The 72,089-nt window shown below is 42.2% G+C and overlaps 1 protein-coding gene across 1 annotated transcript; it reads left to right on the forward strand.

Annotated features, from left to right (window-relative positions):
* Positions 1–23,371: 23,371 nt before the first annotated feature.
* On the forward strand, positions 23,372–24,450 carry LOC147432480 (uncharacterized). Its single transcript, XM_086491593.1, has one exon. It carries the CDS (start codon positions 23,372–23,374, stop codon positions 24,158–24,160), a length of 789 nt encoding a protein of 262 aa, XP_086347719.1. The 3' UTR covers positions 24,161–24,450.
* The last annotated feature ends 47,639 nt before the right edge of the window (positions 24,451–72,089 follow it).

Genomic DNA, 72,089 nt, shown 5'->3' on the forward strand with positions numbered 1-72,089 from the left:
CTACCACAGTATGGAAGAGCATGCTATTGTGTTGTGAGGGAGGCTGAAGAAATACCGTAGGATGCGATGGGAAGTCCTCCCATAGTCTGGAAGTGCCTCCTATCACGTCGTGAGGAAACTATAAGAAATATTGCAGGAAGCGATAGGTGGTCCTCCCACAATATAGATATGCTGGCAATCGTGTCGTGAGGATTTGAACTTGAACAAATATAGCAGGAAGCAATAAGAGCTCCTCCCATAGTCTGGAAGTGCTAGCTATCGCATCGCTCCGGAAGGTTAGGTGAAATATCATGAAAGAGCGTGTGTGGGTCGATAAGGAAAATGCAACATAAGATTCAAGAAGAGATGCGGAGGATGCTAGGTATGCAAGGATGCGAATGTGTTGTTTAGGGGACATGAAAAATGAACACATTGTGTAGTGCAAACGACAATGAAAATGAATGCCCCTATAGCCTTGCACTGGTCACATTGTTGGAAAGAACAACAGTTGCACTGTCAAATTCACCTGTGTTAAACACGTGTAAAGCTTGGAGAAGAACAGTTGTAGAGTAAATGACACTTGGAATTAGGAGAATTAGCGAACATGAGTGTGTAGATTAGCTCATATAGATGTTCGTAGAGCATCCATATGCTTGATTCCGATAAGGAATGAGCAAATTACAAGCATTCGAAGTTTGGGGTTTTTGGAAAAGCTCCAAAAAGAGGTCTCTAGAAAGTGTCTCCAGGTGTGCAAAGAAATGCAGCTATTAAAGGGGGATTTCTTTGGCTCTTATCCCAAGGTATTTTCTCTCCCCTCTTAGCCGACTTCATTTCCCCCTTTAGGCACCTTTTATTGGTCCATTTTGAGCCTTTTTTGGGTAAAAAATGGGTTGTCGACCACTTTTTGACCAAGGCAAGTGGGGGGGACAGAGTGTGGACAAAATTTTGCAAATGCAGTTGTAGATTCAAGGGCTATTTCATATGAAAATCTTTGGCATGCACGTTTTGGTCATCTAAATTTTGCCAATTTGCTGCGTTTGCAGAAATCTGATATGGTTGCTTCTTTGCCGCCTCTTGAAGCACTTGTCAAACATGTTTGTGAAGGCTGTATTTTGGGTAAAATGCAACATTCTAAGTTTCCAAAGGATGGTTTAGTTAGGGCCACATGCAGGTTGCAGCTTGTGCATAGTGATGTTTGTAGACCCATGCAAACTCCGTCCTTGGGCAATTACCTGTACTTCGTGACTTTCATTGATGATTACTCCAGGCATGCATGGGTGTTTTTTCTTAAAGCGAAGTCCTAAGTTTTTATGTGCTTCAAACCTCCATTCCGATCGAGGGGGGGAGTATATGTCTCATGAATTTAATGCATTTCTGGCTAGTCGTGGGATAAAACAACAATGTAGAGTGCCTTATACACCTCAGGAAAATGGTGTTGCTGAGAGGAAAAGCAAGTTACTCACGGAATTGGCACGATGTATGGTCAAAAGTCAAGCTTTGCCGCATTCTTTTTGGCTTGACACCATCATGTGTGCCACTTATGTACTTAACACTAGGTTGGTAACCTAACAGGACATAAAAGTGTCCTTTCAGGGTTTTGAAAAAAACCTCCAAAACCAGAGTAGATCCACTCATTTTGTAAAATCCTTTCATGAAGTTATAGTTCAAGGCCTACTACACATGGAAAAAAAAATAAACTTGTAAAATTTCTCATCTTTTGGTCACACCAAGCCTCCAAATTTGATGGACCAGTGAATTTTCATCAAAACAGTCATTTCTTACGTTTTGTTGCATAAAAATAAGATTTGGGATTTTTGTAGGACTTGAGATAAATTCCCTAGTTAACTTCAATGGGTTGGTGATCAGAACATATGATTGCTTCTCACTCAATATTTTTTGTTTTTCCAAAATAAATAGGTACAAAAAAGTTGAATTTTTACCATTCTGCAAACCTATCATCAAAGATTCTATAGCCACGCTCAATACGAATAATATATGCATGTTTTCTTAGTTCCCTATTGTCCTTTATGTTCATAAGGAGCCATGGAGCATGTCAAAAGAATAATACATCTCTTACCAAGGGGAATCTTGGGGACAAAGATGAAGTGTTAAATACAGCAAACATGAAAAAACTGGGAACATTATGAGTTGTAGAATCCCATAGAAACTATTCAATATCTAGTCAAATTTGATCCTTATGACTAGATATGGCTACTACCTACAAAATGCATGTAGATTTCACAAGAAACTAACAATATTGAAAAAGCTATACTTGATATACTAGAATATACGTTTCATTTTCTTCTATAATTGAAAAAATCAACCATCGTTGTGTACTATACAAAATAGGGTATTAGGTGCCCCAAAACTCAAGGAATATATATTAGCTTTATGTTACAATATGCGACATAGAAAATCAAAAATGCATTTGGATATCATGAAATCCACCAAAAAAAATCATAGAAGAGCTAAAATTGGCTAAAAAACAGGATTTGACAATTTTTGTAATTTGGTCATAACTTACAACTTTAATATTTATTTCTCCCTAGAAGCATCATGACATGTTGAGGACTACTAAAGATAGTTCTCTAGCATTATAGACCTCACAAACATGAATTCTAGAGTGGTACAGTTGCAAAAAGATGAAAAAAGCCAAAAATAGGACCTGTTTTTTCACACAGTTGAGGTTGTGAAATGTTGTGCAAGGACAATGTTAAAGATGGAATTGATATTCCAAAAAAATGTCAAGTTTTTTTCAGCTCATGAGACAAATTTCTAGATAGATAGCACCTCAAAATCCATTTTGAAATTCTTGACATAATTCAAGAAAAATGGTCACTTAACAGGACATAAAAGTGACCCATTACCAACGTAGTGTTAAAGGGTGTCCTACGAAAACTTTGCAGTCTATTAATCCATATGAAGCATGGCATGATAGAAAGCCTTCTATTGAGCACATGCGTGTTTTTGGCTATTTGGCATATACTTTGGTGCCACAAACACAACACAAAAAATTGGATGATAAGGCTCTCAAATGTATTTTTGTTGGTTATAGTGCTAAAAGCAAAGGTTATAGGTTATATCATCCTTAAACAAAGTGTATTCTAGTTTCACGGGATGTAGTGTTTGTGGAAGATCCTGTTCAGCCCTTGCTGTCATGTACTAGAGACAGTAATGTAAGCTCACAGGACATTTATGACACTTTGTTGCCTCTTTTTAGTGGTGGAAGTTTGAATGTAAATTCCAATGAGGCAAATGTACAGCCTATGGGGCATTTTGAAAATGTTACAGATGAGCCTATTATTGATGCAGGTATACATGATGTTCTTCATGAGGAAAGGGCTAAAAATGAGCAGGCTAGAGGTATGCCAAAATGGCTGGTGCACACTTTGCGTGACAGTAAATTGGATGCACCTTTGTCTATTCATACTCGTTCAGGCTCTTGCCATGCATCTTATGCATCAGATTGTTATGCTTTGGCTGTGTCTAGCTTATATGATGTTGAGAAGCCTCTATCTTTTGATGAAGCACAAAATTCAAAAAAATTGGATGGCTGCCATTGTTAAGTATGGAGCTTGATTTACCCTTGTAATTTTCTGTGGTAAAAGTGCACATTTGTAAAGCCCCCATTATGAGGAGAAGCCATCGTGCGTGAAGGAAAATCACTCGGAACCCAAAATTTTCACGGACAAGAATCAGGGGCAACTTTAGAGGCCTCGGGGGCGGAGGCCCCCGAGACTTTTTTTTTTCACCGGAATATTATGGCCGGACGGCGGCCGGAAAGTGGTCGGAAAACAACCGTTCGGTTGGCCGGTGGCCGGTAGTCAATGGCCGATGGCCGGTGGTCGAAAGTCAATGGCCGGTGGCTGTGGTCGGAAGTCAATGGCCGGTGGCCGGTGGCCGAATTCAAAAGCGGACTTGTCTTCTCAAGGGCGGCCACACATGGGCGGATTGGAGGGTCCGATTTGGACTTATTCGCACAAGGGCGGCTACACATGGCTGTCTCTCATAAGAGAGGGCAGCCCTTTTGGCCTATAAAAGGAGGCCATTTCTACACACATTTCATAGTGTGAAGTTGATGCAACAAGGTGAGTGTGAGGTGGTGAGAGTGAAGCAAGGCGGGAGCTCTATCAAGGGTTTAATCCCTTTGTAAACTACTTCTTCTTTTGAAGTGCTAAAGCCATTGAGTGGCTGCTTTCCCGTGGACGTAGCCCACATTGGGTGAACCACGTATATCGTGTGTACTCTCTCTCTCTCTCTCTCTCTCTCTCTCTCTCTCTCTCTCTCTCTCTCTCTCTAATCTATAATCTCTTGTGTGTGAGATCTATCTCTCTCCATTAAGTAATCTACTCAAAAATCTATTTTCTAACAAGTGGTATCAGAGCAAGGTTTTCTCGTAGCTAAATTATCTCAAGGAAAGGATTCCTTGAATTGAGTGGGAGTTATGGCGGAGGAAGGGAAGCTCAAGATTGAGAAGTTCAACTGCAAAAACTACCAACATTGGAAGATGCAGATTGAAGACTATCTCTACCAGAAGGACCTCTATTTGCCACTAGGGGTCCTGCGAAGAAACCCGCAACAATGGCAGATGAAGCATGGATTGTCCTTGATCGAAAGGCACTGGGAACAATCCGGTTAAGCTTGGCGTCAACGGTGGCCTTCAATGTTTCGGAGATGAAGACCACAGAGGACTTGATGAAGTCACTTGACGACTTCTACAAGAAACCATCGACATCCAATTAGGTATTTCTTATGAAGCGCTTGTTCAATCTAAAGATGGCAGAGAATTGTTCAGTTGCAGAACACCTAAATGACTTTAACACAAACATAAGTCAACTTCGATCAGTGAAAATCAATTTCGATGACGAAGTGCGAGCTCTCCTTATACTATCATCTCTACCGGATAGTTGGGACAGCCTTGTGATGGTTGTAAGTAATTCTATCTCTGGCACAAATACTCTTAAGTTTGATGATGTTGTGGGTGTTCTCCTAAGCGAGGAAATGCGAAGGAGAAGCACACGAGAATCATCAAGTGCTGCACTATCAGTGGAAACAAGAGGAAGGCTTAAGGAAAGGTTCAAAAACCAAAAGGGTCGTGATCGCTCAAGGCGGAGCAAGTCACGCACAAAGTCAGTTCTTGAATGTTGGAACTGCGGCAAGAAGGGCCACGTCAAGGAGGATTGCTGGTCCAAGAAGAAGAAGGAGACAGAGTCTCAAGACAATAAGCCAACTCGGAGGCCAATGTGGCAGGTAAAGTAGAGAAAGATGCTCTAATTCTCTCATTAGACAATGTGTCTAATTCCTGGATAGTAGATTCCTGGGCTTCATTCCATGCGACACCACACAAGCAACATTTCCAAGACTACACCAAAGGTAATTTTTGGTATGTATACTTGGGAGATGATGAAGCTTGTGATATTGTCGGCAAAGGTACAGTTTTTGTCAAAACTGCTAACAGAAATGAATGGAAGCTTAAAGATGTTAGGCATGTTCCTTCTCTTCGCAAAAATTTGATCTCTACAGGACAATTAGACGATGAAGGTCACAACATTGCAATCGGAAACAAACGGTGGAAGATCTCAAAGGGATCTTTGGTGGTTGCCAAGGGTGAAAAAGTCGGTACACTTTACTTGTGTACTATTAGCCGCAACCTTCAGCTTGTGCAGCAACTATAGAAGTTGACAGTGCGGTGTGGCACTACCGACTTGGGCATATGAGTGCCAAAGGAATGCAAATCCTTCAAACAAATAAGCTTCTACCAGGTTTGAAAGAAGTGGACTTAGAGTTCTGTGAAGATTGTGTTTATGGTAAACAAAAAAGGGTAAAATTTCAAAAATCAGGAAATGAAAGAAAAAATAAAAAACTTGAGTTGGTTCATTCTGATGTTTGGGGTCCTGCAAGTACACCATCACTTGGTCGCTCATTGTACTATGTAACATTCATAGACGAGGCGACTAGAAAAACATGGGTTTATGTCATGAAGAATAAATCCGATGTATTTTCCATATTTCAAAGGGGGAAAGCCTTTGTGGAGAATGAAACAGGTACCAAGGTTAAATGCCTCAAATCTGACAATGGAGGCGAATATTGCAGCCAAGCTTTTGAAAGCTTTTGTGCTAGCAATGGCATTCGGAGGCAAAGGACAACCCCAAGGACACCTCAACAAAATGGGATTTCGGAAAGGATGAACAGGACAATCATGGAACGAGCACGAAGCATGCGGCTACATACAGGCCTACCGCTTGAGCTTTGGGCGGAAGCTGTAAGTACTTCTGTGTACTTAATCAATCGGTCACCCTCAACGGCATTGGATGGGGGAGTTCCAGAAGAGGCATGGACAGGTAAACCGGTGAATTATGCATTTCTCAAAGTTTTTGGGTGTGAGGCTTTCATGCACATAGATAGAAGCCTAAGATCAAAGTTAGATGCCAAGTCCAAAAAGTGTTTCTTCATTGGCTATGGAGAAGGAGACTTTGGGTATCGCCTATGGAATCCTGAAGATGGTAAAATCTTAAGGAATAGGGATGTAATTTTTAACGAACAAAATATGTACAAAGATTACTTGGAAAGAAAACAAACAAAAGAAACAGGTGATGAGTACATGGAGCTTGAGGACGGTGAAGACTCAAGGACTTCAAACGGTGCCAATGTGCAACAACGTCAACCAAATGAGGAGCCTCAACATATTCCCCAAAGATCTACAAGAGCAAGTAGACCTCCAGAAAGGTTTGTTCCTTCCTTCAACCATCTCTTGATCGCAGATTCTGGAGAGCCGGAATCATATGAAGAAGCTATGCAACATGAATCCAAAGAAGAATGGACGAAGAGCATGCAAGTGGAGATGGACTCACTACATCGCAACCAAACATGGGAGTTGGTTGAGTTTCCTAAAGGTAAGCGGGCACTTCAAAACAAATGGGTGTACAAGCTAAAGGAAGAAGAAGGTGGGAAGAAAAGGTCCAAGTCTAGGCTCGTGGTAAAAGGTTTTTCTCAAAAGAAAGGTATTGAATTCAATGAAATATTTTCTCCTGTTGTAAAAATGAACTCAATTAGGCTTGTTGTCTTAAACCTTGTGGCTGCTCATGATCTAAATCTCGAGCAAATGGATGTAAATACGGCATTCCCTCACGGTGACTTAGAGGAGGAAATCTACATGCTTCAACCAAAGGGGTATGAAGTAAAAGGTAAGGAGAAAATGGTTTGAATATTAAAGAAGAGCTTGTATGGTTTAAAGCAAGCATCAAGACAATGGTACTTGAAGTTTGATCGATGGATGTTGGATCATGGATTCACAAGATGCAACTCGGATCACTGCGTCTACGCGGAGAATTTGGGAGATGGGAAATTCATCATCCTAATGTTGTATGTTGATGACATGTTGATTGCAAGTGCTAACATGCAAGACATCAAAGACCTAAAAGAGGAGCTGTCCAAATATTTTTCAATGAAATATTTAGGTGCTGCAAAGAGGATACTTGGTATGAAAATATCAAGGGACAGGACGAATAAGACAATAAAGCTATCTCAAGAAGATTACATCAAGAAGGTACTAGAAAGGTTTGCAATGCAAAATGCAAAACTAGTTTCTACACCTTTGGCTGGTCATTTTAAACTAACGAAGGATATGTGTCCAAAGACACAAGAGGAGATAGCCTATATGTCTAAAGTTCCATATGCTGCAGCGGTAGGTTCTCTAATGTATGCTATGCTCTGGACAAGGCCAGACATTGCACATGCAGTGGGAGTTGTGAGTAGGTTCATGGACAACCCAAGTAAAGAGCATTGGCAAGCTGTGAAGTGGATACTTAGGTATCTAAAAGGGACAACAACAAATGCTTTGTATTTTGGAGGAACTGATATTTTTCTAGAAGGGTATGCTGTTGCAGATATGGCAGGTGACAAAGATACTCTAAGGAGCACTACTGGCTATGTGTTCACGGTTGGAGGCACAGCAGTAAGCTGGGCTTCAAAGATGTAGAAAGTGGTTTCACTTTCTACCACGGAAGCAGAGTATGTAGCAATGACAGAGGCAAGCAAAGAAATTCTGTGGCTTCAAAGATTCTTAGAAGAGCTTGGATTCAAACAAGACAATTGTGTCTTGTACAGTGATGGCCAAAGCGCTATCCATCTTGCGAAGAACTCAGCCTTTCATTCAAGGACAAAGCACATTGAGGTGAGATATCACTTCATACGCACTCTTTTGAAAGAGGGACAGCTAAAGCTAGGAAAGGTGCATACAAGTGAAAATCCTGCAGACATATTTACAAAGGTGGTCAACAAGGAGAAGTTGAGCTTTTGCTCATCTTCAATCGGCATTCAAGGATAAGAAGCCAGAATGGAAAGCAGTCACAGGTTTGGTTTGGAGATTAGTCTCCAAGTGGGAGATTGTTAAGTATGGAGCCTGATTTACCCTTGTAATTTTCTGTGGTAAAAGCCCCCATTATGAGGAGAAGCCATCGTGCGTGAAGGAAAATCACTCGGAAACCACAATTTTCACGGACAAGAATCAGGGGCAACTTTAGAGCCCGCCCCCGAGAGTTTTTTTTTCGCCGGAATATTATGGTCGGACGGCGGCCGGAAAGTGGTCAGAAAACAACCGGTCGGTTGGCCGGTGGCCGGTAGTCAATGGCCGATGGTCGGAATTCAATGGCCGGTGGCCTGTGGTCGGAAGTCAATGGCCGGTGGCCGAATTCAAAAGCGGACTTGTCTTCTCAAGGGCGGCCACACATGGGCGGATTGGAGGGTCCGATTTGGACTTATTCGCACAAGGGCGGCTACACATGGCTGTCTCTCATAAGAGAGGGCAGCCCTTTTGGCCTATAAAAGGAGGCCATTTCTACACACATTTCATAGTGTGAAGTTGATGCAACAAGGTGAGTGTGAGGTGGTGAGAGTGAAGCAAGGCGGGAGCTCTATCAAGGGTTTAATCCCTTTGTAAACTACTTCTTCTTTTGAAGTGCGAAAGCCATTGAGTGGCTGCTTTCCCGTGGGCGTAGCCCACATTGGGTGAACCACGTATATCGTGTGTACTCTCTCTCTCTCTCTCTCTCTCTCTACTCTATAATATCTTGTGTGTGAGATCTATCTCTCTCCATTAAGTAATCTACTCAAAAATCTATTTAGCTAAGTCTTGTTTTCTAACAGCCATGCAATCATAATATGATGCACTTATAGAAAATAACACATGGACTTTATGTGATTTGCCTTCTGGCAAAAAGGCCATTGGTACAAAGTGGGTTTACAAGTTGAAACGCAAGCCGGATGGTGAGATCGATCGCCATAAGGCTCAACTTGTAGCAAAGGGTTATGCACATCAAAAAGACATAGATTATGAAGAGACTTTTGCTCCCACTTGTCGTATTAGTACTATGCATTTTCTATGTGCATTGGCAGCTCATTTTGGTTGGGATGTACATCAATCAGACATTGTTACTGCTTTCTTGAATGGTGACATATTTGAGGAAGTTTATGTAACGTAGCCTCGCGGTTTTGTCAAGAAAGGACAAGAGGACAAAGTGTGCAGATGTAAGAAGGCTTTGTATTGGTTGAAGCAATCTCCTCGTGCTTGGTATGAGAAAGCTCACACTAATTTGGTCAAACAAGGCTTTCGTAAGATTTCAACAGAAAGCACATTGTATGTAAAGCGTGAGGGTGATGTACTTCTCACTATGGTTCTTTATGTCGATGATTTGCTGATCACTGGACCAAATGAGAGACATATTTCAAGATGAAATATTTGGGGTTGTTGCATCATTACTTGGGTATACAACTTAAGCAGTGTGATGGTGGTATTGCCTTGTGTCAGAAAAGTTACATAAAGACATTTCTATGTAAGTTTGGACTTGAGGATTGCAAACCTATTGCCACTCCCATGGAAATAGGTTTGAAGTTGAGTCTACATGATGTTGGCAATCCTGCTGATGTCACTCTTTACCAAACTGCTATTGGATGCCTCATTTATGTATGCCACACGAGGCCAGATATTCAGTTTGCAATCTCACAGGTCAACAGATTTATGCATAGCCCAAGGTCTAAGCATTGGTAGGCTGTGAAGAGGATTTTTCGCTACCTTAGTGGCACTTTACATCTTGGCTTGTTTTATCCCAAGCGGGGATCATTGCCGCCAGACTTACATGCTTTTTTGGACTCAGATTGGGCTGGTTGTTTTGACATGAGAGTGTCCACAAGTGGTTTTTGTTTCATTCTTGGTAGTTCATGTATATCATGGTTGAGCAAGAAGCAACCTACTGTGGCTACTTCGAGTTGTGAGGTTGATTACAGGGCAGTCTTCACAGCTACGGTTGAGTGTGTATGGCTCAGACACCTTATGGATGATTTGGGTGTTGGACAGGACACTTCCAACACTATTTACACTGACACGCAGAGCGTATTGGCAGTTGCGAGGAACCTAGTTTCTCATGCTCGCACAAAGCACATTGAGGTGCATTACCACTATGTCAGGGAGAGGCTCTCTGCAGGAGAGATCAGCTTGGCTTATGTGCCAACACAGGAAAACCTTGTAGATCTTTTCACAAAGGCATTGTCTCGTGAGAAGCTTGAAGCTTTCCGCAAATATTTGGGCTTACGGATTGATCATGTCCTTAGGGCATGGCACTTCCCTTTACTGGTGTGCCAGCTCTGGTTCACCACATCATTCAAGGGGGGATTTGTTACCATATACATGTGGTAGTGATGTGTTTGAACACACTAGGACCGCCGGGGCATTTTTCCCTCTTTAGGAGGTTTTTCCCCCCGTGCATTGTATATACACCCATCACTCTAGGGCTATCTATCTTTCCATTTCACACTAAGTAACACACTCTCTATTGTGTGCCTTGAGCTTCCTTCGTCTTCTCCAAGCTGTGTGCGTTTCTCTGCAACCCTAATTCCAATAGGAGGATTAAGGAGGAGGTTGCCATGTGGCAAGAGGATTATCCCACATGGGAAGGGAAAAGCGGAAACTGGGAGGTATATAGCCTAAAAGGGGGAGCCCATTATGGGTGTATCCAAGTGAGAGGAGCTCTCAAGGCTTGCCATGGAGGGCCTCATGGGCTCATGGGGACAAAGGGTGCATTTTGAGTGTTCACACCTAGCTAGACTCCTAGGAGCCTTGCATCTTTTTTGGTACCCGAGCACTTTCCCCCACCCCACTCCTTGGTCAAAGGGTCACCGAAACCTCATTTTTTGCCCAAAAAAGTCCTAAAATGAGCCAATTAAAAGATGCCTTGATAGAGATCCTTGTCGGCTAAGAAGAGAGAGAAAGTTATTGGACATTAGAGATAAGGGAGCCCCCATTTTAATAGATGCAACACCTGCCCCATTTTTTAGCAAGAAGGAGTACACCCCTATATTCGAGCAGCCATAACTCTTTCATCCTTTATCTGTCTTTTGTCTATGGATACACTACGGACATCTCCACGAGACAAGATTTGTCATGATTTCCTTTGTTTCTTTATCATCATGATGAGATTCGTCATGATGTCCTCTGTTTCTCCTAATTTCGAGTTGTTCAGGCTTGAAGGGTTTTTCATAAATCTCAAGAGGTGTTTATCACAGGTGTTTTCAACCATGCAATAGTTCTTCATTCCCACGGTGTGACTCATGCAAAGCTGTACAGGCACACGTTTTTTTTTGTCCTTTACACGGTAACAGTGTATTTGAAAGTTATAATTGTATTTTATTTATGAGGTAATGAGATTCGATATTTAAGTATTAGATGATTATGAGTTTTGAGATAAAAACATTTAACTTGTTTTGTTAGCATACGATAATGGTTTTCACTTGTCCTTTTGTCATTATGTAAATAAAAATGTCCTTAGATTTATATTTCTAGATTATTTTATAGCAACCTTCTTATATGTCCTATAATCATTCAATCTGAGTCGAAGTACAAGTCATTACTACCCTCCCCCATGAGACCTAATCATCACCACTAGATCAACCCAAACCAAAGAGACAAAGGTTCTTTTAGGATTTAGGATCCCTCTATGCAAAAATAAAAGGTAAGAGGATCCTCCCCATTTCCCCCTTCACTTAGAATCATGAGATGAAGTCACCACTACCCTCTCATAAACCCATACCACCACCATTAGATCAACCCAAACCAAAGAGGCAAAGGGTGTTGGAGGATCCAAGATCCCCCCATGCCAAAACAAAAGTAAATTTTCGTGTCTGGTTACCTTATGCCACAAGAGTTGTGTACATTTTTTTTCATGTTTTCCATATGAACAAATATCTTCTGGGGCTCATATTTTTGTACTCAGTCATTTAGCCTCAACCATTTGATTCTTAACTTTGTATCAAGGTCTGGTTTAGGTTTCATAGTATAGTAATAAGTGATCACATCAACAAGGTGGAAAAAACTTGTCTATAATTGCAAAATGCAATGGTTACTTTATGAGAGGAATCCAATTTATCTTAATCCCTTAAGCCCTTTTTGCAAGCGGCTCAAATGTAACTCTATTTGGGGAAGGACATGTGATGCATGAAGTTCAATTCTCCATCCCTATGCAGTCTACTCATAGCAGTACCATCAACTTTGAATCTATATTGAGGGGATGTTATATCAACAAGCTCGAGGGTGTCTCTCATGTCCTATAGTCTCCATGTTCGTTTATTATTCTATAAACCCGCGTGATCCTTGATTTTTGCAAATCCATTATTTGCAACAAGCCATAAACACATGGATAGGCAAGAACGATTAAATCATGATCCTTCTTAAGTCATTTCTTTCAGGATATCTTCTTTAATTTTGGATCTGAAGCTTGATGTGGTAGATGCATCAAGGCCATCCCATTCCATTGATCTTATGGTGGGAACATGCAACTCATGTAGGTCTAGATGCACACCTTCTCTTGATTGAACCCCATATTCTGCAATACAAACAAACAAACCCATTTTTGTAAAATAAAGGTGTCTTGTCAACATACATAATATCTGCAATCCCCTTTTGAATTATTTTGAATGTGCCCCTTAGGCTCTCCACATGCTGCCACTCCATAGTTGTTGACAAAAAGATAATTGTAATTAGAGAGAAAAACGAATGAATTGTGAGAGCACAATGGTTAAGTGTTAAGTTCATCGTATCAAATAGATAAGCTATTATATCAAATAGATAATCTATTGTGTTCCTTACAATAAGAATGGAGCAACGGGATGTTCATAAAGGACATGTTGAACTTTTGCTAGCCATCCATTGCCAACCACTTTGAAAGCAATCATATGACATTTCCAATGGTTTTCCACTTCATCTTACTTAGTTCTCTTCACTCTGTGTGCACATTTGCATGAAGGGAGTGTTGTTATCTAGTCATTCACATGAGAAAACATGGGTTCCCAAGGTCCATTCTCTCTGATTTTTGTGAAATTCATGAGATATTATGCTATGAGAAGGGTGATGTGTAGACAAGGCCACCATGAAAACTTAGAGATCAGAGAGAAAGAGTGTCAAAATGCAATGAAAAGAGACAAAGATCTCACAAAATGGAGAGAAAGTGAAAAAATTAAACGTTTGAAAAGAAGGTTATTCGTCATTATTGGCATTGTTTTTAGAGCCTACAAAGGAAGATTTTGTATCTTCTAGCCCGATCTTGTGTAGTATAAAATAGAGAAAGACGCTATGACTTTGGGTCCAAACTTTGATGTTAGGCATCAAAAACATTCAAATATAGCGGTTTTGACCAAAGGACCCCGACATTTAGCCATTCTCAAATTAAACAAATAGGACCATAAAAGCCCAAAATAGAGGAGACAAGAATGCCATACTTTTGTATACTTGTCAAATCATTATTGGGCTCTTCCTTAATCCATGGATTAGTAAACAACACTTTTTTAGCTGTTTTTGGCCCTAATGTCACCGACTTTGAGAAAAGTAAACTATAAATGCGAAAGACATGTGATTTTGAAAATGGATACTAGCCCCACAAGGATTGGATGGCAAATTGGCCAAGATGATGAAGATAGTCCACAATATGTGATGAAATTTTAGAGCAAAGATCGTAAGTGTGATGAGATTTAGAGCAAAGGTCCTAAGTGCTCGTCTTCAATGCAATTATCCACAAGTAAAAAGGGAAGTATGAGGAATAGTTACAACACTAAAGTGTGACAAAGAGTATTTGATAAAACCAAATGTAATAGTGGAGACTGATTGTCTACACCTTCTTGGAAAGATCACAAGTTGTTCAACTCCTCACATTGATATGTTGGGATGGATTGCCTTATAAAGTCCTTGAATCTAGAATTGAAGCGTATTCTGGGTAAAGGCAACCCAATTGTAGGTATGCTTTCTAGAGCAAGATATCAAAGTGAAGAAGAAATGGTTGTCAAGGGTGATGATGTAGGCTCTAGGTTTTATAATCTCTCGTGCTAAGGGTGACCATGTCTGCCTGTCAAATGCACTTGAGTCATTTAGAGAGATTTTACATCAAGCTAATTGGTTGCTCATTGGACGCTATCTGAGAACTTTGACAAGTTATGAAGGTGGATCAACAGTTCAAAATAATATGCAAAAAAACCTTCGGATAGGTTTTGAAAGATAGACACTTGTGGAAGTATCCAAAACAAACAAATGGGATGCCACTGAGGGTTGTGAATGATGAGGACACTAAAAGGGACCTTATCAAAAAATTTCATGAGAGTTGATGGACAAAGAGGTGTATGGACCACCTTTACTAAAATGAAAGAGAGGTATTGACAGAAAGGTATGCATAAATATTATATCATTTTGTGGAATCTTGCTAAACCTATCAAATGTATTCAAATGTATGTCATCGTGATGGGTTGCATCATACTTACCCATTGTCTATGCACTGTAAGTGGGTAGTGGATTTGGCTACAATGCCAATGGGCTTATGGAAAATGTGATGTATAGTGCTTGTACGAGAACATATAAGCAACCAAATTGAAAGTCTTGCTCTAAGAAAAAAAAGCAACGAAGGGATATGTAAGTTCCTCTTGAATGAGGTGATCAGTTGTTATGGTTGTGTTGGGAAAACAATAGCTGACTCGGGTGAGGTGGATGTCAAAAAAGCCAGAGAGTTTTTCTTTAGATTTGGCATTAAACTCGCTCTCACTACTACATACATTCCTAAAGAGAATTATAAATTAGAACGTGGGCATCCTCCTAACATTAAAGCGTTGGCTAAGTCTTGCAACAAAAAACTAGGAGAGTGGCGTAGGCTATTGCCTTATGCTTTATGGGTTGATAGTACAACTCATAGCTTAGTTATAGGTTATATGTCTTTTGAGATTCAACGTATGGTCATAAACTTGTAATGCCAATTGAAAAAATGTAGTTCCCATATGGAATATATTGCCTTGGGAGAATGGAATCAATAGGGAAGACCTTCTTACTTTGCGCATCTAAAAACTAAAAAGAAGGCCTCAAGATATTGAGATTGCATAATTAGCACGATTAAAGGTGCATGCAAGGTTGAAGCATACAGAAAAATTTGGTAAGAGGCACATACTCTCACCTGAGGAAGGTGATTGGGTATCACTTTCAAAAAAATGGTTTGGTCCTTATGCAGTTAAATGTACATGGGAATGCAACTTACACCTTGCATGAGTTGGATGGGACATAAATGAAGATTCCCATTGCAAGAAGAAGAACAAACTGCTCAAAAGAATGGGTGATGTTGGCTCTATTGAAAATGTCGTGGAAGATGATGAAGAAAGAGAGGAAAATGCCTTAGATTTCATTGGAAGTGATGATGAATATGACTTAAATGAAGACTAAACGTACAAAAAGATATGTATGACACATGTCGGAGGATGTGCAGGTTCAGAGGGAGTGGATGTAGTGTCGTGGCACGTGCATAATGTGAACCTTAAAACATATACCGCTTTACATTTTTTTGTTAAGTGGGACCAAGTGCTATAATGTACACAGTGACATACATACAAAATGGATGCCAAAATTGAAGTTACGCGAATAGATTGCCGAGCAGGCAAGGCCTCAGACGTGGCACTGACACATGGTTTATCACATTAACACGTACCTAGTTTTCATTAGAAATGTACAAATGTCAAGTGTTTCAAAATGGCATGCTCGTTTTTCTTACAAAGCTCAGTGCGGACAACTCTCAACCTCAGCCAAAAATACCAATTTTCGTGCATGAGCATAAAAGATGCATCTAGAGTTATTGCTAAGTGAAAAAATGAGACTCAACATGTAAATTAATCCCAATTTATTCTTTTCGCAATTCAATTGTAGGGTTTTCTTCCAGCAGGATTGGGGTTTGTACGAGTAAAAACGGAATATTTGGACCAAAAATTGACCAAAAAATGCACCAAACCAAAGAAGCAAATGGTCTTGGAGGATCCAAGATCCCCCCCATGCAAAAAGATAAGTGAATTTTCTTGTCTGATTACCTTATGCCACAAGAGTTGTGTACATTTTTTTTCACGTTTTCCATACGATCAAACAACCTCTAGGGCTCATATTTTTGTACTCAGTCATTTAATCCCAACCATTTGATTCTTAACTTTGTACCAAGGTCTTGTTTAGGTTGCATAGTATAGTAATAAGTGATCACATCAACAACGTGGAAAAGACTTGTTTATAATTGCAAAATGCAATGATTACATCATGAGAGCAATCAAATTTAGCTTATCCCTTAAGCCCTTTTTGCAAGTGGCTCAAATGTAACTCTTTCTGGGCAAGGACATGTGATGCATGAAGTAGAATTCTCCATCCCTGTGCAGTCTACTCGTAGCAGTGCCATCAACTTTGAATCTATATTGAAGGGATGTTATATCAACAAGCTCAAGGGTGTCTCTCATGTCCTATAGACTCCATGTGTGTTTATTATTCTATAAATCCACGCGATCCTTGATTTTTGCAAATCCATTATTTGAAACAATCCATAAACACATGCATAGGCAAGAACCATTAAACCATGATCCTTCTTGACTCATTTATTTCAGGATATCTTCTTTGATTTTGGATCTGAAGCTTGACGTGGTAGATGCATCAAGGGCATCCCATTCCATTGATCTTATGGTGGGAACATGCAACTCATGTAGGTCCAGATGCACACCTTCTCTTGATTGAACCCCGTATTCTGCAATACAAACAAACAAACCCATTTTTGTAAATTGAAGGTTTCTTGTCAGCATACGTAATATCTGCAATCCCCTTTTGAATTACTTTGAATGTGTCACTTAGGCTCTCCACATGCTGCCACTCCATAGTTGTTGACAAAAAGATAATTGTAATTAGAAGAAAAAGGAATGAATTGTGAGAGCACAATGGCTGAGTGTTAAGTTCATCGTATCAAATAGATAAGCTATTGCATCAAATAGATAATCTATTGTGTTCCTTACAATAAGAATGGAGCAACGGGATGTTCATAAAGGACATGTTGAACTTTTGCTAGCCATCCATTGCCAACCACATTGAAAGCAATCATATGACATTTCCAATGGTTTTCCACTTCATCTTACTTAGTTCTCTTCACTCTGTGTGCACATTTGCATGAAGGGAGTGTTGTTATCTAGTCATTCACATGAGAAAACATGGGTTCCCAAGGTCCATTCTCTCTGATTTTTGTGAAATTCATGAGATATTATGCTATGAGAAGGGTGACGTGTAGAAGAGGACACCATGAAAACTTCGAGATCGGAGAGAAATAGTGTGAAAATGCAATGAAAAGAGACAAAGCTCTCATAAAATGGAGAGAAAGTGAAAAAAGTAAACATTTGAAAAAAAGGTTATTCATCATTAATGGCATTGTTTCTAGGGCCTACAAAGGAAGATTTCATATCTTCTAGCCTGATCTAGTGTAGTCTAAAATAGAGAAAGACGCAAGTACTTTGGGTCCAAACTTTGATGTTAGGCATCGAAAACATTCAAATATAGCGGTTTTGACCAAAGGACCCCGACATTTAGCCATTCTCAAATTAAACAAATAGGACCATAAAAGCCCAAAATAGAGGAGACAAGAATGCCATACAAGATTGTCTACACCTTCTTGGAAAGATCACAAGTTGTTCAACTCGTGACATTGATGTGTTGGGATGGATTGCCTTATAAAGTACTTGAATCTAGAATTGAAGCGTATTGTGGGTAAAGACAACCCAATTGCAAGTTTTCTTTCTAGAGCAAGATATCAAATTGAAGAAGAAATGGTTGTCAAGGGTGATGATGTAGGCTCTAGGTTTTATAATTTCTCCTACTTAGGGTGATCATGTCTGCCTGTCAATGCACTTGAGTCATTTACAGAGGTTTTACATCAAGCTAATTGGCTGCTCATTGGACGCTATATGAGGACGTTGACAAGGTATGAAGGTTGGATCAAGAGTTCAAAAGAATATGCAAAAAAGCCTTCGGATAGTTTTTGAAAGATAGGTACTTGTGGAAGTATCCAAAACAAAGAAATGGGATGTCACTGAGGGTTGTAAAGGATGAGGACAGTAAAATGGACCTTATAAAAAAAATTCATGAGAGTTGATGGACAAAGAGGTGTATGGACCACCTTTTCTAAAATGAAAGAGAGGTATTGACAGAAAGGTATGCATAAATATTATCTCATTTTTTGGAATCTTTCTAAACATATCAAATGTATTCAAATGTATCTCATCGTGATGGGTTGCATCCTACTTACCCATTGTCTATGCAATATAAGTGGGTAGTGGATTTGGCTACAATGCCAAGAGGCTTATGGAAAATGCAGTGCATAGTGCTTGTACGAGAACAATTAAGCAACCAAGTTGAAAGTCTTGCTCTAAGAAAAAAAATCAAGGAAGGATATGTAAGTTCCTCTTGGATGATGTGACCAGTTTTTATGGTTGTGTTGGGAAAACAATAGCTGACAGGGGTGAGGTGGATGTCAACAAACCCAGAGAGTTTTTCTTTAGGTTGGGCATTAAACTCGCTCTCACTACTACATACAATCCTAAAGCGAATAATAAATTAGAACGTGGGCATCCTCTTATCATTAAAGCAATGGCTAAGGCTTGAAACAAAAAACTAGGAGAGTAGCATAGGATATTGCCTTATGCTTTATGGGTTGATCATACAACTTATAGCTTAGTTACAGGATACATGTCTTTTGAGATTCAACGTATGGTAAGAAACTTGTAATGCCAATTGAAAAAAATATAATTCCCACATGGAATATATTGCCTTGGGAGAATGGAATCAGTAAGGAAGACCTTCTTACTTTGTGCATCTGAAAACTAGAAAGAAGGCCTCCAGATATTGATATTGCATAATTAGCCCCATTAAAGGTGCATGCAAGTTTGAAGCATACAGACAAATTTGGTAAGAGGCACATACTCTCACCTGAGGAAGGTGATTGGGTATTGGTGTATGATAGTAGTCTTGACAACCAACATTCAACAATAAGGAAGCTTTCATAAAAAATGGTTTGGTCCTTATGCGGTTAAATGTACATGGGAATGCAACTTACACCTTGCATGAGTTGGATGGGACGTACATGAAGATTCCCATTGCAAGAAGAAGAACAAACTGCTCAAAATAATGGGCAATGTTGGCTCTAATGAAAATGTTGTGGAAGATGATGAAGAAAGAGAGGAAAATGTCTTAGATTTCATTGGAATTGATGATGAATATGACTTAAATGAAGACTAAACCTATAAACAGATATGTATGACACATGTTGCAGGATGTGCAATTAGTTCAGAGGGAGTGGATGTAGTGTCGTGGCATGTACATAATGTGAACCTTAAAACATATACCACTTTAAATTTTTTTGTTAAGTGGGACCAAGTGCTATAATGTACATAGTACATATATACAAAAGGGATGCCAAAATTGAAGTTACGTGAATAGCTTGTCGGGCAAGCGAGGCCCTGGACGTGGGATTGCCACATGTTTTAATTATCACATTAAAACATACCTAGTTTTCTTTAGAAATGTACAAATGTCAAGTGTTTCAAAGTGGCATGCTCGTTTTTCTTACAGAGTTCAGTGCGGACGACTCTCGGCCTCAACCAAAAATACCAAGTTTCGTGCACGAGCATAAAAGATGCATTCAGAGTTCTTGCTAAGAGAAAAAATGAGAGTCGACATGTTAATTAATCCCAATGCCTTTTTTTCGCAATTCAATTGTAAGGTTGTTTTCCAGTTGGATTGGGCTTTTTATGAGTAAAAACGGCATTTTTGGACTAAAAAATGTACAAAACTGATTTAGAAAATGGCTCAAAATTCCACATTACTCAAGGTCTCCTGACTATGAGAAGTTGAAGAACATTTAAAAGTATAGTATCGATACTTTAAGCTCCTCTGGTGAAAGGATACACACGTTCTTCCATGGTGGGCTAGTGCAAGATCGCGCTATTCCCACTACATGTTTGAGGTTGTGAGGCCACCAATTAGGGTTTCCCCTTTTCAAATAATCACTTGGGATTGTCTAATGAAGTTCTTAAGCTTCTATGAAATGGCTATGACGAAGGATTTTGAAGTGTTTATTTAGGGTTTCTATTAGCGTGAAAGAGCATTGGAATTGTGCAATTGGCCAGAGCGAAGCTCGGAGCGAAGCTACACCAAGTCATCACACACAAGAGTATTGAGTTGATATGTTTCTTTTTCAAAGTGAGGCTTTCATGGCTGGAGTTTTGCTTATTTTCAATGTTCTTTTACTTTAAATCTTTTGTGACTTGCTTAATTTTCTTATGAACCCTCATAGTAAGAGGTCCGGGGTTTGGCTATCTACAATTCTTGACAACGAGGGAAGGGTTTGTTCCCTACAGTTATGAATAAGAGTGCGGACCCTGCTCCCAGCTCACCACCATACACAATGCATCACTAACTCCAAAGTTCACCAGGTTTGAGATGCTCGGGAACAGTGCTACACATCGTGATGCAAAACAAACACTAAAACTTCCCTTCTTCCTTTTTTTTCCTAGTAAAAACATAGATCGACACCATATGCACATCAAAACCAATCAAGACACACTTGTATTATGGAGTTTAAGGCGCATGCAAAAGTTATTATTGAGGCAGAGAAGAAAGCAAAACGCTGCTCATGCAGCAGCCTTGATTTGGGAAGCTGGCGTTGCGAGACGGACAAAGAGAGGCATGAAGAGAGCCAGAGAGACGCATCCGGTGCCCAAGGCGAGGTGCCCACCATAGTTAGCTCCAAACTCGGCAATGTCAAGCATGGCGTCCAGCTTCTTGTACACAGCAATGTAGGCCTTCTTCCCCATCATATGGTAGAGTACACGTGCAGGCGCCAGCACAAATTGGTATGCGGCGGGCAGCCAACGGGAGAGGCCCACTCTATCAAAGGCGTCATCTAAGAACCATCTGCTGTGGGTGGACGCCAGCACATTGTCCACAATTATGGTACCGCTCCATGAATAATCCGCGTCCCATTGTTGTGGACACGTCTGCAGAGCATCAACTAGAGCATATTAAATAGATAAATGTAAATATAAAGAAATGAAAGATAAGATTACAAAAGAAATGTTGTGTGTGTGTACCTGACTTGTAACGCACGAGGGCACCGTCACATGCTTGACACTTGAAGGATCGGCTGCCCAGATGATGTCCCCAACTTGAATAGCGTGCGCTCGCTTATAGACAATGGCGGCACGGCTAGCGGTGACGGAGGTGGGGAGAAAATGGTCGCCACTGAGACGAAGCTGGACGTTGTCAGTATGATGCAATATGGGCTCCACCGTGAGCTGGATGAAGATGGATATTATTTCGGCATCCTTGTGGCCAAATGCGTAGACGTCATCGTACTTCACCACCCCCCTCGCGTTCATCCCATGAAAGGAATAATTGTCTCGATCAGAGAGGCTTTATTCTGCTACACCCAATTATTACACATAAATCCACAAAAGCCGCTCACCTGATCACCCCGCTGAAGCTGCGACATAGGTATGACAGCGCCCGGGCGAGTTCGAACAAGCGCATCGCCTATATTGTCATTGTTACATTTAATGTCCATTAGACGTGATCGTGCAGCATTGTTGAGACACGTCACACGAACAATATATTTTAGTAACAAAAATCTCATACCTGGAAAGCAGTTGCCGCAAGTATATTCCGTTACACAATTATGACAGGAACGAACCATACGAAGCGAACCAGCAACGCAAAAAGCTGAGAGCCAGTTCACACGAGGAGATGGTTTGCAACAAGTTGGCAATTAGTTGGCAACTTTTCGGAAACCATTTTGTTCACGTGGAAAAAATTTGAGAAGGGGTTGGCAACCAGTTTGCAAGTGGTTCTTTTTTAGCTCCACCCTTGGGAGAAGAAGCAAGAATGCAACTAAAGAAAAAGACAAATTGTGACCACCTTTTCTAAGAAGTGTTTTATCAAACCTTTTCTAAGAAGTGTTTTATCAAAAGAATCCCTTTGGGCTGTTTATAGAAACGTGCGCTCACCTTTTCCCCTCTCTCTCTCTCTCTCTCTCTCTCTCTCTTGTCTTTTTTTCTTCCCAACCAAACAAAAAGGTCCTCAAGGGAGCCTCCACGTGAACTTGAGTGCACCCGGTTGCCAACTAATTGCCAACCCCACCTTCACCTTCATGTGAACTGCCTCTGGGAGGGACCAAGCTCCCGGCAGGTCTCCGCCGTAAACACTGAGGTGACCGAGCCTTCGATATTGGCTGTGGGGCAGCGATCAGATACGGTCAGAACATTAGAGGCAGACCTAAAGCAGAAATATGTCCCCTAATCGAGCAGTACTACAAGCTGACGCAAATAAAAGCAGCTGAGTAATTGCGTCCCAACAAGCTCCTTGTTATGTTACGCCAGTTCATACCGTGTTTCAGCTGCAGCTGGACACCGGACCAGGAGTTGAAGATTGCATCCACGTCAGGACCGGTAGTGTAAACAGCGGAGCCCAGGGTGCCGGCATCCGAGGAAGGGCAGACAACCTTGCACAATTATAACGTGATTAGGCGATGGCGGCGCTAATTATATATTAGAAGCAGTTGTAAGTAAGCTGAATGAACTAAATCCCCCAGCTACTTAATTCATATCAGTTCTACTAGAACTCACAGCACTGTAGCGACCATAACTGTCGAAGAAGGCAAACTCTGTGCCGGACGCATCCAGGTTTGTGAGGCAGCCGCCTGTGGCATTCAGCTGATCGACATGAACAGTAAAACATAGTTAGTTACAGAATAAAGCAAGTTTATACTCATGAATGAAAGCGAAGAGAAGCGTGAAGATCCTGGATGGGCCCCAGCTGCTGGTGAGGTTGATGAGAAAGATCAACTGGCCGGAGTTGACGATGAGGTTATTGGGCGGACAAGTACAATGTCCGCCAGATATCGTCTTTATTTATATTTGTAACAATACAACACCAATCAATTAAGCAGTTACGAGAACATTTCTCTGTCTCTGTGGGTCTGAGTCAAAGAGAGAGAGCGCCGGTTTGTGTCTCTGATCAGACGAGGGTTGTGAGTCCAACATGGTATCATCGCCTCTTTTCAGGAGCGCTTGTGGTGGCCCTGTACAAGCTACACGTTATCTACACGCTCTCCCTACACCCGGGCGCCTCTCTCTCTTACCTACAGAAACACCTCATAACCATGCCTGTAGCGCAAGTGTTGTCATCAAAATTGGTGAGGTTAATCAAGAAGGTGAAGGCTCCCTCCTGCCGAGTCAAGGAGAAGAAGAAGAGAACGGGCAACAGTCCCCTGGCGAAGGCTGTCTCCTGCCGAGTCAAGGAGATGAAGAAGAAAGCGGGTGTGAAGTCCCTGGCGAAGGCTTACTCCAACCAAGTCTTGGAGATGAAGGGCAAGAAGACCCTGACGATGGCGACTCTCTGCTGCCTACGTCAAAATTTCATGGTACTTTTTCACATTTCCAAACCAATATTCAGAATTCTGATCTTCCACTCGACACCCATTCTATTATTCAACTTGATTTCCTTGAAGCATATACGGCTGTTCCTCTAATTCCCTCTTTGATTGCCGGATTTGATGCTTCTAACCAAGCTTGCGACCCTCTGTTTCCAACCATGCTTCATGCTATGATGGCTAATGCGCACTCCTCTCGCCCTCGAGTCAAAATGAAAGGCTTCTTTTGCCCGAGGGCGAGTGCTCATGCTGAAAATGATGCTCAAGAAGACCAAGATGCTGAAAATGAAGATGATGATGCTCAAGAAGGTGCTGTTGAAGAAGAAGAAGATGAAGCTGTTGAAATTGAAGATGCTGGTCTTAATCTTCTCTCTCCTTTGAGGGGGAGAATTCACTAAGCTCGAAAGAAGATTGTACCGAAGCCTCAGAAGCGGACCAAGCATAAAGTAGACCTACTTCAATTCTTCCTCATGAGATCTATGATAGATCCGGACTAGTTCCACTGCATGCTTGTATGCATTACACATGTAGTTAAATAATGTAAAAGCGAAGCACCAAGCAAACCCAATAAGGGAATGGGGTGCATCTCTTTCTGTTCTTTCTTATCTGTTCGGACATAGTCCTTGAGGGGGAGTATTGGGCGGACAAGTACAATGTCCGCCAGATATCAAAACGTCACGTCTTTATTTATATTTGTAACGAATACAACACCAATCAATTAATTCAAGAACTTCATGACAAATTTCTATTTGGAAAAGGGGTCAACTTTCCTCTAAGGATTTCTAGTTTGATACGTAAATTTAGATAGGAATTCCCCTTTTCATTATGAGAAAAGATGACGTTTTCATTTCCATGTTGGAATATAAGAACATATTTTCCATGATGTAAATACTCATGGGAATCTTTACCATAAAGAAATCTAGACTTTCTTTCCTAGGTTTTACTTATCACATCATGGAAATCCAAAAAAATTTACACTGAAAAATTTCTTACTACCAACTTGAAAAGTTTTCCACTTGTGTATATTAGAACTTCCACATGGAAAACTCATTTTTCAATTGGAAATATTGGAGGTGACACAATTAAAAAATTATATATAGGCTAGAGTTAGGGTCAATTTTTAGAACTTGGGTATATTAGAACTTCCGCATGGAAAACTCATTTTTCATTTGGAAATATTGGACTTAACCATTTAAAAAATCATATATAGGCTAGAGTTGAGGTTAATTCTTGACAATCACCCAGTCACCCTGGCCACATAAATTTCCATGTTTTAATTATTTTTTACATTTTAGTGTATTTTATAAAAGGTAGCTCATACTTTCACTTGAAAAGAATATATAAAATTCATGTCAGAAAGCAACCTAGAGAAAATGCTATTACTTCCAGAAGACCACATCTATCCCTTATGTCAGGCCAAGGGCCAAACCAAGGGGTCACGGACTCTCGGCCAAGGGCCGGCTGCCAGTGGGAAGGGGTCCGAAAGGGGCTAGGAGCCTATTAAAGGGAGGTTGGGCGGATGGACCAGGCATGGCAGTCCCTTGATGTTTACACTGGTATCAGAGCTAAACATAGAACTGAGGCACGTTTTTGCTTTTGGGGCTGCATGTTGCATGCACAACCAACAGAGGGAGGAAGAGAGGAGGCCGAAGTTGTTTCGTGTGCAACAACCCCTAGTCGGGGACGAAGGTGTCTGAGGACCTGCACGAAACCGCGTGTTGTTGGGCTCAGTGGGAGCGCAAGGAAAAAACAGAGACTTTTCGTGCTTGGCCGGCCCTCAAAGAGCTGCTGTATAGCGAGCTCCATCACCATCTTCATGGCGCGCTGTCGGCGACATGCAACAGACAATTTGGCATTAAAACTTTTTTTTCCCCTTCACCTTGTCCAACCCTAATGGCCTAGTTAAGGGACTCTCCCCACGGTCCTTGATTTGGCAAGCCGCATTTTGCTTTTTGGCTCGAATTCCGTTCATCGTGGGCCCACAAGCACACAACGGCTGGGATTTATACGAATTTTGCAGTCCAAATCTGCTGCAACTCGGCTTCTACAGTTTTGCAAAGCCAACGATTGGTGGCCCAAATTCCCGGATTTGGCTTCTTGCATATGATGCAGCCAACTCGGTGGTGAAGGTACTTTGCTTCGTGTTCTCAAGCTTATCATCGGCTGCAGCGTTTCTCGGAAAATTTCAAGTTCCTCTGGCATAGTGCATACGATGCAATCCCGCTCGTTGGCAACTCCAACTTGCTCAAGGCTTTCAAGAGCATCATCGGCTGCAGACTTTATCATTCTTTTCAAGCTACTCTTCGTTTTGGATTGACGTTTGCTTTCGAATTCAACGTTTTTTCCCATCCAAGGCGTAATTATACGATTACTTCTAGCCACCTGCTACGAGCTCGTTGGAATTCAGGTATTCTTCTTTCTTTTCTCGCACAGTACGTCCACAGCATGGATTCGGACATAGATATGCATCATGCATTTGATTTCGAGCAGTCCGCACCCGTTTCGTCTGTCGATGCCACGCGGACGGTTCCTCTCACGGAGAGTAATCATGCCCCAACGGCAACAGACGATGCGCATGAGTTGTTGGACATGCAAGATTTTCGTGCATTGCAAACACGCATGATTGTGCTTGAAATGAATTTTACACAATTAAATCACAATGTCATAGCATTATCCGATTTGATTAAGTTACATATGCGGCAACAGGCCACGGGCCCTGCTAGTCAGCCAATTCAGGAGCACGGCTCCACACTAGGCCAGGGGCCAACTGCTGGGCAAGGCCCTCCTCCGGGACCGGTGCACTCTCTAACCCAAAAAGAGGTGGACGATTTGTTGAAAAATACAAAGCCACCAATTTTTCAGGGAGAAGAACGTGAGCGAACAAGGACACCGTGAATATTTTTCTCAGTAAGTGCGATGGTATTCATGACCTTGGACGTACCCCGGATGCGGCCAAGGCGTTGCAGACAAGTCTGACTTTGGATGGCAAGGCCTACAAATGGTGGATGTCTCTCAAGGAGAAGGGCATGCTACCATAGACTTGGGCAGATTTTGAGACTGTCTTCAGGAAGGAATTTCTACCTACCAATGAGAAGGTTAGAAATTGGACCGCCTGGGATGAATGTTCTATGCGCCAGCATAAAACATTATTAGAATATGTTTTCCATTATCGGGATGTGATCCTCAAGCTGGAAGGGATGGATACCTTTCAGCAGGTGCGTGGGTTTATCCGTGGGTTAACTCCCGAGCTTAAGAAGCACATTAAAACCCAGGATCCACAAACACTTGAGGATGCAATAGTGCAAGCTCACATCCATGATGACCCCGATGATCGAGCATTACATAGTTCGCATGTGCATGGCACTACACCTGTTTCAACACGTCCAGAGCATGTGCATCATAAAAGAAAAAATGTCTCTACTGCATCAGAGACCTCCAAAAAGCCCAAGGGGTCTAGAGGTCCTCTCTCAACGGAAGAGTTTGAGAAAGCCAAAAAAGAAAAGTTGTGCTTTAAATGTTTGGGAACTGGACATAGCAAAAAGGATTGTCCCAAGGGGAAATCTGCTGCTCAAGACAAGGGGAAGGAAAAAGAAGTGCACATGGTGCAGCTTTTACCTCTTGAGTCCTCTTCCCAGTTTGCTAATGTGGAAGTAACACACACCGAGGCGGTGCATGAGTGCTGTATCATGGCCTCCATGTGGCAGTAGACTTTCGGACCACATGAGTTGGTGCATATGCATGGCTCTATCCAAGGGCACAGGGTGCGGATCTTGGTAGACGATGGTGCGTCGCACAATTTCATCAATTATAAATTGGTGAAACGACTCAAATTGCCCCAAACCCCGAGTTCCCATCGCTACAAGGTAGCAATGATTAACGGCCATGATGCTGAGATATGGGAAACTCAGGTTAAAGATGTACCTCTGGAAATTCAAGGATACCGTACCTCTTTGGATTTCCAAGTCATGAATATGGAGAGGGCGGATGTGGTTCTTAGTCGTGAATGGTTGCATAGTTTAGGATCATCCCTTAGACGTAGCTATGAGCATAAAAGTCTAATGTTCGAATCCAATGGTGTGCACGTGCTGCTGTTGGGGGAGAAGGATATACCTTCCTCACCACTTATTTGTACAGTTGAGCTTATGAAGCTCTCTTCTGATGATGCCATAGAAGAACTCTTTTTGTGTTACTCACTATGCCATTTTATTTCCAATGTGGATGATGTTCTTAATGATGATAAAGTTTTGAATAAAACTTCCTCAACGCCGCATTCTTCTCTCTCTCCTCTTCCAGCTATGTCTACTAACACTACAAGAGGCTATTCATATTAGCGACGCTCACATAGCGACGCTCAAAAAAAAAATTCCCGGCGTCGCTATGAGCGTCGCAAATTTACAAATAAATTTGCGACGCTCATAGCGACGCCTATATCGACGCTCATAGCGACGCCGGCTGGGGTAAAAAATAACCGAGCGCGCCCAAAAACTCAGATCTCAGATCTGAGTTTTTCGGCGCCCTCAAGCAAGGAGCAGGTAACGCTCTCCCTCACTCTCTCTCTCTCTCTCTCTCTCTCTCTCTCTCTCTCTCTTTTTCTTCTCCACACACACACACACACACACACACGAGGAGAGGAAGGAGAGCCAGGTATGCTCCTTCCCTCTCCTCATTCTCATGTTCCCTTCCCCTCTTTCTCTCTCCCTCTCTCTCTCTCTCACACACACACATACACACACACACAGAGTGTTTTTGAGAGAGAGAGAGAGAGAGAGAGAGAGAGAGAGAGAGAGAGAGAGTACAAACAAAAACAAAAACGCACACACACATACATAAACAAAGAATGCACACACACATTGACAGAGAAAAAGAGAGAGAGAGAGCATGCATAAACAAAAAACGCACGCATTGAGAGAGGAAAAGAGAGAGAGAACATGCATAAACAAAAAACGCACACATTGAGAGAGGAAAAGAGAGAGAAAACATGCATACGATCCAAAAAAACGCACACACATTGAGAGAGAAAGAGAGAGAAACTAATTTAACGTCGTAGGAAACTAATTAAAATTAAAAGACCTAAAGATCTAGCCGACGAGGAGTTGAACTCAAGACCTATTATTCAAGAGGGAAATGGCATATTCAATCTATCATTCTTGGCATGGGTGATAGAAAGGTTATACCATTTATCTCTTTTTATTGGCACACACATCCACACACGTGCACACACACAAGAAGAAGAGAGTTATAATGTCGTAGGAAACTATCTTAAAAGACGTTAAAGATTAGGTTATATGTAGACTTACATTAAATTAGATTTAGGTTTATTTTTAACTAGATTTACGTTTATTTAAGCTAGATTTAGATTTACGTTATATTAGATTAGATTTAGGTCTCCATAGACTGCGATGCCTGCATGAAGCGGGTGAAGAAAGCCCTCAATGGAATATAGGGTATTGCTGCCTTCACTCATGGTGGGCTCCGTCGATCCAAAAGTACTGGTGAAATGTCTTCAAAAGATAGGGAAGAAGGTGGATCTTCAGGGCGGCAAGAGTCACTACATCCCCGACACAATGACAATCTAGACAACCTCTAGTCATTAGACTTACGTTAAATTAGATTTAGCTTTATTTTTAGTTAGATTTACGTTTATTTAGATTTACGCTTATTTACGTTAGATCGAGTCCACGCAAGAATTACTTACGGTTTAGGGTTTAGAGTTAGACGAACAATGAAAAGATCTACTGTGAAAAGATGTTAAGATGCTGTGAAGTGCTACAGCTAGAGAAGAGGCAAAGGGGTTTTGTCCACTACATGCAGTATCATGTAGACGTGGGTGTGTAGATTTCTTGTACCCACAAATATAGGTATTGACCAACAAAGACGAGATTATAACCCGGTGGTTCTGATCTCCGTGCACCTCTAGACCGAGGTGTGCGGGGATTGGACATGACTAGAGAATGTGAGGTAAAGAGAGAGAGAGAGAGAGAGAGAGAGAGAGAGAGAGAGAGAGAGAGAGAGAGAGAGAGAGAGAGAGATAAGACGAAGAATGCCAATAGAATATTAAATTTGTTGTCCAGGTTTTAAGTTTTTTATCCTCATTATGAGTAGCGACGAGGATGTGGGACCGTCCAACCGAAACACCTATCTCTCAACGAGGGTCTTATGTCCTTGTAATCAATGCAAGCATGCTGTGCGACGGACAAGACGTGTTTCTTTGCAGCACGTTCGCGAATTTGGCGAGTTCGATCCATCTATTATACATCGAGTTGTTGCCAATTATAACTCGTCGGACTCTGACGCTGGCCAACAAGCAGCAATCTTGCAACCCAATAAACGTGTTCGCAGGCGCTTTGGTCAAGCAGCATATGTGAGGCCACAAGATGTAGCCTCTAACAGCTCGGGGGATGATCATGCAGAGCACATTCCCAACGAGGCAATGTTTGAGCCCGAGATTGATGAAATGATCGAGACGATCATGGATTCAGAAAGGCTTATCTATGATGATATGAAAAGTGAAGCCGATACGCCATTGTATCATGGAGCACGTATGTCTAGATTGAAAGCACTCCTGGTTCTTCTCAACATGCAGGCAAAGTTTGGATGGAGTGACACTAGCGTCACAGCGCTTTTCAGGTGATCTATTTCAATTAGTTTACTTTAATAGAACTCTAAATGTATAATGATCTGATAGATTTTTACACGACTGTATCATATTTTTATGTTGTGTAGATTGCTGAAAGAGCACATACTACCAGCTGACAATGTGATGCCAGATTCCCGAGAAGAAGCAAGAAAGATTTTGCGAAACTTGGGGATGGATTACAATTCTATCCACGCTTGTCCTAATGACTGCATTCTTTTCAGAGGGGAATACATAGACATGGAGAAGTGTCCGAAATGTGATTCCGAAAGATATCGAGTAGATCTCCACGGGACAAAAATTCCACAAAAGGTTTTGCGACATTTTCCTCTGCTTCCTCGCATCAAGCATTTCTTCGAATGTAAGTCCATGGCCGCCCTAGAATCATGGCATGAGGAGAATAAATCTTCGGATGGTGTGCTACAAATTCCTGTAGATTGCGTAGAGTGGAAACATATAGATGGAACATGGTCGGATTTTACCAGGGAAGCTCGAAATTTGCGCTTAGGCCTGGCTATGGATGGCGTAAATCCATTTGGTCAAAGATCAACATCTTACAGTGTATGGCCCGTTGTCATCATCAACTACAACGTTCCCCCGTGGTTGACTACGAAGAAGGGGCACCTATGGCTAAGCTTGATTGTGCCAGGGCGATATAAAGTGGGGAATATGGATGTGTATCTTCGTCCACTATTGGAAGAGCTAGAACAATTTTGGATTGGCATAGAGGTGGTGGATATGAGCCGACACACAGGATGACGGAATGCTTTGATCAGAGGCATTCTAATGTGGACCATGCATGACTATCCCGGGCTAACAGAATGCTCAGGTGATCTATTTTCACTCCTCACTCAGACACTGTAAATCTTGTTTTTTCCCATAGTTGATCTATTATCATGTGTATACATGCAGGGCTTCAAACAAGCGGATACAGAGCATGTGTCACATGTGGACCTAGACTGAATGCACGTAGGGCACCCTCACTGAAGAAGCAAATCTACGAAGGTCATCAAGCGTATCTTCCAGAGAATCATGTGTTACGCGACGGCTTTTTGGGAAGAGAGCCACCAAGGATGTCTGCACAAGCATGGTTAGAGCAGAAGGAGATGTGCGATGACGGATTGCCTCCAGGGATGAAGAGACTATCTCTATGGTATGAGTTACCAAACTGGCCCCGACTCATGATCAATCACTTGCTCGATCCAATGCACATATTCAAGAATGTGGGTAATCTACTATGGGACCATTTGACCGGCAAGAAAGATAGTTTGGGAGCCAGAGTTGACCTTAGAAATGTGGATCGTATGGAGCAATATTGGCCGCAAACAGCGTCTGATGGATCGATAAAACTCCCTAAAGCACCATGGATTTTCACAGGAGCCCAAGAACGAAAAGTAAAAGAGACCATTTGATCTTTGCGGACCCCACTGGCGTAATGCACTCGCTCCGAACGTGTTTTACTAAAGAAGGAAAGCTTACCGGTTTGAAGTCACACGATTGGCATAAAATGTGTCAGGTACGTTCATAGTGGACTTTAATATCATTGCATAAAATGTGGACTTTAATATCATTTCTGCACATACTTTATAGTTTATTTTACCAGTTGCCATTGAGGGATGTTTGTCTCTCGACATCTGTCACACAATCTACAAACTTGCAAAGCTGCTGCAATGGATCTCACAAAAGGAGATCAACGTAGACTCCATACCATTCGCCAAACTAAATGCTGCGGAGCTTGTGTGCATGTTTGAGAAACATTTTCCTACTACAATGCTAACCATTCAGGTGCATCTTCTTGTTCACATAGTTGATGAGGTGGAAATAGCTGGCACAATTCATTCCAAATGGATGTTCTTCTTAGAGCGCTTCATGAAAACGCTTAAGGGATATGTGCGTCAAAAGGCACGTCCGGAGGGTAGCATGGCAGAAGGTCGGTTGGTATCTGAGGCCCTAGTGTACATTGGAGAGTGGCTAGACGGATTTGATAAATCCCGGGACACGCTATGGCGAACCATAGATGATGAGCGCATATCTGGGATTGTCATGTGCAATCTCGGTGTTGAGAAGAAGATGACGGAAGATCTAGAGGCTAAAATCAACCGATTTTGCATGCTTCACAATCTAGTGATGCAAAAGTGGATTTCACAATATGAGGATGCAAAGCAAGAGCGACAAAGGGCACGAATCGAGTGGAGACGGGGAAGACGATCACCGATGCACTATCCAACGGTTCTGGAGAGCCTACCAACCTTCATGAGCTTAAGATGGTTGCACAACCAATTGAAAAGCGCACAACAATGCGGTGACGAAGAGTGTGAGTACTCTCGGGGTTGCGCGACCAAGGTAAGTTTGCAATGTACGACTAGCAAGTGACTTTATTTATAAACGTTTGAACGGCCACTCATAATCTTTGTTCGTTGTAGTATAAGTCATACACAGCAGCATGGTGTAAAGGTCGACATTTTAGGGTGGAACGAATCGACAAAAAGCGTTTTACTCAAGATTGTGGAATCATGGCAAAATTTGAACAGTCTAGTCGACGACGTTCCTCTGATGCAGATCCTGTGGTGGCGGAACTCACTTACTTCGGCACGCTGCAAGAGATTTTGAGGATCGATTACAGAGGATTTTTTGTCGACTTGTTCGACGTGCAATGGTTCAAGATAATCATTGAGGGTCGCAACGCTACTGTGTGTAGAGGAGAGTCTAGTTTTCTTGAGGTGGATTCTACTAAGAAATAGACTGACCTAAGAGACACTTTCGTACTACCTGAGCATTGTGAACAAGTAAGTATGTAAATAGTTAACATCCCCCTTTTACAAGTTATGTGCTTGAAAGCTCTCATGTAAGTTATGTGGCTCTGGCAGGTAATATTTCATCCTACAAAGTCTACATCAAACTGGTGGTATGTCATAGAGGTAGCCCCTCGTAGTGCAAGGACGTATGAAGGCTACCATGTGCCAATCACAACGACATCAATGGAGGAGATCAGAGAAGATGCTCAATCAGAAGCCGCTGCGGTGGTGCCAGACGAGCATCAAGATGCTACTACTCTATATGGCGTGCATGCAGAGGAGCTACAAAATGAAACAGAGGATATGTGTTTAAACGGAGAGCTCTATATAGATATAGGAAGTTATGCTGAGTTATGCGAGGATGAGAGAGAGATCTCTTAAAGCCACAAATATTGTATTTGAACAATTTTGCTTTGTGTTGTAAAAGCTCTGGCTCTCTAAGTACCTTCCATGGTGTATAACGCTCTTTTCTACTCGCGCTCACATCTTTTGATTGAAAATTCTGAGTTTTCGACTTGCCTCTTCTATCACTCAATTCATTGCAACATTGTATTTATATGCGTCATTACGTCATTGTATTTAATGGTCTTTGCGTCATTGTCTACTCTAGCTATTCATTCAATATTAAGTTTAAATATTCGTGTGTTTAATGTAGGTATGGATGATGAGGAGTTTCTTTCTTCTTTGTCACCGCAGCAGAGACAGTGGTACGTGGAGCGTCATCGCTCTGGCGCATCATCGCGCGTTCCTACTCCATCCGCATCTCCCTCTCTTTCGGAGCATTCGGCGCGCTCCGAAGCTTCGGCGTCGACGAGACGAGCTTCACACTCGTTTAGACACCGGCGCTCTAGTGGTGGTGGTGGTGGTTGTTGTGGGGATTCCGCCACCGATGCCTCCACACCGCCTCGTGTTTGACGAGGCTCTTTACCCTCCCCTTCTTTGCCCGCCCCCACACCAGCCACAGCATCGCCATCTACGCCAGGTTTTGCACGGCTGACTGTTCCTAGAAGCTACACACCTCTACCTACTCCGCCAGGAGCCACCCCACTCGACACTCCTCGCTTCGGGGCCCAGACGCCGGTGGAGACACCTGACGTCCGTACCTCCATCGACATGCCGCTAGAGACCCCTGCCGGGACACCCAGGTTCACGCGTCACTGGCCAGAGGGCTTACCTTACTCCGTCGACATCAACGGCGGCATCATCATGGATGATGACGGCAAGAAGGTGATCTCGCGCATGCGTGGTCTTTGCTCTCAGCTGTTTAGACACTACATACTAAACAAATGGAGTGAAGTACCAAGTGATTTAAAAAACAGAGTCATCAGCATACTTCATGATGAGTTTCCCGTTCCAACACGGGATCAGCGCTTCAATGAAGACCTGATGAAGATTCGAATGCGCGAATACTGCAAACACAAGCGTTCCGAAGTGCAAAAGCAATCAAGAATGGGTGGAACAGGCCAGATTGGCTGGCCAAAGAAGATTGGAAGAATGCGAAGAAAGCAGCGCGCGAGAATCCCGACAAGTGGAAGCAACAAAAGGATGCAGCCAGAGCGCGAGTAGAGGCAGGGAGCTCGCACCACTTGGGGAGCGGTGGATGGGCATCATTTGAGGCCGATTTTGTAAGTGTTTTCACATTGCTCTTTATGTTCGATGGTTTAGGGTTTATGAGTTTTTTAGTTCTAACATAATGAAATCTTTGTATGTTTTGACAGTGGTCGATGACAGGACGTGATCCCACACCGTACGAGCGCGAGTACGCAAGCAGGAAGGGCTTAAACGCCCTGATGGACATTCTCAGTTCTCGCGGCGGCATGGTTAGTATTAGGGTTTATTCTTTTTTATTTTTTGTATTGTTTTATAAATGTCGTTATATGTTTATACTTACTGAAAGCTGTCTTATTGTCTTTTTTTGCAGAATCCGACAGATACGCCGCTTGGACGCGATGAGACGTCTGACTAGACGACGTCAGTTTAGCCGTAGCTAGATAGCATTAGTTTAGGGTTTCTCATAGCTTATGTATCATGAGACGGATTTTATACGTCTTTTTGAACCATGTATATTATTACATTTGTCACCGCAGTTCCTTTTGCCAATCAATTCTTTATGCCTATGATGTTGTACAATTGTCATTACTACATTTGCCAATCAATTCATTTTGCCTATGATGTGTACAATTGTCAATTTTGCAAACAATGCGTCTTGTGGGTGACTATTTTGGGTCTATTATCTACCCTTGCACTTTTTTTAAAAAGTGAATCAAGTACAATATGGTTGATGGGTGGCAGGGCATTCAATGCCCTGCCACCAAAAAAAAATTTCTCTCGGGCATCGCTATAACCGTCGCTATTTATGGCTCTGTAGCGTCGCTATAGTCTTCTGTGTAAACGTCGCTATGAGCGTCTCTATGAGCGACGCTTATAGCGACGCTCTCGTAGCGATGCTCGTAGCGACGGTTTTAGCGACGCCGGGGGTTATAATAACCCAGTGTATTTCCGTCACTAACAGCGTCACAAGAGCACACAACCTCTTGTAGTGTAATTCAAAACAAGCAAATGTTGCTAATGAAAGAAAGGAACTTTTAAGGAAATTCAAGGATGTTTTCCCAGACATATGATTTGCAACCAGGGCTACCGCCGACACGTTCTGTGCAACATGGCATAGACGTGGTTGCAGGCAGTAAGCCAGTGAGTAAACCGCCTTACCGAATGAGTCATTCGGAGGCTGCTGAGGTGGAACGTCAACTTGCTGACTATCTCAATAGAGGGTTTATTCAACCAAGTTCTTCACCATGGGCCTCTCCCATTCTCTTGGTGAAGAAAAAGGATGGTAGTATGCGCATGTGCATAGATTACCGTGGATTAAATGCGTTTACTGTTAAGAACAAATACCCATTTCCATGAGTGGATGAGCTGTTTGATAAACTCACCCACGCTCGTATATTTTCAAAGATTGATTTAAGATTTGGGTATCATCAAGTACGCATCAGGCTTGCGGATATACCCAAAACAGCGTTCCGAACAAGGTTTGGACATTATGAGTTTTTGGTGATGCCGTTTGGGTTAACCAATGCTCCAGCTACGTTCATGACACTCATGGATAGTGTCTTGAAACCATACTTGGAAAAGTTTGTTATCGTTTTCCTCGATGATATTCTTGTATATAGTGCATCTGAGCAAAAGCACTTAGTACATTTGAAACAAGTGTTTCATTTGTTACGCCAAAATCAGTTATATGCCAAGGAATCCAAATGTGATTTCCTCAAGGAGGAAATTCACTACTTGGGGCATGTTATTTCGGCTGCAGGGTTACACATGGATCAATCCAAGGTGGATGCCATTCGGACGTGGCCCTCTCCCAAAATTTGGAAGAGCTCCAGATTTTTTTAGGCTTTGCAGGTTTTTATCGTCGATTCGTTAAAAACTATGCCCATATTGCTGTTCCCATGACAGATCAACTAAAAGCCAAGGGCAAGACCTTTCAGTGGGGATTAGAACAACAGCAAGGTTTTGACAAACTTAAGGATACATTAGCCACAGCTCTTGTTTTGGCTATTACGGATCCCTTAAAGCCATTCGTTTTGGAAACGGATGCTAGTAATCGTGCGATTGGAGCAGACCTTCTACAGGAGGGAAGGCGAATTGCATTTGAAAGCAAGAAGCTGGATTCAGCACAGCAGAATTACTCTGCTTACGAATGAGAGCTCTATGAAATCGTGTTTGCTTTAAAGATATGGCAATATTATTTGTATGGTGCACAGTTCGAGATTGTGTTTGACCATGAAAGTATCAAGTGGTTCACCCAACAAAGTTATTTGAAGGGTCGCAAGGCCAGGTGGGCTGAGATTCTTCAGGAGTATGATGCCAAGCTACGATATCGCAAAGGGCGGTACAATGTAGTGGTTGATGCTCTCAGCCGAATGCCAGAGATCAACTCTCTCCTTTTCACGAAATTGCGGAGTGAGTTTTTGGAATCTCTCCAAGGTAAGTGCGAGCATGATACTGCATACTCCAAGGTGTGGAGCTATGTTAGAAAGAGGGATCCTTCTCACTCCAATGTTGGTAGTGGTTTTGTTTCCTCCACACCCAGTTCTCCTCTTTCGAGTGAGGAACTATAGAGATGGAAGAATTTTTCCATAGATGATGGGTACCTACTCCACAAGGGGAGAGTGTGTGTACCGACGGATGCGGACATTCAGCGCCAAATTCTTTATGAATGTCACGATAGTCCAAGTGCAGGGCACCCGAGAATTAAGAAAACTTATGCACTCGTAAGACGACAGTTTTACTGGCCAGGTTTGCATGGGTATGTTCAAGACCTATGTCTTGCATTGCCAAAAATGTCAAGTTAATAAAGCAGAGCGCCTGAAAGCAAGAGGACTCTTACATCCTTTAGAGATTCCCAATGGTAAATGGGAAAGTATCTCCATGGATTTTATTGTGGGTTTACCAACCACTATTCGAGGACATGACTCGGTATGGGTGGTTGTAGACCGGTTGACTAAACTTTGTCGGTTTATTCCAACCAAGTCAACCATTAAGACTCCAGAATTAGCTAAGTTATTTGTGGATAATCTGTACCGGTTGTATGGATTGCCAAGTAACATTGTCAGTGATCGTGATCCCAAGTTTAACAGTCATTTTTGGAGGGTTGTTTTTAAACGATTGGGTACACAACTTAATTTAAGTATGGCTGATCACCCTGAAACAGATGGTCAGATGGAACGAGTCAACCAAGTGCTAGAGGATATGCTACAAGCATACGTTAGCAAGAAGCAATCAGATTGGGAAGTTATCTTCCTATTCTTGAGTTTGCATATAATAGTGCTAAGCATGTTACAACTGGTTTTAGTCCATTCATGCTTATGTATGGTTTTGAACCTAGATCACCAGTGACGGTGGGGTTGGCAACTGAGAAGCTCCAACAGGTCAAGGAGTTTCTCCAAGATCATATGGAAATGCTGAGACTTGCTCGTCAAAATGTTCGACAAGCACAGGATCGATATAAGAAGTATGCTGATGAGAAACATCGGCACGTTACCTTCACGGAAGGTGAAGAGGTATTTTTGCGTGTGCCAGAGCATTCAGAAAGTCTGAAGACTGGACCTACACCCAAATTATCTCCACGTTATTGTGGGCCATTCAAGATACTCAAGCAAGTTGGTGATAGGGCCTACAAACTTAAGTTACCTGCGCACTCGCGTGTCCATCTGGTATTTCATGTACGTCGTTTACGTAAACGCTTACATGGGGACGACAATGTTATCGGCCAGCAGATATTGGTTGATTTCACTGAACCTCCCACTCAACCACATGAACCTGAACGCATTTTAGATTTTCATGAACTTCGTACTCGTCATCATGTACGTAGTCACAAGCTTTAGTCAAGTGGAAAGATCGCCCTGAAGAGGGTGCCACTTGGGAAAACATTAGTGTTCTTGAGAAGAAATTCCCCACTTTTGTTTTCGAGGACGAAAACGCTTCTCCAAGGGGGGAGTAATGTCAGGCCAAGGGCCAAACCAAGGGGTCACGGACTCGGCCAAGGGCCGGCTGCCAGTGGGAAGGGGTTCGAAAGGGGCTAGGAGCCTATTATAGGGAGGTTGGGCGGATGGACCAGGCATGGCAGTCCCTTGGTGTTTAGACCTTACCTCATCTCGTGGACACATATCTCAAGGCCTCATATATCTACGCTTGTCAACATCTCTATCATCTTACATTTCAAATATACATGTCTTAGAATTCTTTTAAGCTATTATTGCGCGAGGCTTAGTTATCATTTCTAGAAAACTATGTCAACTATGTCCAGAGCATTAGATGAATAACTAAGCCTCCTACATGGTCACAAGGCTTAGCTATTCATTCAACCTCTTAACTATGTCTTCTACTTTATAACTTTGCCAAAATCAGCATAGCTAGATACATAGGGTAGACATAATTTTTCATTTTATGCTCTTTTTAGGTTGTGATCAAGAATGAGGCTTAGTAATCATCATTTCAAAATTATGATAACTAAGCCTCACATGACCATAGCCTTACTTCTTTAAACAATACACTGTCTTGCCGCGTTAGTTAGACTATTGTCGTGTTTCTAAGACAATTTTTTAATTTAAAAATCTATAACCAAATTGCACAAATACTTCGTAGCGATGCTCGAAAGAAATTTAGCTTAACTCCGGCCTAGGATTGTTTGAGAGATTTATTACACTGAAGATAAGCATAAACAAGGACTTTGGAGACTTCAATTTTTTTTGTCAAAACTCAATGATGAGTGGATTATATTAACATGATCAAGAAATCACAAATTTCAGTCATGCTCGTGCCAAGCAATGATCTTTTACTAACTAGAGATACATCGGAGCTTCAATTCTAAAGAGAATAGAACTACAAGGGCCTTTAAAAGGAGGTTTAAGTGGAAGCAATCCTTTCCACATAAAATCTCAAAAGGCGTTCTTGCTGTGAATTGCTAGTTGCATGGTTTTTTAAATGTGCTTTGTGAATGCTCTTTAGGTCTCTTAAATTGGCCAAAGTTAACCATAGATATCAACTACATTGTTTGAGTTCAATGCATCCATTGCAATTGCCTCCATGCCATCACTACTCAATAGTTCCACCACAACCTTATGCATCCCACACAATAATTAGTAAAACACACGACAAGACAATTAACAATATCTAAGTGGGAACATGTTTAGCTTTCATATTTTCTTTAACTCACCTCTTTATCATGCGACTCATTGAACTTTTGTGGCTTTTTAATAATTCTACACGACCTAGATATTTTAAGCATCTACACAGAAGAGACCTGTTAATCAAAAGCTAGCATTAACGATGTCATAGTAGCATATTGAAATTGTTTAAATTAAAAGACCGTTGGATGATTTTCATTGCATATAGAAGGGAGGGTAGAAACAAAAAGCACAATAAAAAATTAAACTTTAGGCTTGCTAGAAGCGTGAGCTCTTCATAACTTAGTAACTGAGCTTGACTTCTATGATGATGTAGAGAAGCATCCAAGCAACCTTTACTGACACAAGGGTAGAGGACTTTGTGGCTTGCTTATATACTAGAGCTTCGCTTTGTGAAGTCATGCTCATATTCTCGAAAGAATGGAGAATCGGTGATGCTTGACTCATAGGAACAAATGTGGGGCCACCCTCTAATACCCTCTTGGACCAACCCATCACAGCATGTATATGGGCCACACTCTTCATGCCTATCTCACTCCAGCCTTCACCAATACAAGAAAAGTTTGACATTAACACCATTGGCAAACCTAGCCTCTGAATATTGAGGTGTACCACAAAATCTCTGCGCAAAATTAACAGCCGATAGAGTGTCCCATGCCATCACATTTACCTATTTTCTAAGTTCACATCTTCAAAGCTGCAAGCAAAATTGAAAGGGTTGATACTAACACTTGAAACATTCGAAAGCCATATATATAGTCCTCGAGTATGACGCTTTGAGCTCAGCCCTGCTCAAAAAAGTATGGAACTCGTAGTATGGGCCTGTAGATCTGGCCCTCTCTTCTTGTTACTGATACGCCTTCTCCGAATCGATTGCAGTTACGAGCCAGTTGGTCGTCTCAAAGGTGGAGATGAGCTGTGCTCGACCTGAGTGCCCATGTATTGAGCTCGTTGCCAACGTCGACATGCTTCAGATGTCCTAGCTGGCCGGAGAAAGTGGCATGAGGGGATGCAGGTGGACTCGGAGAATCACGCATACGTGTTGTACCTCAGCAGTAGGTAACGATTAAGTGCTAGCTTGAGGAGGAGCTTATTCAAGCTTGGGCGCTGTAGTAAACGTAGCCGAGCTAAAGCATTACAAAAACAAACTGCAGAAGATGCGTCACATTGAAGAGAAGAAACTGTAGCGGGAGAAGAGCATGGTTGTAGCAGCATTTTTGTGTGTGTGTGTGTGTGTGTTTTTGGGAGTGAGGGAGTCGCTCTGGACGGTTCTGCAGGCTGCTGCAACATCATGACGTGTGGATCATATTCTCTGTGGCGCGTGTGTGGCTGGCTGGAGCGTGGGTCATCACAAGCAATCTACAAAAGCCTAGAAATGAATATTAATTTTTCCAGAAATAGGATAACCGTCCTGAAGCGTGCCGCGCCCACTGACCATGTCGTTTCTCCATTATGACGCTCCAGTGTGTGTGATATTTAATTCACACACACACACAGAGAGAGAGAGAGAGAAAGTGGCAATCAGTGTTCGAGAGAAATCATTTTCCAAACATACAAAATTCCTTTTCTTTAATTTGCTAAGAGTAAATTTTAGAAAATTAGGTTTATTACTTGGTGAGCCCAAGGCCCTTTTTCCGATATCCGAACGAAGCAGCCACCGCGTGGCATTGGATTTAAATTGAAAAAAAATAGATTTAAATTTAAAAAAAAACATCACTGCCAAATTTCGTCGTGAAAAGCTATCAGGTGAACAAAATAAAAAGCGCACTCTGCGTTGCGTTGCTGTCGCAGATCATCAAGCTGAAGAGTGCGTCGGATGCTTGCCAACGTGATGAGCACTCCCAACGACAAGTCTACCGATTAGAAGCTCTTAGGGGGAGAGAGCATGGCCAACATGATGGAGAAGATCGGCGACAAGCTGCGTCGAGGGAAAGGCATTGGGGAATATTGCCACTAGTGCAAGTGATCATGGTTTGATGAGCTGTTGGCTTCAGTCGCACTCCTCGTCCAACTCTGTTAATAGCCTATCTAAAACTTTGATGAGGCAAGCATTTCGGAACAATCTGCAGACAAACAGAAACATCTCTCATGACCAATTCAACGCAGAATATGGTGTCCACAGAAGTTGGTTAATCTGTAGCTCCAAGGAGATGTAATAACATTGTAGGGGAAGTCAAGTAGTAAATCATGCAAGTGGCTACGCTACTGACCAGGGTCAAAAGAATAGTTAAAGAGCAGAAGCAGAAGTTAATACCTTTTTCCACACAAAGAGATTTGATGCTGGAGATTTTGATGCTGGAGAAGCTGACGAGCACGGACTGCGGAGTAATTGCATTTCTAGAGACAAGCATACCAATATGTCAATACCTATTAGCCGACTCTGAATGCTTTGCGGGGTGAGGCTGCATGGAACTTCACGAAGCACTACGCAATGGGTTGAGCAGGGCCAAGCAACCCAGACAATGTCGTCATCCCGTCATTGTCTCCTTCTGCCGTAACCTTCAATCCTCTGTACCAAGGGACTTAATTCTGTCATTGGCAAACCAATGCTACCCTCTTCCTGGACGTTTCCACCTACACGGCCAGGCATGTTTAGCCCCAGAGGAACTTTATTTCAAGCTCCCCCACCTTCTTATGCATCCATGGCTAGTATGCCTCCCAGAAACTCTATCAATGGAGGGGTTACTGCTTTTGAGCATATCAGAACCTCTAGTACACACCTTTTGACTCACGAGCAGGCTTAGGTTAAGCTTAATGCAGGATTTTCCTCAAGTCTAATCCATCCAAACATTAAAGTCTTTTCAAGACAGCTGAGAGAAGGTAATGGGGTGTGTCCCATGGAACCCATTACAAGTGATAAGGGGGGTCAAGAGCCACTTTTTCACAACCAGGATCGTCAAGATTAGGACAAAACTGAAGACCAGAATGACGAGTCTGAGAACTCAACGGAGGAAGTCGCGGTTATCATCCCTACTAGGGAGCTGGAATTGTGGCACTCTCAGCTGCAAGACAGAGTTATCATAGGACTACTGCATGGTTCTAGACCTTCCCTTGAAGCTCTAAAAGCTTAGATGACTCAAAACTGGGAGAACAAGAATATTAAGGTAGCTCATGTGCGCTACGTCCCAAATAATTATTATCTTTTTTCTGTGAAGATGCACATGATGCCCTTTAGATTGTCAACCAGGGACAATGGATTATAAGGAATTCCCCTTTATCTGTCTTTATAAAATGGTACATGGGCTTTAACCCAAGGGGACCTAAACCAACTAAGGCTCCCATTTGGGTTGACTTCTCTCGTGGAATTCTACCCATGGCTGAAGAATATAGGATCGTGTATTGGTAAGGTTATAGGACAAAGAGCTAGGGGAGGCATCAATCCGAAATGGGACCCTGAGTTACTTATAGAAGTAGATTTGAATGCAGAACTGAAATCTTGTATGTAAAGAATGAGGATGCAAGAGAGCTACACAAGACAAGCATAAAGCACACATAGATGGAAAGCTTCTTCTTCTTCTTCACTCAGAAAAGAGAGTACAAAATGACTAAGTGATGAAGCTGAAAAGTAGCACATATGTACATGCGGTCACTAAGTGTGAACTCGCTAGAAGCATTCTACGCTGGCACTATAAGTGTAGTCCAGCTGTAGAATCACTCGCAGAGATCCTCCGTGTCGGTCACCTAACGCGCCAGTGAGTAAATGCCATAAGCGGCCAAGACCCGTAGTGGATACCAAACATCATCTTGGGTGGAATTCTCTGCAGTCATTGTATTCATTACATGCTTCATAACAAACATGCGCTCGCTTCTGCTGTCATCTGCATCTCTGCTAGTAGATGCATAGTTGCCCTGTTCTCTCTTTCCACTTGCTTTTCCCTTTGGAGAGTCACGTGACATGTGACCTTTTTCACCACAAGTCCAACATTCTCTTGTATCTACAGTATGTTGCTGCCTGCTTGATCCTGCACCATGACCTCTTTCACTCCCCCTGCCTTGAGACTGGTTTCCCCTGCCACCTATATCCATATCAAGGATTTAGAAGATAAACTTCTTCATATGTAGCTAGTGGCATACTGGCAATATGTAGCATTGGCAATGGCACTCAGTTTGGCAACGTGCTGGAGCCTGCCGCCAACCAACTTGGACCCATTCCCACCTCTTTGCCTTGAATAGTGAAGTTGATGAGGACAGGGACTCGCGTCACTCGACGTCCATGTGAAAGAGTTCACAATTTGGGCCATGTTTTTTAGGACAAATTAGTTAGGCTATGGTCACATGCGGCTTATTTATTAGTTATTTGAACTCATAACTAAGCGTCATTCTTGGTCACACGCAAAGAAGAGCATTAAAGGAATAACTATGTGGCTAGTAGTAGTGAGTTAGGATATACACATTAACATATAAGAATATCATACCGCTTGTATAGATGGATAGTTCCATGCATGCACATAGAATATTAAAAGTTATAGATAATTAAGCATTATACTTGCCCTATATATTTCACAGGATACTATAAACTAGACAAGTATGTAGATTACGAGGCATTTGCTACATAATAATTATAATATACGTGCGCTACAATAGAAATAATGCATGATAATAGCTCTAGTCTAGCTGCATGGTGAGATAAGATAGAAACAATAATGTAGAACATGCGACGCAAGCTACAACATAACTAATATGTGATGTGATAATAATAAGGCACCGCTAGTTTAGTTGAATAGTGATATACGATATAAACACTAACATACAACAAATATTTTACCCCTTGTATAGTTCGATAGTGTCCTTACATGTATATATGTATAGATGGATAGTGTCCCTATATGTACACATCTCTCCATATTATCTCCGCACGAAATTTGTGAATGAGCCCTCCAGAACATCTCCCATCCTTCTGTATGCCCAAACCATCTAAACCAGATGGAATCTTGGTGCCAAAACTGAGCGAGAATTGAGCTAAGAATTCTATAGCGCATGTTTTTATTATCTTTGATATACGATGTAAATAGTGCTCTATAATAATAGTGGTATCATGAGTCTAGTTCGACGAGAGTGAGTTAGGATATAAACATCAACCTATAAGAACAATTATGATACCCCTTGTATATACGGATAGTGTCCATACATGTATACAACTCCATGTGTACATAGAATATCAAATTATTGATAAATAAGTATTATACTTGCCCTACATATTTCACAAAATACTATAAACTAGACAAATATGTAGATAAAGAGATATTTGCCATGTATTTATTAATTTTGTAACTTGTAAGTTTTCTCACCTTCAGATTGAAAATTTAGAGGTACTTACCAACATAAAATTTTAGAGATAAATGAACTGTATTTGAAAACATTTAAACTAAGTTGATATTAGATTAGTGGGTGAAAGGAATGTCTAGTCTCTATCTCAACCTCTCTCTCTCTCTCTCTCTACATCTCAACAAAGGTATCAACATAAATAGCTATAGTATCCATTTGTCTATAGATCTAACTTTTTGCTATTATCTCTACCTGTTTTCTATTGAAGGGAAGCTCTAAGTGTGCTACAAGAATTTACAAAGGGGTGGAAAAGAGTTATAATAATGGAACACTTAGAGAGATGATGAGCCACAACAATAAGTGCGAGCTATGACATAAATAATGCGCGATAATAATTGCAATACCTATATATGAAGAGGTATTTGCTACAAAAACTATAAATTAGGTCAACATGTATATCAAGGTATCAACATAGCTAGCTATAGTATCTATTTGTCTATAGAACGAACTTTTTGATATTCTATCTACCTGTCTGCTATTGAAGGGAAGCTCTAAGTGTGCTACAAGAATTTACAAAGGGGTGGAGAAGAGTTATAATAATTGAACACTTAGAGAGATGATGAGCCACATTAATAAGTACGAGCTATGATATAAATAATGTGCATGTTTCTCATATCCACTTGATAGGATATAAATTAGAGATATACAAAGCTAAATGAGTGATAATAACACACGATAACAATTATGGTAAGATGTTTATGATATTTGCGATCTACAAACATAGTGCATGATAATAATGATGATACTGCATGTATGATCTTGTTGGATGGCGAGATAATAATGATGATACTCCATGTATAGTCTTGTTGGATAGCGAGATAGGATATAAATAACAACCTACTATAGTTATGATACCTCCTGTATAGATGAACAATGACGTCCATGTATATATATAGCTTGGTATATATACATAGAATATCAATTTATAAATAATTAATTGATGGATTTACCATGTATTTCACGAAAAACTATAAACTAAATAAATATATAGCTGATCAATAGGTATTTGTACTACTGACACTAGTTTTATCGAAGGCAGTGCAAGGCGGTCGGGATTATGCAGACACTAGTTTTATCAAAGGCAGTGCAAGGCGGTGATGGGGGCTTTTCACAAGCCAAGCTCCCATACCCCTCTTCTCTCGTCCCCACCCCATGAAAACCCCTTCTTAGGGAGGGAGTGATAAAAGGAATTGGAAAAAGTAAGAAAAAAATAAAGTATGATTATGTAAATATATGAGAAAGGTAAAATAGGCCACCTCATGCCTGCGGGGCAGCCCATCCCCACCTTGCCTCCTTTTTCTTCACTGTTGCCCCGCCGTGTGTCCCTTTTCCTCTCCTCCACTCAAAAGGTCAACCCCCTCTCTCTTCCCCTTGTCCTTTCTCCTTTCTCTCTCCCCTCAAGCTACCCCACTTCTCACCAATAATGCATTCTAACTCACCAATAATGCACCCTAACTCACATGCAACTTACCCTATCTTCCAAAATAGTATACCCCACCCCCCCTTTCATATCCCATGACTCAAATACCCCCCCCTCTCTCTAAACGGCGCCATGTCTCTTGTCTTGTAGCTAAATAACCTCCCCCACACTCACACACACTCAGTTTCACTGAAAAAGGTGTCCACAGACCCATCCCCACCCGGTGGTTACCTGATTTTTCTTGTGTTCACACACATCTGCACACAGATTCACCTCTGAACACACTCCCCTATCTCCCCTCTTGTAATTACTTTATTCTCCATGTCACCTCTCACTTTTTTTTATCAACCCATCTCTCTCTCATGAGACTACAAATGTTGATGGGATTTCCTAACCTGTTCATTGACAACTATGAAAGAATCATAGGCATTACAATGGTGGAACCTCATATTAAGCTGAAGGAAGGGGTAAAACCAATTGTGCAAAAGCTACGACGACTGGGGGTCATACAAGAAAAGGCACTCTTGGCCGAGGTAAGGAAACTGCTGGAGGAAGGATTCATCTATCCTGTAGAAAACTCAGAATGGGTGTCACCCGTAGTGGTCACGCGTAAAAAGAATGGTAAGTGGAGGGTCTGTGTTGACTACAAACCACTAAATGCGCGCAGCTACAAAGAGAGACCACTTTCCTCTCCCTTTCTTGGATGAAATTCTGAATGAAGTAGCGGGTTTTGAATGCTATACCGTCTGTGATGGTTATTCTGGTTACTTTCAAATACGCATAGCCTTGGAAGATCAGCTAAAAACCACTTTTATCATGCCATGGGGTTGTTTTGCATACAGGGTTATGCCATTTGGTCTCACAAATGCACCTGCCACATTCCAAAGATATGTCACATATGTTTTTCAACCGTTCTTTGGAACATCCATAAGAGTGTTCATTGATGATTTTTGTATATATAGCTCCCGTATTTCACATTTAGAAAAGGTAACTGAAGGTTTGGCCAGGTTGCAGAGCCTAGGTGGGCAATTAAATGTGGATAAATGCCACATTGGGGAGAGTAAAGTCATTCTACTAGGCCATGAAATTTCAGCAAAAGGTATCAACGCCGACCCAAGTAAGGTGTCCGCACTCATAGCCCTACCTTCACCAACAACCGCACATCAACTGGTCTCTTTTCTACAGAAGGCGAGGTACTTAAGTAGATTCATACATTTACTATCACAACTTGTTCTACCACTGCAACAACTCACTCAAAGACCAACTTTCACTTGGGACGAGGAAAGTGAACATCACTACAACAAGGTAAAGGAGGTCTTAGCCACTTTGCCAACTATCTCACCACCTAAGTGGGATGAAAAATTCTATGTCACCTCAAGTGTTGGTGATGACTCATTTGGGGGCTGTGCTACTCCAAAAGGATACGACGACATCTTTCATGAGGCCAATCTACTTCTCTAGTCGAATGATGACAGTAGGAGAGAAAGGTTTCACCCATGTGGAACACTTAGTCCTAGCTCTTAGATTTGCAACTACAAAGTTTAGGTCATATTTGCTGCCTAAGCAATTTGTGATTCTAACCACGGATGAAATATTTCCCTATGTTGTATAACACATGGATGTGTTTGCTAGGATTACTAAATGGCTAGTTCGTCTGCAAGAGTTTGACTACACGGTACAGGTAGAAAGCACGACAAGGGCAATTTTGGGGGGACTCATGACCTACCAAGTCTTTGAAAGGGAGGAGAAGCAATCTAAGAAAGGAGAAGTCCGATTACCTCCAGTACCACGGATGGTAGAAGGACCATACTCTCTCTACTTTGATGGAGCCTACAAGCGAGCGTCCGACAAAGCAACTGCAGGCATAGTGGTCTTTGATGACAAAGGGACAAAGGTATTTTCGTTGGGCCAATTGTTAGATTCACATTCTAACAATGAAGCTGAGTATGCATCACTAACCAAGGGTCTACAATGGTGCATCTCGCAAGGTGTACAACGCCTTAATGTATTTGGGGATGCTCTACTTCTGGTAAGGTAAGTAAATGGAGCATGGACATACAAGAATCCTAGTTTAAGGACTCACTTAAGTGGTGTAAAAACCTTGTTGGGTAAGTTTGAAGAAGTTCAAATACACCATATCCCAAGGGCTCAAAACCAAGAAGCAGATGCCCTAGCAAGTGAAAGACTATAGGAAGTGGTGGTTGGAGCAATAAAACTAAAGCTCCTTCTATTTCAAGGCAGTGATGCCTTGCCTGGCATCATGCATTTTTTGGGAACAGGGGAATGCCCATCCGATTTAACAAAGGGACAGAAGCAATGGCTGACGCGGAAGGCACAAGGTATCGACTCATCAATGACGGTTTGTACTATAAGGGTAAGGACCAAATACTCAGGAAGGTCCCTCTCTCTCAGGAAATCACGGGAGTAATTGCTAGCTGTCACGATGGGGTTTGTGGTGGTCACTTTGCCCTAGACATAGCAAGTAGGAAAATCTTACAGGCAGGCTTCATATGGCCTAGCCTCAACCGTGATGTACACCACTGGTGAAAATCATGTAAGTTGTGTCAAAATGCCGGCACTAGGTCACTTATGCATGAACCACAGACACCTATTCTCTCATATGGCCCATTTGAAAAATGGGGTATCGATGCCATTGGGCCATTACCTAGGGCCAACTCAGGAAAATTCTACATTATCATGGGGGTCGACTACATGACTAGATGGGCAGAGGCTACAACCACCACTAGAATCACAGCGGTAGAGGTAGCTAAATTTATCTACAAGCACATATGTTGTAGGTTTGGCACACCTTTAGAGATCATCTCTGATAGAGGGTCAGGTTTCAAAGCAGACTTGGTAGGAGAATTAATGCAGAAACTGGGCATTACAAGGAGGCACTCTTCACCATATTACCCTCAATGTAATGTCCTAGTTGAAAAGGTAAATGGAATGGTTTCTAAAATTATTACCAAGCAGGTAAACAATCATCCTGGAGACTGGGATAAGTACCTACTACCAGCTTTATGGGCCTACAGAACTTCATTCCGTACATCCTTGGGATTCACACCGTATCATCTTGTATTTGGTAAGGAAGCAATCTTGCCCATTGAAGTGCAACTACAAAGTCTCAGAGTAATGGCAAGCCAACTTCAATAACCCAACATGCATTTGAGAGATCACATCGTCAACTTGGAAAGACTGCACCTGGACAGAGAAGAAGCAATAAATTATTATGCAGCACAAGCAGAGCATAGACGGCTTAGCTTTAACGAGCATCTCCGGAAAAAAGAATTGAAGAAAGGAATGTTGGTGCTCTGCTACGACAATCGCTTCGACACGCGCAAGGATAAGAAACTCCTGCTCCGATGGGAAGGCCCTTTCATCATCAGGAAAAAGTATGCCAATGGAAGCTACCATCTTATGGAGGCTGATGGAAAACTTCATAAAACCAGGGTAAATGGTTGGCGACTTAAACCTTATTTTCTTCGATTTGACCAGGCTCCACCAATTGACATTCCAGATGAGGACACACCATCAGCTGCCACCTCCGACGATAATGATCAAATAGATAAGCTAGAGACATGAATGCCTCTAGCCAAAAGAGGAGGGCTAATCATGGGGGCTTTTCACAAGCCAAGCTCCCATACCCCTCTTCTCTCGTCCCCACCCCATGAAAACCCCCTCTTAGGGAGGGAGTGATAAAAGGAATTGGAAAAAGTAAGAAAAAAATAAAGTATGATTATGTAAATATATGAGAAAGGTAAAATAGGCCACCTCATGCCTGCGGGGCAGCCCATCCCCACCTTGCCTCCTTTTTCTTCACTGTTGCCCCGCCGTGTGTCCCTTTTTCTCTCCTCCACTCAAAAGGTCAACCCCCTCTCTCTTCCCCTTGTCCTTTCTCCTTTCTCTCTCCCCTCAAGCTACCCCACCTCTCACTAATAATGTATTCTATCTCACCAATAATGCACCCTAACTCACATGCAACTTACCCTATCTTCCAAATAGTATACCCCAACCCCCCTTTCATATCCCATGACCCAAATACCCCCCCCCCCCCCCCCCCCCCCCCCCCCCCTCTCTCTAAAGGGCACCATGTCTCTTGTCTTGTAGTTAAATAACCTCCCCCACACTCACACACACTCAGTTTCACTGAAAAAGGTGCCCACAGACCCATCTCCACTCGGTGGTTACCTAATTTTTCTTGTGTTCACACACATCTGCACACAGATTCACCTCTGAACACACTCCCCTCTCTCCCCTCTTGTAATTAATTTATTCTCCATGTCACCTCTCACTTTTTTTTATCAACCCATCTCTCTCTCTCTTAGTCTCTCTCTCATGAGACTGCTGTTGTGGCACATATACACACAGCCAGACAAGTGGGGCCACAGTCACATGGCCTATGTAGATAATGATTTCTTTATTTCTAAATTCTAGAATTTCTCCCCCACCTCCCCTATATAAAGAGGGGTCACCATCACACTAAAGACACACACAACATCACCAAAGAGTACACTATGCACTGTGTGTGCCTAGTGCACACACACACACCCACACCATCACCATCACCGCAATCACCATGCTCGTCTTGAGCATGACCTCTACACCCTTGGGCTATGGAAGATGAAGGGCAGCTAAATGAAGGATAATGGCCATAACCCTCGTGCGAGTCTTCGCCATCAGCTCCCACCTATCAGCCATGTGCTCTACCACTCTCTCCCTTCTCTCCCCTACCCTATGCCCCCCCATTTCATCGCCTTATTCTCTAAATAAAGCTTGAGGTTTTGTGAGTATGTTTTCTTGCAATGTTTTGCCCATGTGAGGTGTGCGGAATCGCCACCTAGTCTTGTGTTTGGAGTGAGCTTGTGTATGTGTGAAGGGTGTGCGGATTCGCCATCCTTCTGTGGTGCCTAAGTACTAAGCCGCTATACTCTCTCTCTCTCTATCTCTCTCTCTCTCTCTCTCTATCTCTCTCACTCACTTGATCTCATTTCCCTTCCTCTTCATCATTACTCCCAAGCATCCATCTCTCTTGGATGAAAACTTTGTTATGGTGGGGTGTTGTTTGCATCCTAGCTGCTGAAGCTAGGTGGTGCCCCCTGTTTGCTTTACCATGATAGGCTCGAGGCGCTCCATTCGGTCCCCGGTGTTTTAGAGGCTGTCGGGGGTTCGGGGTTCGCTTTGATCCCGTCATCGGTCAGGCCTTTGCAGACAACAAGCAGCTTACTATTGTTGACTTAAATAACTATGCAAAAATTGGTGTAGTCCATCCAAAATTGGAACAAGGGTTTTTACAATTTAAATGGACATATCAATGTCCCCTCTCGTCCATCCCTCGCCCATAGCCGCCTTCACTCAACTTGTTGGTTAACGACTTCGTAGAATTCACGTTCAGATTCTTTCTTTAGTTCTCATTAAGGTTGTCTGTCCACCTAATGTGACGGTGCTGACCGGACAACCCTTCAATGCCCAGGTAAGGCCATGTCACTCACGGCCACCGCCCGTGTGTGACATGGGCCTAATATGTTTATCTTGCTAGCTAGGAGGCTGTGAATAGGAGCGTGCAAAATCTCTCGTTTTATCTCTCTCTCTCTCACTCTCTCTCTCTCTCTCTCTCTCTCTCTCTCTCTCTCTCTCTCTCTCTCTCTCTTCCCCAGTGTCCCCACCCTTTGTGCTAGCTGCCGCCTATAGCTACCTAGTGGTTATACCTTCAATCAGTACTGAATGAGCTCTAGCTAAAATTAGTTCCATGAGCGGCCCCATTGGCCACACACGTCGTCCCGCCCAAATGGCCAATTGCAACAAGTTGCAACCCTCTGTGTGTGTGTGTATGTGTGTGTGTGTGTGTGGAGTCTGTCTGTTTCTCTCCCCTCTCCCAGCAGCTTCCTTCAGTTCTGCGTCTCTCTCTCTCTCTCTCTCTCTCTCTCTCTCTCTCTCTCTCTCTCTCTCTCTCTCTCTCTCTCTCTCTCTCTCTCTGAAGGTCACGTGAAGCTCTCTCCATTGCAGTAGACATGTCAGGCGCTACAACCAGGCCTCCATCTGCAGGTATCTCTCTCTCTCTCTCTCTCTCTCTCTCTCTCTCTCTCTCTCTCTCTCTCTCTCTCTCTCTCTTGAAGTGGTAGATCACTTCAAGTACCTTGGCCTTGAGGTTCCATCCAATCATAAATGGAAGGATTGTGCAATGCGTCGCTTGGAAGCCGGAAAGAGGGCTTATTATGCATTTGAGAACATGTGCAATGCAGGAGAGATCAAGTGTTGGGCTCTCAAAAAGTACCTCTTTGACACATTGGTGACACCGGTGCTTCTTTATGGAGTGGAGGTGTGGGGTGGAAGCATCGGGAAGTCTACTTGGAAAGAGTTTGAGAATGTCCAAAAGCGTTTTCTCACCAACTTTCTCCAAGTCAAGACACAAACACCCTACATGCTCTTACTTCTTGAGTCCGGATCGCTTCCCATTGAGGTCTTGGGCATGGAAAGGGTTGTGGAGTACATGCGTAAGACACAACGTAGCCCTTTGCATCGACTTCCTAGAATCGCATATGAAGCAAGTCAAAAGGTTCAAAAGACATGCAAGAGCAAAATACTAAGTTCGGGGTGGATGCTTGATATCAAGAAATGGTTTGGAAGATGGGATGCATGTCACTTGGTCAAGGATGCGTCGATCGACTCCCAAGTTAACGAGGCCTTCTTACAACGCCAATGTATCATGGCTTGGGAGAAATCCGGAGGTTCTCGCTTCTGCTTGCATGAGATGCTTGTGGGAATACCTCCTAGTCCAAGTTCTTTGTCATGCTTGATGCTTGAGCTCCTAAAGTCAAAAGCATCCCTACAAGAGGGGGGGTGAGCCCTTTTCCTAGGGATTAGAGAGAGAACACACACTCACACTCACAAGGGAAGCCCCAGCTTGAAGAGGCAGCAAGGACACATGTCAGGTCCCTACCCATGTTACCTTCATGTGTTGCTTGAAGCCTATTGGCTAGGCTTCAAAGGGGTCCAATGATAAATTACTTGAATTATCTAATTGTTTTTGCATTTATCAAGTCCTCTATCTCAAAGGGGAAAGGGGGACACTTGTCCCAAGGCTATCCCTGTTGCTTGTAATGGCTTCTGCTTGTGATTGGTTAGGCCTGGAGGGGTCCAATGAGCTTCAAGCATGAGCTACAAGGGGGGGTCGACTGAAGCAAGCTAGGGGGGTGCTTAGGGGGTATACTCATCCACACACACTCACAAGCACTCTCATTGTGTACTATGCAAAGTGCAAGAGCTCCCTCTCCTTCTCCAAGCAAGTAGAGGTTGAGAGCCTACACCAACACTCTTGGCTATGGAGTGCAAATCCAACCAAGAGCCATGCTTCAATGCTTAAGCTTGCCATCTCCTTCTTCTTCATTACTATGCTATTATGTATGCTAGCAACAAGAGTATGATAAGTGAGGAACTGATTCTTTCTCCTACAAAATGTTTCTTCTTCCTCTTCCCTACCCTCATTCCTTGCTAGCTCTCTCCGCCTTCGAAGGTGTTTGAGGTCTTGGGACTGAGGCTTGGGATAGTTAAAGCTTTCTTCAAGTTTATGTTATGTTAGTGATGCATGAAGCCTTCCATCTTCATGGCATCACCTAGGTCACAAGGAACACAAAGACTGTATTGTAACAAGTCTCTCTTTATGGGAGAAATCATAATACAAATGCCTATTGGAGGGGGGACCGGCTCCACATAAATCCGGTCCTCAACTGTTGTCATGTTCTCTAAACTCTCTCTCTTGAAAAAGTATTGTCTATGCCAAGTTAACTAATTGCTATGATTATGTTGCTATCTTCAATTATGTCAACCCGCTATGCTCACAAAATCATTTCTTGAAAGTACTCTCATTAAATTCCGCTACTCTCAAATTGAATAGGCAAATTCCATTACATACCAAGTGCAACATAAATCCATATGATCTTGCAGAGGTTTGAGATGCTTGCATCTATCGTCCCTTCAAAGAAAATAATTGTGAAAGGATGAATTGTTGAAAGCCTCGAATCCAAGATTTAAAATCTTTTTTTGGTCTATGTAATTGTCATCAACTCGTATTCACTAAATTGGCATATTCAGATTAACTCTAGCTTAGACTTATGGGACATGAAATTTACATTTGACTCTAGAGTACTCTGTCTATTTTGACACCTAGGAATAACTAGATAATTCTTGCTTGACATTAGTGTTTCCAAAGCGATTATTGAAAATGTCCCACTAAGATACGTCTTGTGTTTGCAGGTATCCAAAAGCTTTGGAAGACAATAAGATGTTCCATCTATAGCTTGCAACATGGATTATTAAGATTATTTGTCTTGAGAGTTGAGAAAATAAGGATTTCAATTGTATGATTTTAAGTTTTTGGATATATTGTATTGAGAATGGAGGAAGAAGAATTTCAATTTTATGTACATCATATACCTAAAGACATTGTAAAGGTTCAAACTTCTCTTTTAATGATTACTTATCAAAGCTTGTATTGGATGACACAAGCTTTTTGGAGATTGAATTGAATTTCTCCATATGTAGTTTAGAGATGGTCTTTGTTCTTACACATCATTAGTAAAAAGGATCGATTTTTTGGTGTTATGGAGCTTGCTTATAATTGTAATATTCATTTTTTGGGAGCAATGATTGAATATAATCTTCTTGCTTGTGTTAAGAGGTAGAGATAGGTAATCTTCATCTCGTATGATAGATATAAATTAGGAAGAACTATTAACTTCATCAAAAATTGTGATCTAAAATTTGGAGACTGATATTGTAATATCCAAGCATTAATTATGATATGTAATGAGAATAATCTTCCAAAGTATATACTATAGCCACTCTTAAAAGGTGTAGTCACTCATTTATGTAAGATTTTCTCAAGCACACAACTTTCACTATAGAATGAAAATACCACATGATTACCTCTTTGTAAATTCATCACCACATCTTCAGTGCTATATTGATAACCATTTACAAGATGAGAGTAGAGAAGAAAAGTCTATAATGTCGTAAGTACAATCTTAGGAGACTTGTAAAATCTATGTAGTGGAACTTGAACTCAAGGCCGATTTCAGAGGTAACTATGAGAGACACAGAAAGATATTTTCAACGTATTCTTATTCTTATTAATCATGAAAATCTACATAAATAAAATAAAAATATAGAAAATATCTATGCCTACCAAGTTTTAAAAACTTTACCATATGAAAGGTTAGGCACAATACAGACGGGGCCAACGTTAATATTCCCGTTGTCTTAGTGTCTTCACCATTATTTCCACATGGGAAAACTTCCATAATTTCCACATGGAAAAACCTCATTACTTCCACATGGAAAAACTACCTCAAAGATTTCCATGTGTTAATGAAGATTTTTCTGGTTGGTGAAAGTGGAAAAAAATACCATAATGGAAAACCTACATTTTCACTTTGGATATTTATTATCGTATAGTAATTTATTTCCCAAGTGGAACATCTATACATTATCATATGGGAATAAGAAATTTCTCATTGGAAATGAAGTTTCCTTAAAGTAAATAATTACTCCACGTTGGAAACTCAACATGGAATATGTCATGAAGTTCTTGTGTAAGAGCGTGGTCACGCGAAGCTTAGTTATCCGTAAGCCTGGCGGACTTTTGACAGGAGCGCAGAATGGAGATTGGGAGCAGCAGGTAGAGAGAGGGAGAGCCGGGCGCAGGCAAGAGAGAGAAACTCAGAGAGAGTCTGTGGCGACCGGGCAACATTTTGCAACTATACCTTTTTAGGCATAGTTAGCCTACAAAGCCGGTGGACACAACTGAAAAGCTGCCTCACGTCTGACAGCTTACGAAAAACTAAGCTGCACGTGACCATAGCCTAAGCAGTTACGAGAACGTTTCTCTGTGTGTGTGGGTCTGCGTGAGTTAGAGAGAGAGAGCGCCGGTTTGTGTCTCTGATTAGACGAGGGTTGTGAGTCCAACAGAGGTTGCAGAGGTTAGTGACGTTGCTGGAATTGACCTCGCCCCACAGCATAGCCACGAAACCGGCAGGCAAGACCGAGGACGTGATCTGGGTGCCCACCGTGCCCAACGCAGTCACCACGTTTCCGCTGGAGTTCAGAGCCGACGTGAAGGCGTCCACGTTTAGCGTCGCAGACTGGGCTCGTACACAACACACATTGTTGGCCTAGAACTGGACTATAAGCAGCACGCAGATAGTACTTAGCCTATTGATACTAGGACGGTGCAATATTGGAGAAGCCATATTGTAGCTTGGTGCCCATATTTATACACCCGAAGGCCAGCACTCCCCCACTCCCCCAGCAGAGACCTCGGGCCCGAGTCGGGCCGGGTGTTGACGAGTGGCGCTGGCGCCGTTGGCGTGCCTCCCCTTTAAGTGCCACGGGGTCCCAAAGCATGGGATCAATGGTCCCAATTGAAAGGCGGGATGGCGATCAATTTGGATCGTTGATCGATTAAAATCTAAACTCGGGATCCCGAGTTTAGATTTCGAAAAACTAATCTCGGGAGGTCCGCTTAATCTCGGGATGCCTCGCTTTCCCAGCCAAGTTTTGAACCCTCGTCATCAGCTTGGGGGGCACACGCCTTGACCAACATGCCCGCGTGCGCCTCATTGAAATAGATGTGATTTTACATCTATTTGAAGGTAAACTTGGGATCTCGACATTAAAACTAAACTCGGGATCCCAAGTTTAGTTTTTGTGGACCCCACCATAAAAATGAAACTCGGGATCCCGAGTTTAGTTTTTACCCGTCGATAGCCGAGATTTGCGCGCGCCTTTGATTTTGCACAAGAGCCATTGATCCCATGCTTTGGGACCTCGTGGCACTTAAAGGTGAGGGTTGGCGCGGATAACTCACGAGCCTCAGCATGAGTCATAGTACTGTGTGTCAGTAGAGACATGTGTGGTCCGACAAAGTGTTAGAAAGCAGTACAATTTTTAGTATTTTATGAGTGCCCGGCCTCCCGGGCCCTGCGGCCTGGACGACTCATAAAAAAAAGTAGTATTTTATGAGTGCCATGACGATCCTCAGGTACGGTTTCTAATATTTTATCACGACGACCGACTCATGGGTGAAAAAGCACTACACCAGTTTCTTGAATCTACATAGATTGTAAACCGCTCGAGTCCATCCACGCCAGGCGCGGCCCTCACAAATGGAATCGTGAATGTATATCCGGAAGCCTTATAAGCCTATGGTCACATGATGCTTAGTTATCTGTAGGCCTCCGACATCGTCTGACAGGAGCTCAGCGCGTCACTGTGAGCAGCAGGTAGAAAGAGGGAAAGCAAAGTAAATACAAAAGAGAGATTCATGGTGTTGACCGCTAATGGACGAGCATAGTTTTGTAACTATATTGCAGAACTATGCCGATGGAAAGGTGTTCGCCGTGCGAGAGGGTCAGAGGATACTAAGCCTCGCGTGACCATAGCCTAGTGACCATAGCCTAACTTAGAAGGGCTCACAGAGGGCTCCCCCATAGACACTCTAAAGGTGCTATTAAGGAAAAATTTAATCAGTGCCTCATAGGCCTCCACAGAAGTACCTAAAATGTTTCCCTGAAAATGTAGGGGGTCCTTCAACCACCCCCTAGAGATGCTTTATGGATGGAATCCAAAAGTTGGGGGACCTCTTTCAGGGGACAGGATTAAAATTTAAAAGTGTAATAACCACTCTCCAAGTGCAGCCACTTTCCAAGATCAATTCCACATCAGCCTACAAGCCTACAACATACTTTTTTTTGTGTTTTGTTTTTACCACATACGCGACTGAATTAGGTGGTGCGCATGCGAGGCTTAGTTGTCACTTAGTCTCGACCACTTCTGACATGTGCAAAGATGAAGCACCTTTTGCAGTCGGTAGAGAGAGAAAGTCCAAGGAGTAGTGGTAGAGAGAGGAAGTCCAAGGCACTGAAGCTCACCGACATAGTTTTATAACTATGCCTAAAAAGGCATAGTTACAAAACTATATGGGTCAAAAGATGTTATATAATTGATATTTTATTATTTATTGCAGCTGACAGGTGGAAAAGACTGGACCGAGCTATGCCTATGCGAATGGAAATATACATACTGTACATTTTTTTATTCAAGTGCTCTTTTATGACCTTTGGCCATTTATGACCGGTCGGCGAGTTTGTACTCAATTTGACCATTCAAGAAATCTATAAATAAAATACGTGTTAATATGACAAGTGGGAGCAAAAGTCTCTTCATAATCTATGTCTTTCTGTTGTGCATAACCTTTTGCAACAAGTCGAGCCTTACAGCGATCAATATCACCATCGAGCTTGTATTTTCAACTTGTAAATCCACTTCATACCAATGGCATTTTTTTCATGAGGGAAATCACAGAAATTCCATGTGTCATTTTCTGTAAGTGCATCATATTCTGATTGCATGGAAGCCATCCAATTTTCTAAATTATGTGCTTCGTTAAAGATAGAGGTTCCTCAACATCATGTAAGCTAGACACATCCAAAGCATAACAATCTAATACATAAGATTCATGGGGAGAACCTGAACGAGTATGACTAGACAAAGGTGCATCCAATTTACTATCAAGCAAAGTATGCACCAGCCATTTAAGCATACCTCTAGTCTGCTCATTCTCGGTCCTTTCCTCATCAAGTACATCATGTACATCTGCATCAGTAATAAGCCGATATGTAAAATTTTCAAAACCCCCCATAGGCTGTACATTTGCCTCATTGGAATTTACATTCTAACTTCCACCACTCAAAAGAGGCAACGAAGTGTCATAAATGTCTTGTAAGCTTACATTACAATCTCTAGTACATGACAACAAGGGTTGAACAAAATTTTCAACAAACACAACATCTCGTGAGACGAAGATACGCTTTGTTTCTGGATGATACAACCTATAACCTTTGCTTTCAACACTATAACCAACAAACATATATTTGACAGCCTTATCATCCAATTTCATGCACTGCGTTTGTGGCACCAAAGCATATATGCCAAACATCCAAAAACATGCATGTGCTTGATAGAAGGCTTTCTATCATGCGATTCCTCATATGGAGTCATAGACTGCAAAGATTTTATAGGAACCTATTTAGTACATAAGTGGGACACATGATGACCTCAAGCCAAAAAGAATGCGACAAAGCTTAACTCTTGACCATACATTGTGCCTTTTTCGTAAGTGGCCTATTTTTCCTCTCAAGAACACCATTTTGTTGAGGTGCATAAGGCACTCTACATTGTTGTTTTATCCCTCGACTAGCCACAAATGAACGGAGGGTTTCCATAGTACATTTTGAGACATTTTGAGCCATAGCCAAAAATCTTTTGAAGCACATAAATACTTCTGGCTTTTCTTTAAGCAGATATACCCATGCATGCCTGGAGTAATTATCAATGAAATTCACAAAGTAAAGGTAATTGCCCAAGGACATAGTTTGCATGGGCCCACAAACATCACTATGCACAATCTGTAACTTGCATGTGGCCCTAACTGAACCATCCTTTTGAAACTTCGAATGCTACATCTTACCCAAAATACAGCCTTCACAAACATGTTTGATAGGTGCTTCAAGAGGTGGCAAAGAAGCAATCATATCAAATTTCTACAAATGTAGCAAACTAACCAAATCAGATTCCCAAAACGTTTATGCCAAAGTTTTGTATCTGAAATAACCTTAAAATCCACAACTCCATTTGGAAAATTCTACCCACAATTGTCATGTAAAGTGAGCTTATATAACCCATGACATAAAATGCCAAATGCAATAATTTCATCACCAAAATTGAGATCATGTATTGTACATATATCACCCACAAATTTGACTAAAAGAACAAGTCTAGCAAGTGGAAATACAGACAAAATATTCTTTTTGATCCTAGGTACACACAATGCATCAACAAGTGTGAAAGAACTGCCATTTGGAGTATTAAGAACAATCTTTCCAACTCCCTTGACTAGATAAGAGGCATTGTTGGCACAAGTGGCTGAATTCCCATGAGGGACATCCTCGAGAAGGTAAAAAAGTCATGAAGAGAGGTAATATTCATTGTAGCACCACTATCAAAGTACCACACTTGAGAATCTTCAATAACTGACAAACATGTATAATGGAAATTAGGAACATAAGTGCACTTTGTACTTTCTTCTTGATCCCAGGTACACACAGTGCATCAACAAGTGTGAAAGAACTTCCATTTGGAGTATTAAGCACAATCTTTCCAACTCCCTTGACTAGATAAGAGTCATTGTTGGCACAAGTGACTGAACTACCATGAGGGACATCCTCGAGAGAGGTAAAAAAGTCATGAAGAGAGGTAATATTCATTGTAGCACCACTATCAAAGTACCACACTTGAGTATCTTTAGAAACTGACAAACATGTATGATGGACATTAGGATCATAAATGCACTCTGTACTTTCTTCTTGATCCCAGATACACACAATGCATCAACAAGTGTGAAAGAACTGCCATTTGGAGTATTAAGCACAATCTTTCCAACTCCCTTGACTAGATAAGAGGCATTGTTGGCACAAGTGACTGAATTCCCATGAGGGACATCCTCAAGAGAGGTAATATGCATTGTAGCACCACTATCAAAGTACCACACTTGAGCATCTTCAGTAACTGACAAACGTGTATGATGGACATTAGGATCATAAGTGCACTTTGTACTAAAAGCCCATTCTGTACCAACATCAACATCACAGTCTCCTTTATCAAAAGACTCAACAATAGCTGCATTTATAGTGGAACCAACATTTGCAGTGGAGCCAGCCTCTTTCTTCTTAGCCTCTTTGGCCTTCAACTTAGGACACTACTTGATCAGTGATCATTAGATTTACAATAATACCAACACATAATATTTTTACCCTTATCACGAGTATTCTAAGACAAATTGTTGCCAACAAAAGCATTAGAAACATGTGATTTACCACTAATAAAAATCCCATGATAGGTAGCTATATTACTATTACCACCTTTTCTTTGAGCAACAATAAAGGCATATTCAATTGCACGCTATCTAGTCCTTTTTTTTTGGGAAAGTGACTCTTACAACAAGAATGTGCATAATGCGTCAAACTTGACAACTTCAGGATTTCCTTAGGTCATAAGTCTCCACGTACTAGAAAAAGTCTGGTAAGAATCTGGCAAAGCATCAAAAATAGTCTGCACAGGGGAATTCTCAGAAATGACCACCAACAAAAATATGTTTCTCATTGATATCCTTGACACTAGCAAGGAAAGTATCCATGTGATCTTCCTCATGCATAATCTTCGACTCCAGCTCTTTACACAACAATGCAATTTTTGCCTCATTGCGAATTGCATAAAGACCAGTCAAAATATCCCAATTCTGTTTTGCAAATTTTGTTGAGCGAATGTGGGGAGTAATAGTGCTCTTCACAAACAATGCACGAGCTTGTGCATCTTTTACATCCCAATGAGCTTGCTCATCCATAGGCAAAACGACTCTAATAGTAACAATCCTTGCAGCAAGACCTGCAACAACATCCTTAACATCGCCTGTATCCTCAGAACTAGGACATACATCAATGTCATGCACAATGTTTTAAACACCCTTTGACACAAGAACATGTTACATCATATAAGCCCACATAGGGTAATTGTCCCCATCCAATCTGTCCTCAACAACAAACATCTTGAACACATCTGTGTTGTTGTCAGCCACAGTAAATGCTGCATCTCATGTGAAAACTACTCAAAAAGAGGAGAAATAAAGCGGGAACAACACGTGATATATACCACAAACCATAGAAGAATGTAAGGGACCTGTTATGCAAAAAACGGAACTTATAAAAATTTTGGACAAAATGACAAAATAGCATGCGCACTACTGTCTATAGTGGAAAGGAGGCCGAAATGACCCGAAATCTGAAATATGAATAGGATGATCTTTAGGAACACTCCCAAAAAAAAATTCAACCTGCCAACACTCGCCAAAGCTCACAAAAATCAAAGAAAGTGAGCAGGCGTGTGCTAGACCTAGTGATGACTAAGCCCGAGAGGACGCAACCTGCTCTGATATCAATTTTTGAAATTAGGGTTGCAAGAAAAGACAAATAGCTTGGAGAAGATGAAGGAAGATCAAGGCACACAATAGAGAGAGTATTAGTTATTGTCCAATGGAAAGATAAAATAGCGCTAGAGTGATGTGAGTATATATAGTGCACTGGAAAAAAACCTCCTAGCGAGGGAAAAAATACCGGGACGGTCCTAAGTGTGTTCACACACATCACTACCACGTGTTTATGGTAACATTTCTTGCCTCCAAGCTGCCTAGGGAAAAGAACACTTTGAATAACAAGATATTAGCACCTGCTCTTAAGATCCAAAAAAGCCTCCAATCCTTTTGTAGTTATATGCTTTGACCTCTTGGTAGTCCCTTCTATTTGTTGTTTCTTATTTAATCTTTTTGGATCTCCCCTTTGGTGGATTGCATATGAGGACCTACTTCTCTACCTTGTTGGGATATTTTCTCTTTGTGTACTGGCATCCATTTGGCATTCTCAATGATTATGCATTCTGCTCATTACAACATCTATGATAGGTAGATATCAGGGTTTAATATTTATGTAATTACCACAAATTTTGTGTGATCACAAGGTCCTATTGACACATTTACATAATCATGCTTAGCATGATCACAAACAAGACGTTTAAGAGAAACCTGGAAACCCATAAAAAGCCCGTCGGGAATTTTAATTTTCCTTGCGAGCCCGCCGTGATTGTAAGTTTTCCCCGCGGTCCCAGCAGGAAAACCAAGAAGCTCAACAAGGCTGCAAAATTGTATATAGGGCCCGATCGAGCTCCTTGGGTGTTATTCCTTGAGCCATCTTTAGAGAGAGAGAGAGAGAGAAAGAGAGAGACAAAGAGAGAGAGAGAGAGAGAGAGAGAGAGAGAGAGAGAGAGAGAGAGAGAGAGAGAGAGATTGACGATCGAATTTGTAGGTACGTCTAGAGGAGAGAGTAGGAGAGGGGGTCATGTGGGAGCGTGCTCTATGTCTTAATGTGCGGCCATAGTAGAGTACCTGACCACACAACCCGAGTATGTGTTTTGTGTGTGTGTATGAGTTGTGTGGTAGCATGGCTTTTGTCATATTGCACGACAGTCATAAGGTATCTTACCACACAATGGAGTGTATGTGTAGGTTGTTCTACGGAACAATGCTTACCACCGGGGCATCACCTCGGTGACATGGGGAAGATGGTGTCCTTGTGGTAAGTATTGGCTTACTATCTGGGTACAACATTGGTAACGTAGAGAATCTAGCATCCTTATGGTGAGTCAACTTCCCTTCCCCTTTCCAAAAAAACATATGGGCAATGGATCAGTAATGCTGCTATATGATGCTTGTATGCAAGCCATTATTTCTCCTTAGATTCGGGCGGCACACGATCGAAAACGCGGCTAATTGAGTGTCGTTTGTTAGAAGCATCTATTTTTGCAGAAATGTGGCATTCAGGTTGTTAATCCGGCGCTACGAATGCCATATAATTTGTATGTGCATGTGCACTTCATTTTCTAAAGTGATAAGTATATGAAATACTTGGTTGGTAATGCGATCGTGAAGAGTATTTCATATACAAATGTTTAAATTTTTGTTTTTAAGTGTTCCAGCAGGGATTCAAGAATTTGACCCCACCACAAGGTTAGGATAGTGCTCGGCAATACTAAAGTGTGTTGTAGAGACTTAAAGGAAGATATCTCTCCTGCCTCTGATATGAAAAAATTAGAGCTTTGGGACAAATTATGGGAGGAACATAAGTTCAAGATGAAGCGTGTGAAAGATCAGGAACAAGCTTCCTTACCCAAGAGATTGAAAATGGCCCAAGATGCACAAGCAGTTCTAGGTGGACGATTTGATTCCAACGGCACTGGCACAAGCATGCGCATGGCTTTGATCCAAGTGTGCTCATCTAATTGGCATTCCCCATGAGGCCTTGGTAGAAGGTACAAGGGTTGAAGTAGGCTCTTTTGGTGTATGCACATTGTACACCATCAAAGGCATCTCTTTCTTTCCAGACCACATTACATATGTGGGAAAATGATATAAGGAAGGGAGTGAGGAAAAATTTGACAGCTTCCAAACTGAGCAACGGATGCAAACACTTAACCCCTCCATTGTAAGATGCATTGGATTTACCATTGAAGCTCCCTAGATCACATTTTCATACCACAATCAGGGCACCTTGGGGAACATGATGTGCCGCTTGCCATTCTCCAGGGAGCGTTCAAATGCCACATGCACACGACATGGCTGGAGGTCATTGCCACCAGTAAATCAGCACTTATCAGAGATGGAGATAGTGCAGATCAAAGTTGTGATTGAGAAGATGCCGCAGTCTGTCTTACCTTAATTGATGTCGTTGTGGCTGCTCACTCAACTGGTATAGTGCACAGTGGCCCGCACCCGTTCAACATAATGTTGGACTTTACTCGCGCAAATGAAACTTGTGTTTTTTTTCGAGAAAAAGATCCTTCTATTAGTTAATGAAACTGTCCATAGGGCTACAACCACCTCTTCTAGAGAGGGCTACAACAATCATAAGGGGAAGCCTCTCCCAACGAATAAACAACATATATACAATGAGGCTAAATCAAGAGATGGGAGGAGGGAAATCCACACGGGTGGATGATAAGGCCATCTAATTACCCTCTAGACATGATGATGAAGAAAGGTCCAGGGTGCCAAAGTTGAAGCAAAGCCTCTCCACACTCCCATATATGGATGGAGCTGCCCTGGAGTCTCTCGAACTGTCATCTAAGAGTATGGACCAACTATAGCCAAATTTCTCGAATAGTCTTTTTTGGTGGTATAGGGCGAGCCTCAAAGATACAAAAGGAGCGAGCCGGACAAATGAACTAGAGTGTCAGGGCACAGATGATCTCCCAGCACTTCTCTCTCTCTCGCCGCACCACTCCTTTGGTGTAAACTTTGTAGCAAGCTAGGGTGTAGGTCGACCCCCCAAGATCAGTATCATCGTACTGGTGCAGAATAGCTCAAATTGAATCGACACGAAGCCAAACCTCCTGTGCCAAAGAACAATCCCAAAGACAAAGGAGCTGACTCTCCAGAGGTTGGTCACAAGCTACAGATGTTGCCATGAGACCACTATGTACAAGCCTATTTCCAACTATTGTAGCCCGATGTGCAACTAGCCACTGGAACAAAGTGACTCATCGCGGTTGTCCACAACTTCTCCCAATAAGCTTACAAGAGCTTAGCTGTGTGACCCTCCTCCTGCCAATAAGGTGCTCCAGTAGGACGAGCCTCTCTCCGTGCTACCTGTATGTGACATCCATACAAACAGTGTACTGAAAAAAAGGGATGCATGGATAGTTGGCTCAGGAGAAAGGGTCTCTCCAAAACCACTCCCTAGGATCCCACTACACTCGTGCCAATGGACAACACTCCCAAGCCCACAACCTCCACTAGCCAATCAAAAGAGCTATTGGGTCATGATCTGTGACACAAGTCCTCCTACAGATGACCACAACACAAATCCTTTGAAAACGATACTCTGCCACTTGAGGGGGCTCTACTAAAACACAGTGTAAAGGACCCACACACTGTACCTCAAAAAACAGGGAGGGGACAATCTCCCAGCAAGACCAAGCTGCATTGAGAACCTCCAATCATGTGAAGGTGTGATCCACTCCAGTGGTACTACCTCTGTGATGTTTTGACACATGCTCTACACCCCTCTCATGCCGGAAAGCTAGATGCTCCATAGCTCCTATGACAAGCCTAAAAACTGTAGCTAGTCAGCTAAAGTGCGTGCTAAACCCTCTGCCATGGGACCCCAAGAAACATTAGGCCTACTACCAACCAAGTGGCCTCTCTAAGTGCTAACCATGAGGTTCCCAATAAGGGACTATCTCAAGTGCTCCTCCGTGCAAGTAGGCTGATGCTGGTCCAGGCCTCTTCGCAGATGCTCCCAGGAATGAAGCAAACTCACAGCAAAATGATCCTCTAGTCTCTTGCTCAGGAAAACTCTATGCATCTCTGTGAAAATCCATCCAGGCGAAGGTCCCCACGGTTCTCCTCTAGCATGAGGTACTCTGACAATAAGCCGTTGAAGCAAAAACTCTTTCCAGGGTTCCTCCCTTCGAAGTAATCCTCTGGCAATAAACTTCCCAAGAAGGGCTCTACTCTGTTGTGCTATGTCTATGATCCCCAAACTGTCCAAGAAGGTCTCTACTATGTTGTGTTGTGTCTATAATACCCAACCATCCCTGAGAACAAGGAAGAGTGATGACCTCCCAAGACACTTTGGCTTGGGCTATCTGGGTGTCACGTTGGTGCAACCAAAGTATGACTACCCTAGAAGAGGGAACATGCAGTGATGTGTATGCTTATAGATGCATTGCAGAAGGGTACATCTGATGGAAAGATCTTGTGCAGGTAGATAACAGCAGTGAGGTATGCTTTATGTGGTCTTTTAGGCCAAAAGGACTGCAGATAAGGCCTGAGAAGGTGGCAGGTAAAGAATGTCCAAGGTGCTGGTTTGTGGTCGTAATATTTAGAGCTTGAAGTGCTGAAGAAATAGGTCTACACGGTTCATCAAGCGGAGCCCAAGATATTTGAGTTTGAAGGTGCAATGCATTTCAGATTTGAGACAGTAGGCCAAGTGATGCTAGGTAGTCCAAGCGAGTTTGGGGGAGCTAAAATTTTGTAGTGCTCAATTTATGGAACTTATTGGTCTTTTAAGATCGGCAATCGAAGCTCTCAATGCTAAGATATGGACAACTGAAGTTTTTCCACGGGCCAGGTTGGTGTCAGGTTGGCCGCCTCAATAGAGTGCCATCTAATGATTTTGAAGCCTTGCCAGGGTTTGGATGTCAAGTATGCAGCGTGAGAAGTCCACCGAAGGTGGTTGCATGTCCAACAAACTCTGAATCGATCAAATATTGAAGTTTAATGTTTCTGACAATGGTTAGCAGTGTGGTATCTAGTGTTTCTTGCCAATTTTGATGCCTGTTGTTTGGGATCATTGGACAGCCGAAGTGGATAGAGAGAAAAGAAAATTGAAGCTAACAAACATCTCTCCCGATGGAAATTTACTGCTCAAGGATCGGGTCATTGTGTATCATTTGGCAAGCATAGAATTTTCAAAGAGACTTGGAGGGTTTTTGAAGGTTCTCAAAGAGAGTTTTTTATAGACTTGGAGGGTGGCCACCCAAGGGGTGCCACGTGGCAACATAAAAAACCCATATGCGCATGCAGACAGCAGGACAAAAGCAGGGTATATATGCCACAACATGGCCTCCTTCTAAGAATCACAAGGTGTGGGGCTCCTTTGGACCTGGAAGCTATGGCGGACTATCGTTGGCTTTATGGGGTGGGGGCCAAGGGCATCCATTAGCGGTCATGGACGATGCTGCCCTTGCGTAGCAAGTGATGACATGGCAGGTTCGCTCGAGGGGCACGTCCCGTGCACATATTTTTGAAGAGCAAGGGGGAGAGCATCGATTTCACCGTTGGTGCCCCTCCCAAGAGGTGTGTCATGTGCTCCTTGGGACCCAAGGTAGGGCCGCCACAATGGGGGCACGTCACATGCAAAGGGAGAAGCTAAAAATAGATCCAGAAGCCAAAAATAGAGTCAAGAAGGCTCTCAAACGCCCAATAAGGGGCCCTATTTTTGCAGGTTGGAGGGGTTTTTTTCCAAAGACCTCTTGGAGAGATCCGAGGAGGAGGAAGAAGAGGGCCCTGTCTTTTTGCTCAAGGGAGAAGCTTTTGGCCGAAGGAGACGAAGTCGGAGGGTGTTCCTGAGCTCCCAAGATAGGACAAATGCGAGCTTTCTTTTGGGACAGAGGTGTCACCATAGAGATATTTTTAATCGGGCTCTCAGTGAGGACAGGCGCACAAGCGAAGAAGCCAAGATTTCTATTTTTTTCCTTGTTGCTCGAGGTTTCCATGGCAAGCTAGTTGTAGCAGGTTTTGATGGTGGTGTAAGGACATGGGTCCTATGGGCAAGGCCACCGGCACGGCCGGACAGTGTGTACCCTAGGGAGAGTCTATAAGATAGCACGGTTGGGTGGAGACTAGCACACGCATTACCACCACCCTTTCAGGAGAAGAGGAAAAGCGGGTTACATGTGCATGCAATGCGCTGAATTTCTCCCATGTTTCGCAGACAATGACATCTCCGTCGCATAGCAAAAGAAGACAGGCACGCTTTCCTATGTGCAGTGCATGGACAGACTGCTACAGCGAGCCACGACCACCCCATCTACGCCCTCCACAGCAAGCGACCAACGTGGGCGACCAAGGCAAACTCAACCGACAACTCGACGGTAGTGAGGCTTCGAAGGCTTTGGTTGGCACCGTTGGCTATGCATGTAGGAAGGACCGCTTAACCCTTGCATGAATGAGGGTTGAACCCACCCATGAGGGTAACAAGCCAGCACTTTACTATCAAGCTATTGACCCTTGTTGTGTATAACAAGGAAAGATAGCCTACTTGTGTTGAAAGGAAAACTAGAAGGAAAGGGAAATCTTCAAACTTCAAGGAAGTAGCTTCACCCTTCCTTTTCAATGGAAGGTAAGTTTTCCTCCAGAAATTCTTTTTTCCTCAAGGAGGTAGCTTCTCAGCACTGCTGATTTTGAGCGTGCAAAGAAACACAATTTGTGTTTTAGATGTCTTTCGGACCAACATGACAAGAAATATTGTCATCTTTTGCAAGACAAAGAAAGGCCATGCACATGGTGCAATGCCTCACATTAGATTCATCTCCTAAATATTGTGTTGTAGAGGTTCTTCATATGGAAGGAAAGCACAACTGTTGTGTGCCTGGTTCAATGGGGCAACCCACCTTTGGCGTCCATGATTTGATTCGCATGCATGGCACTATTAACGGGCAATGTGTTCATACTTAAGTGGATGATGGTGCAACTCAGAACTTCTTGAACTATAAGCTAGTCAAGAAATTGAAGCTTACACAGACTCCCTGCTCTCACAAGTATGTGGTGGAACAAATGTCTGGGAATGATAAAGAAGTATAGGACACGGTAGTTCAAGGGGTTAAGGTTATTGTTCAAGATCATACGATGACCCTTGCTTTCCAAGTTATGAACATGGACCGTGCTGATGTAGTTTTAGGACGGAAGTGGCTGCATGGTTTAGGATACACATTGCACACTAGTTATGAACACAACTCCTCATCCTTTATGGCCAATGGTAAACATGTGATTTTTCTTGGTGAGAAAAATATACTACCATCTGCACCTCTTATATGTATAGCCGAGCTTTCTATTTTTCAGAAAACCGATTTAATAGATGAAATTTTTTTGTGTTACTGCTTGTCTCCAAGTCGTGTGAATTCGCCACAGCAAAGTGCGGTGAATTCTAGTAATGGTATGTAAAGTGCAATGAATTCTACTAATAAAAAAGTGTTAACGAATCTAACGAGAAAAGTGCTCTCAATTTTAATTTTATAGAGCAACGTGCAACTGCTGTAAAACAAACATTATAGGAATTACAAGATTCACCATCCCAGCATAACTCTAGTTTACTTTCTCCTTTTGCATGGAAAAAGCTGACTGGCTTACTCGTGGAGTATAGTGATGTGTTCTGAAGTGATTTACCAACAGGTTTACCCCCTACACGTGATGTGCAACTTGGCATAGATTCCTTGCCAGGCACTAAACTGGTGAGTAAACCACCTTATCCTATGAGTGGTAAATAAGCCAAGGAGGTTGAGAGTCAATTGGATGACTACCTTGCCCGTGGTTTCATTAGACCTAGCACTTCGCCTTGGGCATCACCAATTCCATTGGTAAAAAAGAAATATGGTACTATGCGCATGTGCGTAGATTATCGTGGATTAAACGAAATAACCATAAAGAACAAGTATCCTCTACCAAGAGTCAATAAGTTGTTGGATCGACTCCATGGGGCAAGATACTATACAAAGATAGATTTTCGTTCAGGTTACTACCAGATGCGCATCCTTTTACAAGATATCTCTAAAACTACCTTTAAAATACGGTTCGGGCATTTTGAATTTTTGGTTATGCTTTTTGGTCTAACCAATGCTCCAGCTACATTTATGACACTCATGGATGGTGTATTACGTCCCTATCTTGGAAAATTTGTTGTGCTTTTCCTTGATGACATTCTCATTTATAGTAAGACTGAAGATGAGCACATAGACCACTTACGATTAGTGTTTGCACAACGACGAGCTCACGCGTTGTATGCTAAGAAAAGCAAGTGCGATTTCTTTAAAACAGAGATATATTACATCCGTCATGTGATCTCTTATTCTGGGATCAAGATGGACACTAACAAGGTCGCTGCCATTCTTCGATGGCCACATCCCAACATGGTTGAGGAGCCTCAAATATTTTTAGGCATGGCTCAATTTTATCATCAGTATATCCGTGACTATGCCAAAATCACTATTCCTATGATGGATGAACTTAAAGCAAAAGGTAAGACCTTTTCTTGGAAAGAAGCCCAAAAATGCAGTTTCGAACAGCTCAAGGTAGCTATAGCCATTGCTCCCATCCTAGCAATCCTCGACCCACTTAAGATGTTCGTGGTAGAGACTGATGCTAGTGATGAAGACGGAAAAAGTTGCTAAACTTTCACCACGCTATTGTGGACCATTTACCATTCTCAAACGTATAGGTCAAGTGGCCTATAAGTTAGCTCTCCGAGAGCACTCACGAGTTCATCCTCTTTTTCATGTTAGCCGTTTATGAAAACATCTAGGATAGAATGATAACGTCATTGAACACGTGTGTTAGTTGACCTTATTGAACCGCCAAGCATTCCTCATGATCCTGAAAAGATTTTGGATTCTCATGAGCTTCGCACAAGACATCATGTCAGACGAGAGGTGTTGGTAAAATGGCTGGATAGACCTGAAGAAGGTTCTACATCGGAGAATGTCTCTGCAATTAAGAAACGTTTTCCTACATTTGTTTTTGAGGACAAAAACGATTCTCTAAGGGGGGTAAAATTGAATGACATGGGTCCTATGGGCAAAGGCCACCGGCACGTCCGGAGAGTGTGTACGCTAGGGGGAGGCTATAAGATAGCACGGTTGGGGACAGAGGTTGGTCTCAATGATTATGCATTCTGCTCATTACAACATCTATGATAGGTAGATAATTCAGGGATTTAATATTTATGTAATTACCACAAATTTTGTGTGATCACAAGGTCTTATTGACACATTTACATAATCATGCTTAGCATGATCACAAACAAGAAGTTTAAGAGAAACCTGGAAACCCACAAAAAGCCCGTCAGGAATTTTAATTTTCCTTGCGGGCCTGCCATGATTGTAAGTTTTCCCCACGGTCCCAATAGGAAAACCAAGAAGCTCGATGAGGCTGCAAAATAGTATATATAGGGCACTACTAAAGTGTGCTGTAGAGACTTAAAGGAAGATATCCCTCCTGCATGTGATATGAAAAAATTAGAGCTCTGG

Source organism: Adiantum capillus-veneris, chromosome 20 (genome assembly GCF_014529385.1).
Source record: "Adiantum capillus-veneris isolate H3 chromosome 20, ASM1452938v2, whole genome shotgun sequence".
Lineage (NCBI taxonomy): Eukaryota > Viridiplantae > Streptophyta > Polypodiopsida > Polypodiales > Pteridaceae > Adiantum > Adiantum capillus-veneris.

What these genes read in the sequence shown, in the direction of transcription:
- LOC147432480 (XM_086491593.1), top strand. Translation starts at nt 23,372, where the DNA reads ATGGTATCATCGCCTCTTTTCAGGAGCGCTTGTGGTGGCCCTGTACAA.